Genomic DNA, 72,089 nt, shown 5'->3' with positions numbered 1-72,089 from the left:
CGTGCTTCCATGTTTGAGTGAGCTAGTAAGTTTTCATGGGGGAGTCTAGGGGTTTGTTAGAGAACACCCATTTCACCCTCCTGCAATGGAGCTGGATGATATTTAATTTTTGTAATAAATATATTCATTTGCTTTGTATATAGTAGTTCATTAACTTGCAAATGCATTTGTGGATTTAGAAAATTTTTGGTAGTTTTTGTAGTAAGTTCATGCACTATAATGTGAAATATATTAGTATATTAAAATATTTAATTGTTGAAGTTTGGAGTTTAAAATGAAGAATTCTTGAAAGGAATAACATCTATAAGTAATGAAGTAATACAGAGCTATATTTTATGGAGATTGTGAAAAAATTGCTTGCAAGGGTCTATTGTAAACGAATGCATAACTTCAATCTATACATAAGCCTAATCAAATGGGGAAGAGAGAGAGCAATGTGCAAGTATAAGTGGATGTGTCTATAGTTTGCTCGCCTGTGCATAACTAAAGTACTAACACATCAAGATGTAATTATAAAATATGTAAAAAGAAGAGAGAGGGGATGTGAATGTATATGTAGTGTGATATCTCATATGCATGCGTAATTGAACTATTAACATTGTGATAATATTATCAAAGATAAGCACATAAGATTAATCTAGTGATGTAAATAAGTTGAGAGAGAACTACTAATTCATTGAGATATGTGTGTGTGTGTGTGTGTGTGTGTGTGTGTGTGTGTGTGTGTGTGTGTGTGTGTGTGTGTGTGTGTGTGTGTGTGTGTGTGTAAGTGTATCTAGTTTTGCTTGTGTGTGCACAATAGAAGCACTAATACATCATGATGTAATTATAACATATATACAAACAATTTAGAGAGGAGAGATGTGAATGTATACAGAGTGTGATATCACTTGTGTATGTGTAATTCAACCACTAACATTGTGATAATATTATAAAAAATAATCACACAAGCTTAATGTAGTGATGTAAAGGAATTAGGGAGAGAGAACTACTAAAGTGTTGGTAGAGAGAGAGAGAGAGAGAGAGAGAGAGAGAGAGAGAGAGAGAGAGAGAGGGTTTTATTGAGGGGGAGGAGGAGAGGGAGATGCATATTGTGGGTCTCCAAGATATGAGAGAGAGAGAGAGAGAGAGAGAGAGAGAGGAGAATCAATTGTAGTTCTAATGAGGAGGAGGAGAGTAAGATGTGGTGGTGTAGTGGCGGTGCTAGTAGTGGTAATATCATTGAAGGGGAGTGAGATGTTGGTGGTTGGTCCCCAACATATGAGAAGAGAGAGGAGAATTGGTTGTGGCTCTAATGAGGAGGGGGAGAGTAAGATGTGGTGGTGGCAGCAATGGAGGAGCAGCATTGGTGCTTGATATATGCCCAAGAGAAAAAGAGAACCAAGTGGACTATGTGGAATAAAACTTGAGGTTGCGAAAAAAAGCTCACTCCAAAAGCTTGCTTCTCACACACACTCCAACAACCGTGCCTTAACTAGATGTTCCCTTTGCTCTTCTATGCTTAGGCTGGTGGCTTTGGGTGTCTTTTCATGGCAGTTGTATCTTAATGCTCTCCTTATGAGTTCTAATTTTCTTTTAAGCCCTTCAATTTTCTCCTCTCCTTCAGCCTGAATGATATGCAACATTGTGTTCAAGAAGGCCTCTTGCTGTGCCAACATCCCCATCTCTAGTGCCCCTGCTTTTCCTTTAGTGATTATGTGCTTACTTTTTGATAATGCTAGGTACTTTGCTAGATTTTTTATCCGAGCTTCATTCCTTTCTACCCCTCCTTCCACTCTCTCTTTCATCTGTTCCAAGCTCTGGTTTTGTTCTCGTGAGAGGGTCATTACTATCTACTTTTGCTCCTTTCATATGGCTACTATCCTTTATTTATCTTAGCCTTGACATTCCACCGGCTCCCTTAGGATGGCATGCTCTCATGGAATGTTGCCTAGAGTTGCTTATGCAGCCTTCTTCATAGTCTCTTTATCTTTCCACATCTTTATAACATGCAACTCTTGTTTCAATTCCTCTCTTTGTCTCTTCAACTCCTTGTTCTCTAACTCTAGATATTTATTTTCATTGGAGTTTAAGATACACAGTTGCTCTAAAGCCATATGCTTTCCCTTTCTTCTTCGTACATGTCCTTTAGATTTTCTTCACCCTACCCTGATGAGGGAGGGAATGAGAACTTGTAGCCTTTATACAAATTGGGATCAGTCTCCGCACATTAAGGGATGGGAAAGAGGTACGACCTATCCAAATTGGAAGTAGATGAGGATACTTTTACACACATGAATAGAGAGATAATGATATAAAAGACGAAGAGAGGAAAAGGTGTGATACAACATGAAGTAAATGATTAAAAATGTTAATATTTAGGGTTACAACTAATGTATCTAAGTCAAAAATGGTAAGGGAGACAAGCACACATAAGTGGAGGGATAATGGTGGTGATGATGTAGGAAGAGAAAGAGGAAGTAGGGGTGGAGAGGATGATGTTGTGGAGGGGTTTGGGGTAGTGGAATGGGAAGAAATGAGATAATGGAGAGATGAAGAATGAGAGATGATAGGCACAAGAGTAGGAGAGGATGAGAATATGATAAAGACGTGGCAGATAAGAAGGGTGATGAAGTTGAAAGATGGATGGGGAGTGAGGGAGAGGGAGATGGTGTGTGTGATGACTTGGAGAAGAAGGGTGGTGGAGTGGAGAGTGATAAGAGAGTAGTGAAGCAGAGGAACAAAATAGAGGTAGTGAGAAGGATGGTAGAGTGGACTATGTGTGTCCCCCCTTGAAAGCTCAAAGGGATCTCCTTTTATAGACATTTGAGTGGATTGTATTATCTATTAGCCCTTATTAATCAAGTATAATCTTGATTGATTAGAGCTCCTAATTGGATAATACACTAGGTGATGTAAGACAGTGCATAATACATCTTGTTGTCTTGTGTGCATGAGTCTTCATAGTTAAGATTTTCAAAATAATAAGAAAAGGGAAGGTAAACTATAAATGTTAAAAAATATGAGGGAGAGTTGTGCATGTGCATTACTAATATAATGTGATGCTTACAATAAGGGATGGATAGATTTACAAGGTTTTGAGTAGAGTGAATGTGAAAATGTATATACACTTCTTATAATATGTTTCATCCTTCAAAAGGAGATAAAGCTCGCTTTGAAGAGAGATCCATGGAGAAAAAGTCTTGGAATAATAATTGTGAAGAGTCTCAAATCTCCACCATTCTAGACATGGCCTTTCTTATAAATCCTTTCGTGCACAAATATATTATTACATTTTTTTCTTTTCGTAGATAAAGCCTTTTTCATGCATGCATCATTTATGAAGCTCCAAATATTAAAATGAAGAATATCATAGTTAATAGGCTAGGGAAGATGAGATGCATGGAATGTGAAAAATATAAGAGAGAAAAGAAAAGAGCATGACTGTATGCACCACATGGGAGAGTTATTGGAGTATTTCTTAAAATACTCAAAGGCATGTGTGTCCAAGCTTGATCCCACCTCCTCCTTTTATTTTCAAAGATTCTGGCTCCAAGTAACTAACAACTTCAAATTTTTATAGAGGGTATTTTCATATCCTCTTGTTCTCATCTTTACTTTCTTGTATGCTTGGCACCATTTTCTTAAATGTGAGGAGACTCTTATGCACTACTCTAAGGTTTTTTTAATGTAATGTGGCTCACTTTTGAATCTATCCAAGCTCAATGCTAGAATCATTGTAAAAATATATTCCCAAAGGGAATTACTTCTAGAAAGAAATTTCATCGGGAAAAAGTAGATTGCTCTTATTTGGTAGAAATATGCAAGCCTTTATAAACATTGATTCCTATGTAAGGCTTAAACTATGCCCCAAAAGCTTTGTACACCTTGTGTAAATATAAGAGGAGGTTCTTATGGAAAAATAAAAGCTTGTAAAATATATCATCATATTTAGTCCTCCCCTCAAGCTAGAGGTATTTATGCCTCTAGCTTCGCCTTTATGTTTATGTTAGTATCAATAGGCTCACAAGGTCTTCTTTTTTAGAGAAGGCATACCATGTCGGAAGACCCTACAATGATATGGTTTCAACATTTGGAGCTCCAAGAGAGGAACACCACAAAAAATAGAAAATATATTGCAAGGCAATCTATCTTAGATCATCAACAAGCATGTTTTTCATATTTTAATCAACAATGAGAAGAAAAATAACACCAATCTTCTCAAATCTTCACGTACCATCATATAACAGTTTTCCCATGGATTTATCACAACAAAACTTCAACATATTTTTCACATTATTTATCAAAAGAACAAGAAAATACTAAGAAATTATCCACTTTGAATGGAAATCATCACATAGTATTCATCTTCAATAGTTTCATAGTCTTCATAGTCTCTCTCATGATCTCCCACTCATAGATACATTGTTTTTCATAAAAAATTGGCTATCTCTCACTCTCTATCTCTCTCACACATACTCTCTCTCAATAGTACATTGGAATAATCAAGAATAGTTATCCATAACCCCTATTTGGTCATGGTGGATACCCCTCCCAAGATGTATGTTTGACATGAAAGGTCACCAAAACCACTACAATGTCCTTTCGTAGCTCAACAATTTCATTGCCACTTCAGTCTTCATTTGGGTCTTTAGTAGCTACTTCTTCCACTTCTTTGAGCTAATTTGAACTTGTATTCATCTCTTCCAAATATTATAAAACTATAACAAGCTACGGATCCATCCCATAGAACACCTATTGAAACATATAGAGCAAAAAACAGAATTAAAACATAGACTTTATAGATGGTCAACAGAGGGTCTAGAGAAAGTCTAAGATTTTATTAAGCTCAACTAAAACCATTCAAAACCATCAAGAATAATTCAACAAGATTCCAAAAAATTTCAAACTCCATCAATCATCATTCCATCCTCTCATACAGGAAGAAAATAAAACAAAATAGAAGCTCAACAAAACCAATCAGAACCTATTTGGCAATCATCATTCCATCCTCTCATACAGAAAGAAAATAAAACAAAATATAAGCTCAAGAAAACCAATGAGAACCTATTTGGCAATCAATAGAACCTTTCAAGTCATTATATCTCCACTAAAAAACATCATGAGCTTCTCAAACCTATTCAAACTTATCCAAAACTCTCTCAAATACTTTCAAAATAATCAATCATCATTCAAATTAGAGAAAAATTACACAAAAATCCAACAAAAACACCCAAAAACATAGTCATATCAACCCTCAATATATCCCCACACTTCATCACGGAGCATCCTCACAACCTTAGAAAAGTTAGTAGAAGTTTAAAAGATAACTGAGCTTGATCTTCCACAATAACTTCAGGAAACACCATCCGAGCACGACCCCAACTTATAACCTGCATCTTATAAAGAATTGTGATGAAAGGAAAACACCTTTATCCATTAACACATCTTAGAAACAGAAAAGCATGACAAAACTTTTACAGGATATAAGAGGTTGTTTCCCAATAAGCATCCATCCATCCGATAGAATCATGAACCACCATCAATCAACTCCATCTTCATCTTTAACTCCACGCAAGAAGGATAAAGCAGCATGTATACACCATAGAACATACACATAACTCACATAGACACAAGACAATGTAGTCTAAATGGCACATGCTCCCAAAACAAGAAGAGCAAACATAAAGATTTTCATTGAAAGGATTAGTACATCCAAGAGACTATCCACTAGCTTTGCAGGATGAAGATATTTTTCCTTGAACTTCATACTCAATTTGAGACGTTCTAGACTCTTATTCTCATCCACAAAATGTAGAGGCACATTCTGGAGGAGTTGTAAAGAACACATCCTTTTCAACAGGATAATAAAGCTAGTAGGAAATGCTTGTGCAAAATAATACAAACATCCATTTGAGCAATAATCACATCCTCATTAGGATTGATCTTCAAGTTCACAATACTCTTTTGAGTATTTAAGTGAGACTGCTCTTATATAAAAGCAAGATAGCAACAAAAATGAGATGTCAAGCATACCGAAGTATCCTCAGAACGAGTATATGCTCTAGCAAATTGAAGATAAGAAGTAGAATATTGTGCAAAAGTGTCCCAGGACCCAAGAATGATAGGCCAATTGAATACTGGTCCTATCAAAGAATCATTCAATGTCCATTGTTGTCAATGGAGGATATCACTGTCATACCTAGGAGTATCCAACACTAATTGTGGAGGAAGATTAACATATTCTGATGAAGATGGTAAGAAAATAAGAGAGGAACAATGAAGAGGTGGGTAAGATAAATCGTAAAATGAAGATATTTGAAGGGATAATGAGGACAGAAAAGAAGAGAAAGAAAGTACAAACTTTTGAAGGGATTTTGCTCGAAAAATAGAAGGAATAGGTGGGACAACAAGAGTAGGTTTGTTGAGAAATGACAAATGATGTATGCTCCAAGAAGAGCAGTCCTAAATCCCATATGCACAGTGAGGAGAGTGGAACAACCAAACTACTATAAAGCATTGTACTTGCATGTGAGATGAGAAATGAGTATGATGGTACTTTTGTCCTTTCAATTGAGAGTTTGAGTTATTGTCCAACCACAAAAGACCATGTTAATAAGTCCAAATCTCAATCTTGGAACCTAATTCACTTGTGTGACATTCTATCCTCAACTCTATGTCTTCATGAGTTCACTCTATCTCTTCAAGCCACCATAGCCATGCTCTGGATCCATTCTTCTGACATGGTATCATAGCTTAGCTGAGCATGGCTCAATCTATCTCTCCTCATTTTCCTTTCAAGCCTTCTCAACTTTAGTTCAACTCAATGCTAGCTTATGACCTCATTTTTCATCTCTATCTTCACTTGACAATTTATGACAGCTATAGCCAATAGTACCTACTGTTAACCCTCAGACAAGCAAGGTGAAAAATCCAAAAAATCAAAAAATCTAAAGCACAAGACAAGGGCAAGGTAAAAGTGGAATGGAGGAGGAAGACCCTGTCGCATGGAATTCCCACAGGGGGGTTCATGGTGTCGCTCATCACAGAGATGCTAAGCGAGATGGAGAGAAATCAAGATAATTTCATGGATGTACACTTGTTATACATATTGAAGTACATAATTATGAAGATGTATTGATTGTAGTTGAAATGATTGAGAGAAAAATGAAGGAAAAACATATCATCTATTCTTCTTTCAAGTTGCTTTTGTATTCAAAGGTTCTTGCTTCAAAAATAGATAAATTGTCATAGATAATTGAAGATGTTATTTCATAAGGGTATCCACAACATCAAGGATATGAAGCCTTATAATGCTAGAGGAGCATAAGAAACAAGCCTTTAATTATTTGTTGTGAAAGGCTTAATTGAGATGAAGTTTAAGAACCTCAAAGTGAAGTTTATAATGAACACATTAGGAGGAAAAGGCAACACTTGTGGCCAAGAAGTTTTGAATAATATATTTCTGCTTCATCTCATGACTAGCTTGTATCCAATCGTCATCAGTTGCAAAGAAGAACAACCCATGAATTCATAAAAAATATCAGGAATTTGCTCATCTTATGGAGTGGTCTAATGCCTTTACTCTTCAACCTCCTTAGAAATATTAGTCATTAAAGCATGTCGATTCCTGTCCCTATTAGAGAACCTTAAGCTGATTGATCCCTTCATCATGTGCTTGTGAAAGATATCATAGGATCTGGGATTGATAGAGTATTTCTATCGAAACACAGAGTATAAGAAGTTGTTTGAATGGCAAAAGCCTCTAACTTTAAATGTCTTTTTGTTGTGGTAGTTTGTGACATAAGAATGCCCTACACCAGATTCATAAGGGAATTAAGAAATCTGAAGACGAGATGCGACATTGTTTCAAGAACGATGGTAAGGAGTTTGGATAGGTTGCTTTTGTGTTCAGACTTCAGCGATTTAAGCACGAAGAAGATCAATCGGTGATGTCGCACAGATAAGGAACTGGAGTTCAAAAATGAAGGCGTCCATCGTCTTGCGACGTTTTCACATTTTGACGTGCATCACTTCCGACTTTAGCTCGTTGCAACAATGTCATATTTGTCTTCTCCTGTCTTCTCCTGAGTCATCATAGTGACCTTTTTGAAAGGCACACCCATCATCTAGAACCTTAGTCTCCATCTGAGACTCAATAATAAATGGCTGCCCGAAAATAATAGGATAAGAGCAAGAGTGTTTTACAAAGAAATGATAAGACTCACCCACATCTCCAATAGAAATCTTCAGATTTGGACAAGCAGTATATAAATCTCCTGCAGTGTTGTTGGCCGCATGCATGCGCCAACCATGATCCACATCAACTGGCCATCTACCAGTATCATATAAACCTCACACAATTATATTAATCTCGGAACCACGATCCAAAAGAGCAACACAAGGAGTCTCAGTCTCACCAAGCTTGACGACAGTTTCCGTAGTCCCACGAGCCCAATGACTTCGAGGAAAATGGCTACGAGGCACCAATTAGGTGCATCTTTGCTCTCATCATATTGTACGGGCTGAAGTGAAGGATGAAGAGACTTCTTGGACTGCATACATAGAGCTCCATCTGTAGGCTCCTCAAAGGTCTCTTCTTTAGAATCAACCTTCTCAATCTATAATCCATAGAGAATAGCCTCGACGACAGCTAAAGCCTCTCGATGGATCATATCTTGTGTTGGATCTTCAATAATTTGGCACTTTCTTTTTATGATGTCAATGATAGCATCATGAAACTCTCTCTTGGCATTCCCCAAAACTTCTCCAAGTGTAAATTCAATTTTTCAATTAACAATTCAATCCTAAAGTACCTTTTTCAAGTCTGTGGAAGTCTCGATGTCGGATAGCAGCTCCAGGTTGCTTCTTCGGCTTCTTCGAATCCTTTAACTTTGGAGCCCTTTGGTCTTCTTGCACTTTTGGGTTTTGCATGTCAACCGTACTCTACCCTAGTCCTAAATCAGAAGGTTGAAGAACTGGCTCACTCCTCCTAGTTGTCTTCTTTAATCCTTCAGATTGATCATTATCTCTTTTGCGCTTTTCTTCAACAAGTGCTTCAAGCCCTTGAGATTTTGCAATATAAGCATAGATAGAGAAGACATCTGCGCGATCATTCCATCCAGTCCCTTCTCTAATTGCATCTCCTATGAATGAAAGTTCAGATGATAAAGCTTTACCTTTCTTTTCTGCATGCAGTGCATAGGACCATAGAGGAGACTTATCTTTTGGTAATTGCTCCAATTGAAGACCACAGGCAGTAGCTTCTCTTGCGCCTCTTGCTTCACATAAGAAAAACATAAGAGAGTTTCCTCCAATAATTTCTTCATACCTCCTTTGCCAAAATTTGTTTTGAGTGGTTTCTCTGTGTCTCTGAAACATATAATCCTGTCCTTCTAGATCACCAACTTTAGTCTTTTTCGCCTTTTCAAAGTCTTAACAGTCCTTGCACTCATGGTCTAGACTATCGCACCATATACAAAGGTGTAATCGATCACTTCTAGAAGAATTCATAGGAGTAAAAGAGGATGGAACAAAAGTTGGAGCTGGGTTAAGTGGTTGTTGATCTCTTCTAGCCATCTTTATTTGAAGATCCTTCAAGTTCTTTGAAATTTCTTCCACCATGTCTTTGACAGTTGGTTTAGCAAATGGCGTGACAATTGCCACATGAATAGGCATAGGCATAGGCATAGAAGTAGACTGGAGCCCCAAGAAGAACACCAAAGAAAATGGAATTCTCTTGCAAGAAAATCTATCTTGTAACATCAACAAGATTGTTTATCATGTTTCATATGACCACAATGAAGAAAAGAACACCAAGCACAACAAATCTTCATGCAGCATCATGTAGATCTCCCACGGATTTGATAGAATCAACCATATTCTTCAATATCTTCACAAAATCCATCAATAGAACAAAGAAAGCAAAGGAATGCACCATCTTGAAATGGAAATACATCACATAGTATTCATCTTCAATATCTTCACAGTCTTCTCTCTCAATCTCTCATATACAATCACTCTGTTTGAGTAGAATTGGCTATCTCTGACTCTCTCTCTCTCTCTCCATCAATAATACATCATATACTCACTACAATCTCTCAAAATCACACTCAATAATCCTTCTTAGGTCATGGATACCCCTCCCAAGAGGTATGTCTGATATGAAGGGTCACCAGAGCCACTACAGTGTCCTTTCATAGCTCACTACTGTCACTTCACTCTAGTCTTCTCTTGAGTCTTCAGCAGCTACTTCTTCCACTTCTTCCAGCTCTTTTGCACTTGTATTCACCTCTTTCCAAGGCTAGAAAACTTTCCCAAGCTACACTCTCATCCATCACAACACATACAGAAGCATACAGAACAGTCTACAGAACAGTACCAGAACAGCTACAGTACAGAACAGAACAGAACAGAACAGAGACAGAAGCTCTACAGAAGACCTACAGAAGGTTACAAAAGGTTATCAAAACCACATAACTCATTCTCAAATCATTCCAAACTCTCACAAACCATTCAATAAGCTTTCACAATATCTCAATCTTCATCAATCAATACTCCATCCCTCCTTACAGAAGACAATCAGATCAAAACAGACCAAAACAGAGCAAAACAGAAGGTATACAGAACCTATCAGAACATCACAAAACCACCAATAAACATCATGATCTTCCAAAACACCATCATTACTATCCAAAACACTCTCAAATCACTTCTAAACCAATCAATCATCTCATAAAATCAACCATTCAGCTCTCAAAAACAACAAAAATCAGCCAAAAAACAAGTCATTTCAACACTCAACATATCCCCACACTTAATAAGGAAGCATCCTCGCGACCCAGGAAAAAGGGAATACAAGTTTATTTAAAAGCTCAACTTTGATCTTCAATATCTTTCCACAAAAAGAATCCATCCACCCACGACCCCAACTTATAACCTGTATCTGATATAAAAATACAAAGAAAGGAAAACCCTTTATACATTAACACCACTTAGCAAACTAAAAATCACAACAAATTTGTAAAGGATATAAAAGTTTTCTTCGTCTTCATCAGCATTAGCTTCAATTCTGCATCCACGAACCCATCACTACAATTCTCCAAAACGTAGCTCGTACACGAAAGCCAATAGGAAACCACCACGTTGATTTGACATAAATGAACTCACAACACAAACACTAATACACAACACAACCATCTGAATGATTCCTTCAAAAAGAGAGTTTTTCATTAAAAAGCTTCCATCATACATTGGAAAGGTATCAATGAAGATGATCCCTCTTAAAAGATTGATGTTGTCGGAAACGATCCATAGACAAGGATTCATCTACAAAGTTTTTAGGAGGATTTTGAAAAAATTGGAGACAGCACATCCTTTCCAACAGGACCAAGTATCTGCTAGGCAAATAGAGGGCATGAAAATACAATATATCCAGCTGCTGGGAATCAATATTCACATTGACATTCATGCACAACTTTGGAATAGGCTTAGAATCATTATGAGAGTGTCTATGCATATACGCCAGGTACCAAGCAAAGTGAGCAGTTAATCTCACTGAAGGATCTGCAGACTGTGAATACTGCTGGGCAAAATGAACATAGTTTTGATAAGCTTGACTGGAAGCTGTCCATTCTCCTAGAATTACTGGCCAATTAATCTGCGGTCGTGTAAGGCAATCATCCGAACTCCATCCCCTTCTTCTGGAAATCTGATTATCAAACCCGTCACAGTCACTAACCAACTGAGGTGGTTGAGATATAGAAGTGTTAGGAGAGGGTAGTGGAATAAGGAAGAGTGGATGAAGGGAAGGATAGGAAAAATCATAAAAAGAAGAAAAGGTTAAAGAAGGAGTGGCAGAAATTTGTAAGGAATCACTAAGGAACGGTGTTAACTGATAAATAGGAAATGTGGAGGGTACATTAATGGAGGGAGAAGAACAGGGTGGAGAAGGGGAAAATACCCTATCCTCAATAAAGGAACAGTAAGTAAAAATGGGAATTTGAGGGAAAGATGAAGGTTGGAAAAGAAGGGGTAAAATAATGGTGGAATTAGATTGACAAAGGGAAAGATATATAGCATAGCGGTGAGCCATTTGTTGGTAATAGAGGAGGGTAGGAACAGAAGGTCCTAAGAGAGATCGTCTATGATAGGCATCAATGAAGGGAGCATCAAATGGATTATGTCTTGAAAGATAGGTTAAGAGATCCATCCTCAGTTGATTAGTACTCTGGGCAAAGGTAGGAGCTGTGTTTTGTCTTTGATTTAGGACCACCGAATCAATCATGGGATGCCACGAATTATCATGACAATCAGCTACTTTGGAGGAATAACTCTGGAACATGTCAGCTATGCGCAACTCCAAATGATTGACATACAAAACAGCCTGTAAGATCACATCCCCCACATACCATGCCATATCCACCTCATCTGGAATTAACAAGTCTCCTCGTAGATACATGTATGACATCAACATGGTATCTGGTGTGACAGAATCTTCAAAGACCATTCTTACTACCTCTGTCAACAACTCAGCAGACCAAGCCCCACTCCAGCCATCCTCTGGAAGAGGTAAATCCATCGTGGAAAGCTTCATGTAGAAGACCAACTTCTGTAAGTGGTAGTGGATAAAGAAAGAATGGTCTGGTAGAACATATTCCTGAAACTGCTCAAATGTAGACCATAACAAGTCCATTCTGGACTGCAATCTTTCCACTTTATCTTGGAATAGAGGGCACAAAGTAGCCTGTCTCTGAAGAGCAGCCAAGTCCTGCTGTGAAAGAGAAGGAATCAATGGAACATTAGGGCTTGGAGGAACAGAGCGGGACTTTGCAAGTTGATCTTGCAACTGCTGGATTTGGGAGGCTTGGTTGGCCACTGTGTCATTAGCAGTCTGTAAAGTTGAAAGTTTGTTATCTAAGATAGCTTGGAATTCCTGTGCTTCTCTGGACATCCTCTCCTTCTCCGCTGAAAGGCTAGTAACCTGTGATTGAGCCTCTAGTAACTGGATCTTCAAAGAAGAAATCTCATCGCTTTGGGTGGCAACTAGTTGGGTTTGTTGTTCCATTTGCTTAAATAAATCTGCTAGAGTATCCTTAGCAGAAGCTAACTCAGATGTTGCCTTATGCAACTGGTCCTTAGACTGCATGAGCTCTTCATAAAAGGACGCGTACAGCTGTTGAACACAGGCTGTCACTGACAACTCAATGGAACTTTGAATATCCTTGCAGAGGAAAGGAATGGCATCTCCTGATACTAGATTGTTCAGGGAGGGAACTGAGATGTCCAATGATCCTTCTCGATGTGCTCTGAACAGGTTAGTACAAGTGAGATACCCAGGGAGTTCACTGCCAGAGGTAGCAGGGATAGGTACTGAAGGAAGTACAGAAGGAGCTTTATCCACTACCCTCTTCAAGCGTTTGCGCTGTATGACCAGGGGAGGCGGAGAATCATCATCCTCTATGTCAATGGGTTCTGACTCATCTGAAGGTGGAGGAGGAGGTACAGGATCGGATAGAGGAGGTGGAGGCATAGTCTTCTGTAAACCTGAATAGGTCAAGAAGGCAGACAAGTATGATCCATATGTGACATTGGTAACATTACCCCTGGTGACTTTAACAAAATGCTGATCCATTTTAGTGAGGAGGTAAGTGCTCCAATCAATAGCAACTCCTTTCAACACCATCCTGGAAGCTGTAAAAAGCTCTTTGGACAAATATTGGGATAGCGTTTTGGCAGGCATAAACCTGTCCTGAAGAAACTGACAGATCATCTTCCATACGGGATCAGTGATCATAGAAAAGGAAACTCCTGAAGAGTTTATCACCTTCTTAACATCCAGCATTTCCCTTGTCTGCTTTTGCAACAGCTTCAGAATCTCTTCATTAGAGAAAAGCTGACGAGTGGTCACAAAAGGTTCACCTTTGAAGGGTAGAGACAGAGCCTTCCCTAAGCCTCGAGGTGTCAAAGTCATAGAAATTCCTTGGACTAGTCCTGTCTTCTTGCTGTAAGAGGCCAAAAACTCATCACATACGACGGATCCTCTGGAAGCAGGGGAAAAGGAGTAGCCACAAAAGCAGCAAGTCCCGCCTTCGTGAGAGGCTCAAAAGTAAGTAGGGAAGAGTAATCCCTACTAACTAATGGGACGTACTGGATAGGGGGAGGAGCATGAGAAGGCGCCATTCAGACCTATTATGTATTATACTCATTAACTTAATTAATGTACTTTAGGGTTTTCGTATGATGTCTTCGTGGTGATCTAGATGTTAGTCTAGTTGGTTCCTTGTGGAAATCTTGTTGTCCTATCTAGTCATGTTCTTTATCGTCTTTATGGTGAGTGGTTTGTGGTTGTTTTGTATTGCTATTGGGATATGGTGTGCTAGACTTTTCTTTTCTTTTATATGAATGATGATGAGGTTTCGAGTGCCTGTATGTCGTCTGCATTGCATGAAGCTATCTGTCATTCCATTTGTGTGTAGGTCATATATATATATATTTGTAGGATAGTGGATTGCTTGGGAATGTTTTGTTGAGTCTATTTACTTCTTAGTTGTGGTTTTGTGGTTTTTGCAGGAACTATCATTTATTCTTCCTGGTTTGTGTGTATAAAGTTTTGTTCGTGTACAATCTGAATGGCACCCCTTCTTATCCAATATGTTCCTTTGGTTTTGCAGAATTATTCATTGCTTCTATAGTCAAACCTTATCCACAAGGTTGCCTTGCATGCAATTTTGGCCAAACTGCTTGCACTCCTACTTGAGGATGTTTCCCTCTATGATGCCTTTTTGTTTGGCATAGATTGACAAGAGATTGTTGAGGTGCACTAATTGCAAGAAAAGAGAGAAAATAGAAGAACAATGTACACAACACAAGCATTAGGTACAATCTCTCCCCATGCATGGGCGAGCACCTCTCCTATACACCACATCCTAGAAAAAATCCGACATGACCTTGAGACAAATGCGACCGAAAGCTTCATGCGATGCATCAGACAAACACCCAGAACCCCGTATCAGGCAATAAAAGAAAAAAAAAACTGCATACCGTACCCGTAACCGTAACAAAAACAGTAAACCAAAACAATACCATATCCGACACATTTCAAGATGACATCGGTGATAAACCAAGTCTAGACCATGGAAAATAACTCCAATGACTGCGCATACCCATCCCACGAAACGGTTCAGTAAAAAAGGGGAATTAAGTGCAGTGAGAGGGAATTAATTTAATAAAGGGTTGATTTTAATAAATTATTAAAAATGGGTGAATTTTTATTAGGTGATAAACCTTAGCAAGAAAACGGCGGTTCCTTATTATAAATTTAATTACCAATTATTAGGTTAAACCGGTACTTTTATTCGAATCCCGACTTCGATACCCGACTGGGTCTCTAAATGCAAGTTCATTGATTACAAATTAAGGTGATGTGGAGCGCTTTTTTGCCAGCGCGTGCTTATGTGACGGCTGGTTCATTTTAATTAAAAATTAAAGTGCCTCTTTAGCGCACGTAGCGCGTGCTAAGTGAACGGCGGGTTTATTTTAATTAAAAAGTATGTGTGTTTAGCGCGAATGCGCGTGGAAATTGTGAGTGAATAAAGAGTTCATTTTAACAATTAATTTGTGATTAAGGAAGAAATGAAAATAAATAAAACACATAAAATAAATACCTGGAAGGGGTGTGTATGTAATGCAGAAATGCGCACGGAAGAGTCCCCCAAAAGAAGTGAATCCAGTAAAGGAAAAGTAAAGACCATTGACGAAACAACAACGACAACACCTTAGTGGGTGGGTTAATTTGGTTTGAGTTGGTTTTTTAATGTTTGTAATTTGTGATTATTTATGGTTGAATAAATGGAAAATGATCAAGGGAGGGGAGGGGAATTTTTTTAGAATTTTTTAGAATTTTTAAGAAATTTTTACTATTTTTAAATGAATTTTCTACATTTATTGGCAATTTAGGGGTAAAATTAGGAAATATTTAATTTTCAGAAATTGGAGGGTGGGTAATTTCCAGTGGACAACCTCCCAAAAATTGGCAAAAAGCAAAGGGAATTTTTAGAAATTTTTTAATGGAAAAATTAATTTAGAAATTAATTAAATCACATAAATCATGGTAATCAGATAAGTCAATTAGAAGTAAGTCAATTAAGTCTGGTTAGTCTGGGTAAGTCATGTAAGTCACAGGAAGTCACATCAAGTCAGGTTAGTCAAGTTGGATAAGTCAGATTAGTCCAGTTAGTAGAAACTAACCTAAAGGGGGTTAAGTAACCTAAGGTGGGTTAGGGTTAGTGAGATCCTAGTGAGGGTTAGGGTTAGGGTTAGGGTTAGGGACAACTAACTAGGGTTAGTGTTAGGGGTCCTAACCCTAGGTAGGTTAGGTTAACTCTAATGGGGTTAGGATAACTAAAGGGGGTTTAGTGAGGTTAGTGGTTAACTTGAGTTAAGTTAGTGGTTAACCAAAGTTAAGTTATTTGTTAACCTAACCTAGGTTAGTTTTAACTTAACTTAGGTTAGTGATTAACTAAACCAAGGTTACTAACTAACCTGAGTGTGGTTAGAGGAGGAGGAGGTGGTGGGGGAGGAGGAGGTGGTTAGAGGAGGAGGAGGTGGAGGTGGCACGGCCGGGCAGCTTCCGGCGGCGACGGCGGCGAGTCGGCTGGTCGGCGGCTCTGGCCAGGCGGCAGCGGGCGCTCCACACGGCGGCGGCGCGGCCGGGGAGCAGCGGCTCTGGGGGGATCCGCGGCGGGCGCTGCAGGGCGGCGGCGGCTTCGGTGGCGATCGCGGGCGGCAACGGCTTCTGCAGGGCGGCGGCGACGATCCACGCGGCAGCGGGCACTCCCAGAGGCGGCGGCACGGATCCACGCGGCGGCGGGCACTCCCAGAGGCGGCGGGCGCTGTTCAGGCGGCAGGAGACGGGGGAGGGAGGAAAGAAGGAAAGGTGGAGGAGGCGAGAGGGAGGCAGAAGGGGAAGAAGAAGGGGAAGGAGGAGTAGGAGGAGGGAAGGAGGAGGAGGGAGGAGGAAGGTGGGAGGAGTTACGCAGAGGGGGAGATGGGGAGGGAGGTGGTTGGGGGTCGGGGAGAGAGAAAGGGGGGTGGGGGGGGATAGGGGAGGGTGCCCATGGGGGAAGGGTGCCCATGGGTTGGGTAGGGGTCATGGGGTGGGTAGGGTCAAGTGGTGGGCAGGGTCAAGGGGTGGGCAGGGTCAAGTGGTGGGCAGGGCCAAGGGGGGTAGAGGGTGGGCCAAGGGGGGTAGGCAGGGCCCAAGGGCGCATACCCCCCGTCCCGCGCACGTGCGCGGGGCGGGGTAAAAAAATTTGCCGTGACGGGATTGAAATGGCGCTGGGATGACGGTACCGGTCATGCGGACACGACCAGGGCACGTGGAGACGCGTAAAATCGAAAAAGAACGCGTTCACGCGCAAAACGGGCGTGCGAATACACGTAAAAATAAAGAAAAATTAATAACTCCCAATCCGGATATCAAAACGAAATAGCATAAAAACAAAAAGTGGGCAGGGCGACAGGCGGAAGACAGGGAAAATAGACGACGGAGGGTTCGGGAAGGGTAAAGGGCGGTCACGTGCAAAAAACACAAAAAATGAACCAAAAAAAGCAATTAAAAATTAATAGCGGGAAATCCGTGCATCGGAATGAGGTGCAAAAAAAAGAAAAACTGTGCAAAAAGATGTGCCCGACAATCCTATCACATCAAAACATAATTCCGACAGAGATAAGACGCGTTCACATGGGAAAAACCCAAAAAAAAACCCGAAAATGGGATCGGAAATTAATATCGGACGAAGCGTTCACCGGAATGACATGCAGTAAGAAGGAAAAATGTCCACAAGAAGGGGGGACACAGGGTTATAACGTTAAACCGCAGTTCCGGGGAAAATAGGAGGGGTTCACATGCGAAAAACTCCAAAAATACTCCCGAAAACACATTTAAAAATTAATAATAAAAAATCCAGAAGTCGAAAGAGGGTGGAGGAAAAAGGAAAAAGGTGGGGGAAGGCATAGGGGACACGTTTGTCAAATCAAATTGGAATTCCGATGCAAACAGGGCAGGTTCACATGGAAAAATGTTAAAAATATGCACGAAAAATATCGTAAAAAACCGGAAAATTAATAACGGACAAACCGTGTATCGGAATGATGCGGAGGAAAAAGGAAAAATGACAGGGGAAAAGTGGTGGTCAGGGCTATGACGTCAGAGCATGATTCGGAAGCAAGAAAAGCGCGTTCACATGGAAAACCGGCTAAATTACACAAAATGCTTCAAAAATTAATAACTCAAAAATCGTGCACCGGAACAAGGGTAGGTAAAAAGGAAAAATGGTCAGTGCAAAGGAAGGAACAAGGCTATAAGGTTGGATTTGGACTTCAGTTAACGTAGGGTGCGTTCACATAGTAGGACCTCAAAAGTAGGGAATGAAGGAAAACTGCAAGGGAACAGCCCCAAGGGTGGGTGGAACATAACCGGGTGGGTGGGAAGGGACCCCATGAGGGTAAAAGCAAGTCATGGCATACATGCATGAGCAGGGTAAGGCATATGCAAAAGGGTATGCAATGTAGACGCGCAGGGACGCGTCCCCACACTTAAGACCTTAACGGATAGGGTTAACCGAGCAACAGGGACCTAGGACCACGCCACGGATCATCCACTAACGTCCCCACACTTAAAACATGACTGTCACGAAGAAACAGAAGGTGTAGGGTTAGAAAAACTTGGCCCGTTTCGTCAAGAATCAAGGTTGAGTGTCGATGGCACGTCCAGTGTGGTTGTCGGCGCTGGAGGGACCAAGGCATCTTCTCGGCACACGTTCGTCATGGCAGGGGCCACGCGGCAGCACCCAGGGAGGTAGCTGGTTGAAGGAATCGCAGGAAATTCGTCGATGATGAGGGATATTTCACTCAACTGACAGTCACTCAATTGGAATGAAAGAGCAGTCACTCGCCCCATGACTAAATTCACTCAAGGAATAAAAATGGAAACCCCTATCTCATACCTGGTTAAGGAATCGACAAGGATGAATGGTGCAGAAGGAGTATGCCAGAGTGCACAATTGATGGTGCATTAGTGCATCCAACCCATCTGGCATAAGTGCAAGAAGGAAGGCAAGGGAGCCTTACAGTGCAGTGTACAGAACAGGATGGCATGACTTGTGATGACGGGAAAGACCCATCCCGTGGGTGCATAAGGAAACGGGAACATACCTGACTCCAAGTGTCGTAACATCCCTCAATCTCACCTCTCGGTAATTGATTGAAGAAACTCCAGTCACACTCATCCCATCCTCTGTCTCACTCTCTGTTGATAGATATAAGAGGGCAGCCTTTTCCTGAAACCCATTGATGTAATCCTCACGGTCACTTGTGCAAAGATTGTATGCCTTGTGCGCATTTGATGGTGCAACAATGCATCCCGCCCTGTGCCAGGATACGGTGCAAGAAGGAAGGCCAGGGAGCCTTATAGTGCAGTGCACAGAAACAAATTGTGCTTTGTGCATTGAGAGGCCCATCCCGTGCGTGCAACACTTCATTCACACTACTCACCTCTCATTTGATTTGAAGGGAAAAGACTGGTCTCTCGCCCCACCCTCTGTCTCACGCTCTGTTGATAATTATAGAGGGCAACCATACTCACTTCCCCATCCGGTTAGGATGAAAGCTCACATCACTCAAGGGGTTGTCGATGAAGATCGCGTCATCAGTTGTTGAAGAGGCGTACCCAGGGAGGTAGCCATTAAATCGAATGTTGTATTGGACAGGAACATGTCATCTACTAGAGGACAGTTGGTCACTTTGCAAAGAGACCCAGGACACAGCGTACCAAGGGAGGTAGCTTCGGAATTGGATCCTAGGGATATCAATTAATGAATCCACTTTCTGGACTGTTGGGTGTTGCCACCTTTTCCACAGCCAGCTTCTCGCCCAAGGGTGTTTACCACCTTTTCCTGGAACGAGGCCTGCTATGACAGAGAATTGCTTCCTTTTCTCTCATAACAGATTTGTTTGTTTTTTTTCCTCTTTTTTTCTTTTTCTTGTTTTTCCCTATTCCCGAGGGTGTTTCCACCTTTTCTCGAAGAATAGGTCGGCATGACAGGGACTAAGTCCTTTTCTCCCATGACCGATATGTTTTTTTTTTCTTCTTCTTTTTTTTTCTTCAAATTGAGCAAAGGAATGGTAGAAAAACCATTTGTCAGAACCCACCTCGCCACTGTCGCTGGTGGAAAATAGAGGATAAGAGATCAAGGCTGGAAGGGGGGTTTGAGGGGACAGAGGGTTGCGTCCACTTCATCAGGAATGGCTGAAGAACGGCTATCAGAAGTAGCATCATAAGAAGTACAATGCCGCGCCAACAAGGGAAAGGATCAACTGACCGTAATTGTCAAGATCCCCAAGGAGGGAAGTACTTCTTCAGGCGATATCCATTGATCAGAAAGGGATCATCAGAGGCATCAACGGTCTGTACTTGGACAGAGCCATTAGGGTTGACGGCAAGTACCTTATAGGGGCCCATCCACCGCTGTTGAAGCTTGCCAGGAAACTTGCCAAATCGTGAATCATAGGCTAGGACCAAATCACCTTCTTTGAACTCCTTGTGCTTGATGAAGCTATCATGGTAAGCCTTACGTCGAGCTTGCGTGGCTTCCATGCACTGTAGAGCCATCCTGCGAATTTCGTCCAAACATTCTAAGTGCAGGAGACGGCGTTGCAGTGAATCATCATCCCCCAAACTCTCTTTGATAGCCACTCTCAAAGAGGGTAGTTCCAATTCAACAGGAAAAACAGCTTCTCTACCATACACCAGCTGGAAGGGTGTCTGTCCTGTTGCTGCTTTATGGGAGGTTCTGTATGCCCAGAGGGCCTCTGTAAGTCGATCGTCCCAATCACGATGATGTGCGGCGATTGTTCTTGTCAGAATCGAGCAGAGGATGCGATTGGTGACTTCGACTTGGCCGTTGGCTCTGGGATAATAAGGAGTGGACTTGCGATGGCGGATCTTATACAACTCTGTCAACTCTTCCATGACTTTGTTGAGAAAATGAGTGCCTCTGTCACTTACCAGCTCTAAGGGACTGCCAAAACGGGTGATGATATTCTCGTACATGAACAGGGCCACGCTGTTACCATCGTCCCGCTTTAAGGCTTTAGCTTCACACCACTTTGTAACATAATCCGTACATACGAGGATGTATCGGTTCTGTTTCCTTCTGGTAGGAGGATCGATCGGACCTACGAAGTCGATGCCCCACTTCTCAAACGGCTTCAAAGGAAGGATAGGTTGCAGTGGCATGGCACTTGTCTTGGTGGGTTTCCCCATTCTTTGACAAGCATCACATCTTTTACAGTAATCATAGGCATCCTTGTGGATGGTAGGCCACCAATATCCTGCTAGCAGAGCCTTCCTGGCTGTAGCTTCTCCTGCAAAGTGACCTCCACATGGCTTGTCATGGCAAGCCTTCAGAATAATCCCAATCTCATCTCCTGCAATACATCTTCTGAGCACTTCATCTTTGCCTTTCTTGTACAGTGCACCGCCTAGCAGGGTGTATGGGGCTGATTCTAGCATAAGCTTCTTCCTCTCCCGACTAGAAATACCAGGAGGGTACTGTTGGGTTGCCAGTAGATTGGCAATGTCTGCATACCAGGGGGTTACAGTTTCTACCAAGAATAGGAAAGCATCAGGGAGGTCTGGATCATCCTGCTCCTCGTCTGCAGTTTGTGGGATACGCGACAGATGATCAGCCAGAACATGGGAACGACCAGGCTTAGAAATCACCTCAAAGTCGAACTCTTGGAATAAAAGGAGCCATCTCATCATTCGTCCTTTCACATCTGCTTTGTTCATCAAGAAGGACAGGGCCTCATGATCCACATAAAATTTAAAGTGGGTAGATAGAAGGTAATGGCGGAACTTCTCCAGGGCAAACACCATTGCCAAGCATTCCAGCTCTGTCACTGTATAGTTCCGTTCCCTATCAGTGACTTTTCGGCTTGCGTAATAGATTGGTTGATCCAACTTCGAAGAGCCCTTTTGGCAGAGGACAGCACCTAAGCCTTCAATTGATGCATCAGTGTGTACATGGAACTCTTTCCTCCAATCAGGAGGTTGCAGAATGGGTGCCTCAATCAGACACTGCTTCAGAGTGTGGAAGGCTTTGTCACATTCTTCCGTCCAAGTAAACTCTGCATCCTTCCTCAGAAGCTTGTGCAAGGAGGTTGCCTTTGTCGCAAAATGGGCTATAAACCTTCTGTAGTAACCCACATGGCCTAGGAATCCCCTCAACTGTTTAAGGTTGGTGGGTGCTTGCAAAGCTGCAATCTTTTCAATCTTTGCAGGGTCTGTTGATATCCCTTGTGCAGAGACAATGTGGCCCAACAGGACTCCAGAAGAAACCCCAAAGATGCATTTGTCGGGGTTGAGGGAAATCCCATACTCCCGGCATCGGTCAAAGCATTGTTCCAGGTGTTCCCAGTGTTCACGGATCAAACTATAGACACAGAAGTCATCCAAATATACCTCAATAAAGTCGTGCAGATGATTTTGAAATGCGGCCATCATGACTCGTTGGAAAGTAGCAGGGGCATTGCATAGTCCAAATGGCATCACTCGGTAAGCGTAGGTCCCCCATTCTGTGGTGAAGGTTGTTTTGGACTGGTCTTCTTCTGCGATTTGGACTTGGTTGTATCCGCTGAATCCATCCAGAAGGGAATAAAGCTCATGTCCTGCCACTGTGTCCAACAGTTGGTCTGTGAAAGGGATAGGAAAGTGATCCTTCTTCGTCTTGGAATTAAGCTTTCAGAAATCCACACATATTCGCAATTTGCCATTCTTCTTGGGTACAACCACGATGGGTGAAACCCATTCACTATTTGCCACTGGATAGATGAACTCGGCTTCTAGAAGCTTCAGCAGCTCCGCTTTCACCAATGTGAAATAATTCGGGTTCATTCGCCTCTGTCGTTGCCGTACTGGCTTGGCATCAGGCTCCAAGTCAATATGATGTTGACATATTGTGGGATCAATCCCCTTTAGGTCTTTGTAGGACCATGCAAACACGTCCAAATTTTCTTTCAACAAGTTGTACAAGGTTGACAACTCCTCTTCTGGGAGACTTCTACCCACCTTCAAGTGGCGTTCAGTGCCTTCTGCATCCACAAAGGTTAACTGCCTTTCACCTTCTACTTCATGGATGAAGGTCCCGCGGACTGCTTCTGGATACAGATCTGACTCCTTCAAGGGAATGGTGTCCTCTTTTGATGTCCCAGTAGAACCAACTTCTTCTTTTGGTGGAGACTTAGGTTGCTCCTTAAGATGTTGGAATGGGATTAGAGCTATTTCGGGTTTGGTTTCAAGATTAATTACCTCTTGGCTTGAAGACTCATCTTCTGATGATGTATCCAGGAACGTCACATAACAGGGACCCTCTGATTTCTGTTGGGTTGGTGGGACTGGTGCTTGTTGGCATGGTGCATCATCATCATCTTTCTTTGGCAAGGATGGGTTAGGACGGCATGAGTCATTGCTAAAAGACGGCTTGTTCTTCGTAATCCATTTCTTATAAAGGTTTTGCATATGAGAAGATCCATTTACCAAACCAAATGGTACCATCATCCTTCTGTCCCATAGCATGAGCTCGTCGGCTTCTGATGCTTCTGGAACTTCTTCCTCAAATGTATCCTCTTCAGGTGGGATAGATTCTTCTGGCTCACTTTCATAACCTTCTTCGTCCATATCATATCCAACCTCTTCTGTCTCTGTCTCTGTCTCTGCTTCTGCTTCTGTCTTTGTCTGTGTCTCTGCTTCTGTAGGAGCTCTGTAACAGAAGAACAGGTTTTCTATTTCATCTTCTACCTCTGTCTCTGGCTCTGCTATGGCCATGTAACAGGGAGAGCAGTACATCCATGCTTCTATCTCACTGTCAGAAGTGATTTCAGATGTCATTCCTGGTTCAGGCAGGAAGTATTCACCCATTGATAATGGCTTTGCATCTTTTGGAAGTCTGCTTATAGTATCCACTGTTAAGGAATGTGCCAATGTTTTCTTGGGAAGGATCTGTTTGACAGCATCTTCGTCTGCTGATGTTCCATCCGTAGCCTCATTAGGGGAGTCAGAAGATAATTCCAAGGAGGTGGATCCATGTCCTTTTTGAGAACCATACAGTTTCAGCACTACTTTGTTGGGTCCTCTACCCAAAGTCAAGGTTCCTTTGAACCAATCCGTCCTTGCTCGGGCTTCAAAAAGCCATGGTCTGCCCAGTAACAGAGGATAGGATGTACCATAAGAGTTTGGCTTCACCACAAGATAGGTTAGCCAATAATCTTTTCCAGCCACTGTAGTCTTCACATATGGGAGAATGCCCAAAGGCTTGATCCTACTCTGATCCGCCAGTCTGATGAGCCATTGTGTTGGTTGCACACCTTGTAGGCCTAGATCCTTCATTGTCACATCCGTCATAATGTTTACTGATGAACCACCATCAATCAGTGCATTTGAAACAAAGCAACCTTCTATCCATACGCCAGTCTCTGGGGTACCCGGATCTAGGAAAGCGTTAGCCACATCCACTTCTTTTACAGGCTCTGGAGCCTTGTTGGACTTTGTTGCTATTGAGGGAGCAATCCTTAAACCACGTCTTCTTGTCAGTATACTTTTGAACCTTTTCCGGCAACTGGGAGACAACATCAATAATTGTCGGAATGTGAGGTTTGGTCTAAAGGTATCTAGATCTCTAACCAGATCGTATTCCTTAATAGGATCCACTGGCTTCTCTAACCGGTTAGGGAATGGGGCAACACCCATTTTCATTTTCCCTCTTTCTTCCAACAGAGGAATTACAAGAACTTCTTCTGCCACTTGTGGCACTTCCTCCTCTTCTGTCTCTTGGACCTCTTGTCCTGTCTCTGTAACTGTCTCTGTAACTCTCTGTGGCACTGTAGGGCTCTGTACGGCACTGTTAGGCTCTGTTCTGTTCTGTTCTTCTGGTGGAAGATTGAACTTCACTGTTCTGGCAGGAGGGTTATTTTCTTTCTGGACAGGTGGTTCCTTTTGCTTTGCACGAGTGATGGCAGCAACTTCCAATTCCACTAAATTGAAGGTAGGCTCTTGGGCCTTGGCCGGACTATCAGTAGCACTATTTTTCACTGGGGCTGGGCTTGGACAGTCTTTTGCAGTGTGGCCTTCTCCTTTGCATCGACTGCATAAGGGCTTGTAATCCACTGACCTTCGAGGATTTGGACAATTTGGTGAAATATGTCCCTTTTCTCCGCATCTATAACATTCCACTTCTGATCTCTGACCACCGCCAGACTGTCTTCCTCTGTAACTTTGGGAAGGAAATCTTCTGGGTCCAAAATTAGGACCAAACTCTCTAGGCTTGGGTCCAATATCCTGTGTTGTCATTTTGGATTCCAGCAAGTTAAATCTTGCGTCTTCTTCCTTCCTTCTCCTATCATGCATCTCCTTCAGAGAGCAAATGTCCTCTGTATGGTTCTTCCGCAAACAGTAGGAACAGAAGGCCCCAGGAATAGTTGGTTTTCGTGTACATTCAGTGGCTAAATGGCCTGCTTGATGACACTTACCACACCAAGTATTTGACCGCATCACATCTCTTCCTGCTCCTGCAACGTTGGATATGCTCGCTGTGTTCACTTTCAACGTTTGTAGTTGCTCTGTAATCACATCCATCAACTCCTTTTTGATGTTTGCAACTGAGTTAGATAAGTAGTCCTTCAAGCTTTCTCCTCCTGAGACACTGGCAGGAGGGTTTTGAGGAGTCTCTGTAATCACTGCATAAACGGGTTGGGCTGGTACAGAGGGGTCTCTGTTCTGGTTCTGATTCAGAGCTCCTGTTTGAACTGTTGGCTGTTGGCTCCAGTTGGTAGGATTCCACTGTTGCTGCTGATTTGGCATTGAGGAAATTGGTTGGGACCATTGTTGTTGTGGTTGAACCATCATTTGAGGCATGGATTGTGGCCACTGTGGATTTGGTGCACTATACTGTGATACCGGGGACATCTGTTGGTAAGGGTAGGGAACAGTCCCTGGAACTGCATTTGGTGGGTACATCATTCCTGGCATCAGAGGAGGTAGGACTCCTCTTCCTGTATTCATCGCTAATCTAGCTTCCTCTTCATCGTACAGTCTTGCACCTTCTGTTGCAGCTTGCAGTGTGGCTGGTCTTTGCAGCTCCACAAACTTACGGACTTCTGGTTGTAATCCTCTGAGAAACACCCCCTTTTGAATGCCATCATCTAGATTATGATTAGTCCATCTCTTCAGGATGGATTCCATTCGTGAGACATAAGCTTCTAATCTTTCTCCAGAGGATTGACTTAGGTTCATAAATTCCTCTCTTATCCGCTCTTCAAAACCTTCACGCCTGAATTTAGTGAGGAAGGCCAACTTCAGGTCGTCCCATGTGCCAAAAGTTCTTGCTGCTTGTCTCTCATACCACTGAAATGCCGCGCCCTTGAAAGTGGCGGGGAATATTTCTAACCAATGCTCAGGGGTTCTAGCATTGTTAGCCACACACGCTACCATAAACTCTGCTACATGAAGATCGGGGTCTTCATTGTACTCTCCCTTAAAAACTGGCAATGGGACTACATTCGCTGGCCTGTCATCAATATTTCCAGGACGGATCTGGCTTGGAAGTGGACCTCCAGCAGGAGGAGGAAGGGCTTGATGTGCCATTGGGACTTCTGTAAAGAGTTCCGCAAGGGCGTCAAAGGCGGCTTCTGCTGCGAGCTCGTTCTCAGCCTTGATTTTTGCTTTCTCTCTTCTCACGTACCTCTGGACTCGTTCTAACGCTTGCCTCTTTATTGCGTCATTCATCAGGGGGTTGGCTCCACTATGTTGTTAGTGCTCCACAGAGGGTTAACAGAAGGCCTCAGTCTCTGTAGGACTCTCTTGCCAACATTTCTTCTACTTCTTTCTTTTCAACGTCCCTGAATTCTGCTTTCATGCCACTACACAGAGGAAGGTATTCGGTTCTGAAGGTGTCAAAATGCATACGTCTGAGCATTGTAGTGGTGCCATCATCATAGTAATGCCAGCTTCTGATGGTTTCAACAGTGTATGTTGTGAAAAACACTCTGTCTACCAGCTTCCAGTGGGTTGCTAATTGAACAAACAGAAGATTATCAGTACACCAAGCATCCCATGTATCTTGCTGTTGAGCGTCCACGAACAAATTCCAGCTCTTTTCCTTCTTGTCCCTGTGAACCTCTACAGACCAAGACTCCTGAAGCTTCTTCACAATCTCCCACTTGATGTTGTCTGAAAACTTCTCAATGAATGCCAAATCTTCCATGGATGGTCATTCTCTCTGTTTCTGCTCTTCAGTTTGTTCCCAAACAGTTTGCCACCAAGATGCAAGTTTCTGCTGCTTCAATAGGAAGAGGAAACTGTCCACCACATAGAGCATGCATCATGATGGTGATGTGTTTCCGCCATTGTGGGATGAAATTCTTGTGGAAATTGGCTTTGATTATGAGGAATTCCAACTCTTCAGTGGAAGAAGGAACTTTACAAACATCCATTGAATTCTTCTCTTCTTGGCAATGCCATTTCCTTCATTTTCAGCCTCTTCTGGTGCTTGTTGATGGCAAGATTCCCCGGCTGCACACCAAAAACATGGAGCCCCAAGAGGAACACCAAAGAAAAGGGAATTCTCTTGCAAGAAAATCTATCTTGTAACATCAACAAGCTTGTTTATCATGTTTCATATGACCACAATGAAGAAAAGAACACCAAGCACAACAAATCTTCATGCATCATCATGTAGATCTCCCACGTATTTGATAGAATCAACCATATTCTTCAATATCTTCACAAAATCCATCAATAGAACAAAGAAAGCAAAGGAATACACCATCTTGAAATGGAAATACATCACATAGTATTCATCTTCAATATCTTCACAGTCTTCTCTCTCAATCTCTCATATACAATCACTCTGTTTGAGTAGAATTGGCTATCTCTGACTCTCTCTCTCTCTCTCCATCAATAATACATCATATCCTCACTAAAATCTCTCAAAATCACACTCAATAATCCTTCTTAGGTCATGGATACCCCTCCCAAGAGGTATGTCTGATATGAAGGGTCACCAGAGCCACTACAGTGTCCTTTCATAGCTCACTACTGTCACTTCACTCTAGTCTTCTCTTGAGTCTTCAGCAGCTACTTCTTCCACTTCTTCCAGCTCTTTTGCACTTGTATTCACCTCTTTCCAAGGCTAGAAAAATTTCCCAAGCTACACTCTCATCCATCACAAGACATACAGAAGCATACAGAACAGTCTACAGAACAGTACCAGAACAGCTACAGTACATAACAGAACAGAGACAGAAGCTCTACAGAAGACCTACAGAAGGTTACAAAAGGTTATCAAAACCACAATCAGAAGTGAAGTTTTCATGTCAGGTTCACCAAGTGTCACACGGAATTCACACGAGGGGGTTCATGGTGTCACTTGTCATAGAGACGCTAAGCGAGATGGAGAGAACTCAAGATAATTTCATGGATGTACACTTGTTATACATATTGAAGTATATAATTATGAAGATGTATTGATTGTAGTTGAAATGGTTGAGAGCAAAATGAAGGAAAAAAAGATAATCTATTCTTCTTTCAAGATGCTTTTGTATTCAAAGGTTTTTGCTTCCAAAAGAGAATAATTAATTGTCATAGATAATTGAAGATGTTATTTCCTAAGGGTATCTACAACATCAAGGATATGAAGCCTTATAATGCTAGAGGAGAATAAGAAATGAGCCTTTAATTATTTGTTGTGAAAGGCTTAATTGAGATGAAGTTTAAGAACCTCAAAGTGAAGTTGATCATAAGGAACCCATTAGGAAGAAAAGACAGCACTTGTGGCCAAGAATTTCTGAATAATATATTTTTGCTTCATCTCATGACTAACTTGTATCTAGTCATCATCAGTTGCAAAGAAGAACCCATGAATTCATAAAAAATATCAAGAATTTACTCATCTTGTGGAGTGGTCTAATGCCTTTACTCTTCAACCTCCTTAGATAGATTAGTCATTAAAGCATGTCGATTCCTGTCACTATTAGAGAACCTTAAGATGATTGATCGCTTCATCATGTTCTTGTGAAAGATATCATAGGGTCTGGGATTGATGGAGTATTTCTATCGGAACACAGAGTACAAGAAGTTGTTTGAATGGCGAAAGTCTCTAACTTTAAATGTCTTTTTGTTGTGGCAATTTGTGACATAAGGATGCTCTACACCAGATTCATAAGGGAATCAAGAAATCTGAAGCCAAGATGCAACATTGTTTCAAGAACGATGGTAAGGAGTTTGGATAGGTTGCTTTTGTGTTCAGACTTCAGCGATTTAAGCACGGAGAAGATCAGTCAGTGATGTCGCACAGATAAGGAACTAGAGTTCAGAAACGAAGGAGTCCATAGTCTTGCGACGTTTTCACATTTTGACCTGCATCACTTCCGACTTTAGCTCATTGCAGTAATGTCATCTCTGTCTTCTCTTGAGTCGTCATAGTGGCCTTTTTTATTGCAAGTTGGCCTTACACGAATATCATTGCTTTTGATGTCCTCTGTCATTGTCTTCTTATCACCTTGCTCATCACCACTTCTTTCCTCCATTAGTCTTTTTTCCTGTCATGATCACTGATCTCTTCAGCTTGACTTTAGAGTTTGTCCCTTCCAGGTCCAACGTATTCATGCTTCTTCATTGTTCATCATCACTTTCTGCCAATCTGCTACTTCGTCTTCGCCTCCCCCGTGGTGATCCCAAATTGGCCTCTTTATAGCTTTCCTTTCTTTATTAACTTATGCAGATCCTAGGCTATAGCTTTTTCCCTAGGAAAAGATATACCTTAACATCAATGACTATGCCATTAGGCCAATGTTATCAATGTTGCTATTTAGGCTGATCACGAGCCTCCAAAAAGCTTAAAAAAAGCTTCGAATGAGCTTTTCAATTTTGAAAGTGAGGATCCCGTGTTAATTATGTGCTCCCATCTTCTTTTAGCGGTGCAAAAAATACAAGAGAGATAAAGTCCTAATGAAACTAACTAATGTGTTCAAATTCTTGGTGGAATACTCCACCCTCAGATTTGTAGTGGGGACGCACAACATCACGATAACGGACCACGAAAAATATGGAAACACAATAAGTGCATAAAAATCATTAATCAAGGAGAAAGGCACATAAGAAAAAGCACAAGTCAATACTTTTATAAAAGAGCGCAAGGCACATCATGATTTAGTTTAAGAACGCCGGGCTTGGTTCTCACTCGTACAAATGGTAAAAGTAGATGGGTAGTAGGAAGGAAGATAGGAAGATAGGAGAACAATGGAAAAGAGGGCCTAGGCTATGACTGCGGCCACGTAAAAGGGGATGACTGTCCAAAGGGAATTTAGGGCTTTGTATATAAAGTTCAAAAGATGAATGAGAGCTCATTCTTTGGTGTGTGGCAAAGTGAACTCTTCTTCTTCTCTTCTTCTATTCTCTCCTCTCTTGGTTGCTTGTGAGTGCTTGAGGGAGGGAGTGTGAGTGAGTGAGGGAGTGTGTGTGAGGGTGTGTGTGAGGGTGAGGAATCTTGGAGATGAAGTTGTTCTTCATCTCCTCTCCCCTTCTTCTCTTCTCTTCTCTCATCTTCTGCGTGGATATGGAGGATGGATCTTGGAGGAAGAGGTTTGAGGATGCTTGATCTTGTATCACGAATCGTAGAGCTACTAGAGTGCTTGAGAGAGAAAGTAACTCAATCAAGCATCAAGGTAAGCTCACTACACTTATAGAGAAGGATAGGGCATCAGCTATGTGAGAGGTAGCCATTAGTTCTCACTTGAAATGCTTGAATAATAAGCGGTCTGTGGGTCTTGGTAGTAGAGCTTGTGCTCGTCTCTACATTTTGGTTCTATTGCCGGAACCAATGGATTGAAGCTTGAGTGCTTGCGCACTTTAAATCAGGCATCAAAGTAAGGGTTTCATCCCTGAACCAGAGCTTGAGGTAGATAGGAGATTTTGGGTTTTTAATCTGTGCCACAAGTAAGTATTTTTATCCTTGATGGTTAGTTTAGTAGGAAACATTAGTTCAGTATCTTGCTTTTGATTCTTGTTGCATTCAGAGTAGGTTAAGGTTAGAAAATCGATTGGAAAAGTGTAGGGTTTGGCACTGTAAAACAGGCAAAATAGGTCACAAATCTGTGAAAAATGGGAGGAAGGAGAGCTGAAGGGGGTTGAGATCAACAAGCGGGGGCGGAGGGGGGGGGGGGGGAAGAGCGGCGAGAGCATTGTGAAGGAGGGGTTTAATAGCCAAGAGACCAGGGTGGAGCTCATTTGAAACCTTGGTTGCTTGAGAGAGCTTCATCATGTGGATTTGCTTCAATCGCATCCTCGACGATTCATTGCCCACTATACGTATTCCCACACCTTCTCCCACGTGTAGTTAGGATTTGGAGGTACTCGACCAGTACAAAGGTCTCAATCGCTCAGTGCGATAGATTTTGTGTCAGCTCGATGAAAACACATCGTGTTTGGCCCATTAGAGTGACAGCGATTCTGGGTGAGTCCCAGAATCAACCCTTAGCCCACTCCTGTTCAGTCATTCAGTCCAATCGACTCGAACACATCAAATTTGGTCCTCGACCCTCCTGTATTAAGCCATTTGGCCCACTTGACTCGGACGCCCACCACTTAGACTGTCTGAATGGACCATTCAGACCAATTTGGCATTCAGTCCATCTTACTGAGACACCTGAAAATTCGGCCCTTGGCCCTGCCCACTCGGTCAATTTAGCCCACTACCATTTGCCCATTCGGCCCTTGGGCAACCACATTCAGATTGGCCAAATTAGACACTCGAAATACTCGCATTTGGCTCCCTCTCTCACTCAACCCTCATCCATTTAGATGGGGACCGAATCGGATATTGGGCCCCTACAATTTGGACCTGTTGGGCCGAGTCTGATTTTTCCAAAAAAAATTGAACATTGGACCAGACCACCTGGACACTGGCTGTGCGAACATCCAAAGAACATACAGATGCTCGAGAAGCCATTCTGGCACAAGGAACAAAGGGATTAGAGAAACTCAAGCATAGAGGCGATGCTAGTCAATCATCTAGAGATTCAACCCGACAGCAGCAACGAGTGGAGTCTTAGAGCACTATCGATTCATGACTGGGTAGAGAGAATACCAGAGAACCGTATGAACTAGTGGGGATGCCAAAAACCAGGCATACAAGCCTATTAGGCTAGACCCACGATGAGAGTGATAGAGTTGTCTAGGCACTTGTCTTCTCATTGATGCTGAATTCCAGCCCTCAAAGCACAATTGAGAAAATATGAAAGCCTGATTTTGCATAGTGCATAGGGAAAAAAAAAGCACACACCTACGCACATAGTGAGGGTAAGTTGAGGACTGGTTGTAATTAACAAGGAACTTACCAAGACATAAGAACTTGAAGGAACCACCATTAGGAGAAGACCCAAAGACATAGGCGGGTGATCGAATCCTCGAAGGTAGGACCAAGCGAGGAACACAACTGAAAACTAGATGTGCACTATTGTGGAAGTGGATCTACCTAGCCTTATCAATTTGATTGACAACTTGGTAGAATGGGAAGCATTGGACATGGAAAAGGGTAGCTCAGGCCGTAGAAGCGATGAGGAGCTTAACCTAGGAGACTTTTTTGAGGTTTCCATCAATTGGTGCACAAATACGATGCTCAAACCTGGCTACAACACCTTGGTAGACTAGTAGAGGACATCATAGCAGACTTAGAGGAGGAAATAAAACTAGCCTGCAGAGCTATGCAAGGCCTAGTCATGTACAACCAGGATCAAAAAACTAGGAACTTACACTAGAGTTTAGAAATGTGAGAGATCTAGAGAGTGCTAGCCCTAACAGGCCAAAATCAGCCAGAAAGGAAGAGAGCGCTAGAAGGACACCTCACACTGAGCGAGCTCTTGACGAAGCAGCTGCTAGATAACAAGGCCGCAAAACAAAGTGACGTAGCTATGGCAACATTGCTATTGATAGAGTTAAGAGTTAACCAAGGCTCTAAGAGCCAATAAAAAACCCTTGTGGTAGCAAAGCCGCTAACAAATACCAAGCAACCGATGACCCATACAGCTTTGTAGAGCAGTGTGAATGCTGTTATGTATGCTAAAGGAAAAGGTGTTGTTGCAGATATTAAAATTTGGTACAAACGCATTGGACATGCAAATGTACAAAGGCTGAAATTAATGCATTCCAAAGGGTTGGTTACAGGTTTGCCTACATTTAGAATTGCAAAATTTCATAAGGTATGCGAAGCATGTCAGTTTGGTAAGCACGCAAGACAACCCTTTTCACATGACAGAGATGTAAGAAAAAATATCCTTGATGTTATGCATACAGATATTTGGCGGCCTACACAAAATATATCTCTTGGAGGAAGTTCATACTTTGTCACATTCATTGATGATTGTTCTAGGGTATATTTTATGAAGGAAAAGAGTGAAGCGTTTGAGCACTTTAGAACTTTCAAGGCTGCAGTTGAAAGAGAAACAGGCTTGAAAGTAAAGTGCTTGAGGCCAGATGGAGGGGGAGAGTACCTCTCGAATGAGTTCAGTGATTTTCTGAGGTCTCATGGGATAAAGAGACAGTTCACATGCATGTATACCCCACACCAAAATGGGGTTGTAGAAAGGAAAAATAGGCATATTGCAGAAGTTGCATGCGCCTTGATGGCTGAAAAGAATATGCCTAAGCATTTTTGGTCTGAGGTTGTTCATACTACTGTTTATATTATGAGCAGAACTCCCACAGCTGCAGTCCATAGTATGACCCCCAAAGAATGTTTTACAAGTAAAAAGCCTGATGTCTCACACTTGAAAGTATTTGGCTGTATTGCATACGTTCATGTGCCAGATAAGTTGCGAAAGAAATTGGATCCAAAGGCTTAAAAGTGTGTCTTTGTTGGATACTCTTTAGAGCAAAAAGGGTATTGTTATTATAACCCTATCACATGTAAGTTCAGAGTGAGGAGGGATGTCATCTTTGATGAAATGAGCAGTTGATATGCATCTAGTTGTGATGCATTGGATGATGATGATGATCATGACACTCATGTGTAGGTTGAAAAGCAAGAATCACGGACTTTAAGTGGACCATAGACATCATCTGTTTGTCCTTGGTCTAGGAGACTAAGGAGTAGCTCTACATCTTCAGGTGCATCTAGTAGCACTACAGGTAAAGACAAAGGAAAGAATAAAGTGTCAAATGGCATTGATGCAGTTCTTGATGGAGACTTCAGTGGCTCAGAGAGCTTGGATGATGAGCTTGGCATTCCTTCAGTGAGGACTCCAGGTGTGCAGAGAACACGCGTCAATGCAAAGACTCCATTGAGTGATCCAATGGTATGCAGGTCTAGTAGGGTGAGATACCCTGTTAACAGATTTGGTTTTGAAGGTTATGCAGCTCACCATTATGCTTATATGGTGAAAGTGATTGAGGATATTGAGCCCACATGTTTTGAGGAGGCTATTGGTCATGCTCATTGGGATGCAGCAATGGATGACGAGATGGCTGCATTAGAGGCCAATAAGACTTGGGATTTAGTATCGTTGCCAAAGGGCAAGAAAGCTATTGGATAAAAGTGGGTTTATAAGATTAAGCACAATGCAGATGGTTCTATTAGTATGTACAAAGCTAGGCTGGTTGCAAAAGGCTATGCCCAGACATATGGCATAGATTATGAAGAAACCTTCAGTCCAATTGCTAGGATGGAAATTTTCAGATGTGTGATTGCTTTGGCAGTAGCCAAAGGTTGGAGGTTGCAGCAAATGGATGTGAAGAATGCCTTCTTGCATGGTGATTTGCAGGAAGAAGTGTATATGGATCAGCCAGCAGGTTATGAAAATTTAGAGCATCCCATGTATGTGTGCAGGTTGAAGAAGTCGCTCTATGGGCTCAAGCAAGAACCTGGAGCATGGTCTGAAAAGATCAGAGAGTATCTTGTCAATATTGGATTTTATGTTTCTGACGCTGATCACTCACTTTATGTGAGAAAGGGAGATGCAGGTTTGGTCATCATAGTCATCTATGTGGATGACTTGATTATTAGAGGTGATAGTGGGAGAGGGATTGCTGAAGTCAAGGACTTTTTGAAGAAGAAGTTTGAGATGAAGGATTTAGGTGAGCTAAGGTACTTCCTTAGCATTGAAGTGATCAGATGTGATGATGGTATATGGCTGTCCCAAAGACAGTATGGCTTGGATATGTTGTCCAAGTATGGTATGGCAGTATGCAAACCACTTTCAGTCCTGTTGGAGCAAAATGTAAAGTTGAGTGCTAATGTTGGGGATGAGATAGAAGACCCTACTATGTTTAGGAGGATAGTGGGGAGTTTGATTTACATGACCATTACAAGGCCAGACTTGAGCTATGCTGTTGGTCTTGTGAGTCAGTTTATGCAAGTATCTAGAAAGCCACATTTGGATGCAGTCAAACGCATATTGAGATATGTGAAGTCCACATTACATTATGGACTTTTTTATGAGGCAGGTACAGATATACATGTGTTTGGATACACAGATGCAGATTGGGTTGGTAGTATGTCTGATAGAAGATCTACCAGTGGATACATGCTCTCTCTTAGTACTTGGAGCAGCAAAAAGCAATCTGCATGTGCTTTGGCGAGTACAGAGGTTGAGTATAGAGGTGCTGTTGTTGCAGCATGTGAGGTAAAATGGCTACAAAAGTTATTGTTGATTTAGATGTATAGGTGGAAGGTCTAATTGTCATTTATTGTGACAACATGAGTAGTATACAGTTGGCTAGGAACCCTGTGTTCCATGCCAGGACAATGCATATTGAGGTACACTATCACTTTGTGAGAGAGAAGGTACTAGCAGGTGAGATTGACTTGGTGTATGTCAGCACACAGGATCAGATAGATGCCATCTTCATGAAGGCATTGGGTACAGAGAAGCTTCAAAAGTTTCGAATATTACTTAGAGTTGCAGAGATGCAGTTGAGCTTGAGGGGGAGTGTTGAGATGATAAGCTCAACATAGGCGGAAATTAATGATGGACCACCTAGTTAGATGGGTTCACACATCTACACTTAGCATGTTGGTGGTCATTATGACTCTCACATGGCCAGTGACTCATTACTTATTATATTCAGGTTGTTACACCTATTTACATCTGGCATAGTTATAGCGCCAGTGAACTAGTGTAGTCGGTTATGCATTGATTGACTTAGTAGGCCACTTTCCTTTATGTTGGATCTTATCTATACTTTGTGTACATTGTAAAGTGTATGGAAGAAGAAGAAGAAACTAGCAAGAAAACGTTTTGGCCTCCATCTCTCTTCTTGTCTCTTGAGTGAGCTTCTCCTTGTGCATTCTGTGTGTGTTTGGCACACCATCTTGAGCAAGTCCCCCCATCACGCGATTCGTGACACTCACTACATCCACATCTCTGCAGCATCCCCTAGAACCACTCCCTCTGTCCGGTCCAAGTCTGGAGCGTCGACCTCGTCTACTAGAAATTGAAGCATCAGAGCACACCAAAGTAGATCTAATAGAATGGCCTGATGATGTTAAAGACAGCTCTTGGTCCACCATATCTCTAAATTAAGCCATCTGATTTGGAGACATATGCATGAAGATCTCCTGTAGCTCCTCTTGCTCATCCCTTGACTCTTCGTGTTGATCTAAATATCCACAAAGGTCACCTGCGCAGACAAAAATTGATGTTAGCATAATCAATATAAATCAAGCAAAGCACGGTAATATAAATCTTAAAAAATGATATTACTTAAAATGCATATCTTATGTATCCTTATAAGCTATTCGTCAATGAATTGAGTAGGTGGATGCTTCAAGTATGAAGTACACTGGAAGGTCGATAGACATGTCACTACAAAAGGATGATTCCACCTCGTTCTCAAAGAATTTTTGGACTCCTGTATTTCCATCATTGTTACCTGATTCTGGTGTCTCTACATGCTTCAAGCTTTCGGTGGCCTCCAGCCCTTGCAATATTGACCCCTCTATTTGCATACTATTCTCATCTACGTTGGGAACATCGCTTTGATCATATACTCTTGCACTTCGGGAAGCTAAAGGTATAACATACCACCATCAAGGTTGTCAGGGATTTGGATAGAAAATTACCTATTCAAAATCACGTACAAGAGAGATTTAACTTTTGTGACATGTACCATGTCATAATAAACTTTTAAAAAACATGAGTTCATGCACTTGTTCACAATGGGCTGGCAACACAAAGGTGTCGCGCAAATCTGCCCATCTTTTTTTGAAATATATTTCAAGAAATCCAAATGGATCTCGTCGAATTGTTGCTCCAGCTCCTTCAAGTACCACTTTGAACCACTACACATCGAATAGGATCATGGAGAAGCTATGGTAATCCACTGTGATAATTTTTTGTAAGTTTCCAAAATAATCCATCTCATCTATAACCATGTTTGGATCCGTTGCTCATCGTCGGCTCTCTTGCTCGAACTTTGCCATGATACCACAATCTGTTGTGGAGCACATTTTGTCAATACACTCCATGCAGAAATGCTGACCGCGCGACCACGCCATATCATATATTTTATATTGTATATTGAAACACTCAATTAGTTGTCATATATAGAATGTAGATACGACAAACCCTAAACATGTTGTCACCTTTAGACTACATCCCCTTGAGAATTCCCACTCCTTGGTTGAGACCTCCGCTCCTTCGCGAGATGTTGCGGTCAAATCTTCATGCAACCATTATATTGACACATAAACCATGGCATCTCCTCCATGCCCTCAAGATATTGAATCAGTCGATGGCACGTACTACGTTGAAATTCAGATTGTGCTTCTTCCCGATCTTTCGTGGCTTGCTCGTACCTAGCGAGACATGTCTCCATGGAACACCATATTGGAGAATATAGGAATTTTCCATAAGTTTGGGACATGTGGTTAAATATTTGGATTTGTCATAACTTGAACACTATAACTCCAAATCGAGCGCTCTATAGCTCAATAGATTCTATTTTTCAAGCACTTTCCAATGATAGGTCACATCATATGGTTTTGAGAAACTTATGGGCATATTATCCGGGTGCCACCTTTTTAGTATTCAAAAAATGGAAATTAGGGGGTTCCCAAACTCACTAATATTGTGTTATGGAGACATGGTGCAACATACATAAGTAATTCAATTTCTCCTCCATTGCAACATCCATTTTTTTTTCTATCCCATTTCCAACCACCATATCTTCGGTCAATCTATCATCGTACTTTAGTAACCATAGCATACTATTGTCTGGATCCACCATTGGTAGCCATTGTGAAATATGTACTAATGCCTCAGACACCAACCAACCTTCAGACATACTACCTTCTGGCCGAGCTCGTTGTCGCACAAAGCCTTTCAGGGTTTTCATGAAGTGCTCCAAGAAGAACATCCAACAGGTATGGACATGTCCAGCAATCTCCACTTCATCCACAAGATACACAAGAAGGTGGATTTGTATCATGAGCATGTTGGTGGCCATGTATTTCTCAAAGAGAGAAACCGTCTCCACTACTTCTTGCCTTGTGGATTCAATAGAGGATGTCTTGATCTCCTTCTGTGAGATCCATTGCACTAAATTTGATAATATGTCCATCTTGTCTACCTCCTTCAAATCCATTTGTGCCCCTGTAGTGTCTCTCTTTCTTGTGATGTGGTCTCATAGTAAGCTATCCACGTTCTTGAAAATATGCATGGAATCCAACAAGTGGTTGATTTGTAAGTGGGTCCAATATGGCAACTCGTAGAAAACTAAGAACCGTCACATTTCGTTTGGATGTAACTCTGTGTGGATCATTTTTAGCTCATACCAGCTTTGGGCATTCATACGTGCTAGAGATCATCCAAGAAAACCTTCCCTGAGTTCATGACCCTCTGGAAAGAAAGCGGCGTGTCCTTGATATACCATCTTCTTCATGGTTCATGACCTTCGGGAGTCTAACTTTGGCCCACACAATAGATATCAGCGGATTCACGCGCATAGAGCCACATTGACTCTACCTTTCTAGGCTTTGCCCGAGAGCCAAGGAATCTTTGGCTCGGTCTTGCTATGGATGGCGTGAACCCATTCGGTCTGTGCTTAACTTCTTATAGTGTGTGGTCTATAGTCCTTGTCAACTACAATGTCCCTCCTTAGCTTGCTACAAAGAAATGATATCTCATCCTTAGCTTGCTTGTTTTTGGCCACTACAAAGTCAAAAATATGGACATGTATCTTCGTCCATTAGTCGATGAGCCTAAGATTCTGTGGGAGGAGGCAGCCACCATGGAAGGTATGAGCAAGCATGATGGTCGACAGTCTACCAATATTTGAGCCATTCTCATGTGGACCATGCATGACTTTTCGGAATTCGGGGAGGGTTGAGGTAAGTAGCCTTCTGTTCTCATTGGTAATATCTATCATAGCTCATTCAAGTTTATATTCACTGGATAGAGGTGTTGGGACACGTCTAGTTACCTCAGGTTATCATGCATGTTCGTTCAAATCCATCTGTGGATCTATTCACCGCATGCCACGTTGTCAAGCTCACCATGCCAGACATATGAAACATATGGTTTATGCGGGGGATAAGCGAAAAGTGTCTAATAACTTTTTGAGAGATGGTTTGCCCTTGCAAGTCCTATTGATACCTGTGAGCACCACATTTTAGACATGTCTCCATAGTCTCATATTCTCCTCGAAACAGTATGCAATCGTTGATACATGCATGTATGCTATTGTAGTCCATGCCAAGATTTCGTAAAACATGTTATGCATCATCACGAGACTCAGGCATGGTATTTGCAAGTGGTAATATATGATACTTCAGTAACCTAAAAAAAAATCATAAAACACCTTGAAAAAATACAAATATTTTTTATGATAGGGCTGAAAAGAAATCAATGAAGTATATATATAAGATACCTGAACAACTCGATCACACTTGCATCGCTCCACCTATATTTTTCTTGCACACTTAGGAGTGCAAGTTGTGTCTTCAGGTGAGATACTCGGTACCCATCATATAATGGTATGGATGCCTCCTCTCTAAGTGGATTAGATGTCTTGACATCCATGGGCATCAATACATCGATCATTGCCTCCATCTCAAGCTCCAAGATTATAGGAAAGTTTGGAAGGCTGCTTGTCTCCTCTGGTTTTGATGGTATAGATTGGGTAGTACTTTCCAAGTGGTGGATTGGCTCAGACACTCCATCCATTGCACACCCACGAACCCTTCTAATTGACCACAAAGGGTGCACTCCTCCTTGGGACAAGACATCACCTCCCTAGATAGAAAATTTTTCGGTCACACCCAATGTTTTTGTATATGATATTCAATTAGTTTGCGAATACAATGCATAATTGATATACACTTTTTTTACCGTTTGCTCAAAATCTGAGATCGTCTGATCAATGATCTCTGATTGGAACTCACCGAAGCGTCGTACGTGTTCTATGGACAATCAACATTTTTGTCTAATTGCCAGCTTACATTGAGAGCAAGGACATTGGACACACTGATTAATATACGCCTCGCGATCTTGAACATCACGACCTTCATCGTTTTCCATTTGGTCTACGTTACGACAAACAATTTGTTTTTGTTATCATTCTTTTTTTCTTTCTTAAATTGTTTGAGAACGGATTTTTCTCTTGTAACTCAACAAAATTAACGTATGTAAAGCCTCCATCCACCCACAAATTAATATATGTCGGAGTGTTTTCCATCTCATGGTATTGCACCGGACCTCACCGAACCTCGCCACCACCACTACTACTATTACTACTACTACAAACAAGAAAAGAATAAGTTAAAGAACAAGATCTTACCCTCTCTTTTGTTTTTTATCCATTCATTATATTCTCTCCCTTTCTCCCTCTCTCTTTCTCTCTTTCTTTATTATGTTGTATGTTTATTCCCTCTCTCTCATTCCTTCTTTCTTTTTCTCTCTTCCTCTCCCTCTCTCATTTCCTTTATCGAAACATCTCTCTCTCTCTCTCACTACTACTACTACTACTACTACTACTACTACTCTACTACTACTACTACTACTACTACTACTACTACTACTACTACTACTACTACTACTACTACTACTACTACTACTACTACTACTACTACTACTACTACTACTACTACTACTACTACTACTACTACTACTACTACTACTACTACTACTACTACTACTACTACTACTACTACTACTACTACTACTACTACTACTACTACTACTACTACTACTACTACTACTACTACTACTACTACTACAATAATAAACAAGAAAGAAGAAACAACAACAACTACTACTACTACTACTACTACTACTACTACTACTACTACTACTACTACTACTACTACTACTACTACTACTACTACTACTACTACTACTACTACTACTACTACTACTACTACTACTACTACTACTACTACTACTACTACTACTACTACTACTACTACTACTACTACTACTACTACTACTACTACTACTACTACTACTACTACTACTACTACTACTACTACTACTACTACTACTACTACTACTACTACTACTACTACTACTACTACTACTACTACTACTACTACTACTACTACTACTACAATAAACAAGAAAAGAAGAAACAACAACAACAACAACAACTACTACTACTACTACTACTACTACTACTACTACTACTACTACTACTACTACTACTACTACTACTACTACTACTACTACTACTACTACTACTACTACTACTACTACTACTACTACTACTACTACTACTACTACTACTACTACTACTACTACTACTACTACTACTACTACTACTACTACTACTACTACTACTACTACTACTACTACTAACAAGAAAAGAAGAAAAAACTACTACTACTACTACAACAACAAAAAACAAGAAAACTAAACAAAAACAAACAAGAAAAGAAGAAAAAACTACTACTACTACTAACAAGAAAAGAAGAAAAAACTACTACTACTACTACAACAACAAAAAACAAGAAAACTAAACAAAAACAAACAAGAAAAGAAAAGAAAAAAACTACTACTATTACTACTACAATAACAACAACAAATAAGAAAACTACTACAACTACTACTACGACTACTACGACAACCACTACGACGACTACGACCACGACCACGACCACTACTACTAATACTACTACTAAAAATAAGAAAAAAATAAATTAAAGAACTACTACTACTACCACTACTACTTCTATAAATAAGAAAATAAGAAATTAAAGAACTACTACTACTACTACCATCACCACTACTACTACTACCACTATAAACAAGAAAAGAAGAAATGAAAGAACTACTACTACTACTACTACTACTATTACTACTATGACAAATAAGAAAAGAAGAAATTAAAGAACATGATCTTACTCTCTCTTTGTTTTTTATCCATTAATTATCCTCTCTCCCTCCCTCTCTCTCTCATTCCTTCTTTCTTTTTCTCTCTTCCTCTCATTCTCTCATTTGCTCTCCCTCTCTCATTTCCTCTCTTTCTCTCTTAGTACACATCATTTTTAACAAAAACAAGCAAAAGAAAAGGAGAAAAGCAAAAAAAAAACTAAGAGGGAATAATGCACTCACCGCAAAGGCCCAAGGATGGATTCGGCGGCTCCTCTTCGACCTCCATACACTTCCTCCTCTTCTTTGCAAATGGCAGCGGCGACGGTTAGAAGCTCTCCTTCTTCCTCTTTCTCTCTTTCTCTCCCTCTTCCTCTCCCTCTCAAATGCAAGATGCAATTCGCTCTCCCTTTCACTCTCTCTTTCGTTCATTAGCGCAAAATGCCGCGCTCGGGTTTCGGCTCACTTTTTTTTACTTGAGTACCATCGATTTTTGCGTCACATTTGCAAATAGCGACACTGCTAATTTGCATTAGAAATGGCCGTCGCTATACTCCTGTATCCTTGTAGTGGGATTTTATTTTCTTCTTCTATTAAAGGAGGGTTTTCATACACAAGGTGATTAGGTAATTGGCCTCTAAAAGGTCGTAACAAATTGAAATGAAAAGTATTGTGGATTTTTTAATGTTGGGATAGTTCTAATTTAAATGCATTGTCATTGATTTTGTGAATGATCTTGAAAGGTCCATAAAATCTAGGGGCGAACTTAACAACAGGGTGTCTCTCAACACTTTGCAATCTTCACTTTTCAATGCGTAACCAAATATAATCATCAACTTTGAAACTCATAGCTTTTCTTTTCTTATTAGCTTGTTTAGTTTATGATTGCTAGTGGAGCCCCAAGAGGAACACCAAGGAAAATGGGATTCTACTACAAGAAAAATCTATCTTGTAACATCAACAAGCTTTCATTTCATTCTTTTGATCATCAAAACAAAGAAAACAACAAATCTTCACGCAGCATCATAGTAGATATCTCCCACGGATTTGATAGAATCAACCATAATCTTCAACATCTTCATAAAATCCTTCAATAGAACAATGAACACAAAATAATACACCATTTTTGAGTGGAAATCAATCACATAGTATTCATCTTCAATGTCTTCATAGTTCTCTCTCTCAATCTCTTATATACAGTTACATTGTTTGATAGAATTTACTATTTTTGGCTCTCTCTCTCTCTCTCTCTCTCTCTCTCTATCAATAGTACATCATCTCCTCACTACACTACTCTCATAATGACTCTTAATAATCCTTCTTAGGTCGTGGATGCACCTTCCAAGAGGTATTTTTGATGTGAAGAGGCACCAGAGCCACTAAAGTGTCTCTTCATAGCTCACTACTGTTATTGTCACTTAGTCTTCTCTTTAGTCTTCAACAGCTGCTTCTTCCATTTTTTTAGCTCTTTTGAACTTAGATTCATCCTTTTCAAAGGTTAGAAAACTTTTCCAAAATCACACATACTTTCTATAGAACACTTATAGAAAATCTATAGAACAGTACAGTACAATACCAGAGCAGATATAGAATAGTTACAAGCAGAGACATAGGCTCTACAGAAGGTCTACAGAGGGTTACAGAAGGTCATCAGAACCTCATAACTCAAACTAAAACCATTCCAAACTATCAAAAACTATTCAATAAGCTTTCAAAAGATTTCATCAATCATCAATCCATGCTTCATACAAAAGAAAATCAGAACAAAATAGAAGCTATACAGAAGGTATTCAGAACCTCATCAGAACCTATCAGAACATCACAGAGCTTCATATCTCTACTAAGAATCATCATGAACTTCCAAAACATAATCAATATCATCCAAAACACTCTCAAACACTTTCATTAACAACCATACATCACTCTAAATCCATAAAAAATCAATCATTTAGTCCTCAAAAATAATAAAAATCAGTCAAAAATTCAGTCTTTTTCCACTCTCAACATATCCCCACACTTAGAAAGGAAGCATCCTCATGACCTAAGAAAAAGAAGAATATAAGCTCACTAAAGAGCTCAATTTTATCTTCCATAGGATCTTCAATAATCTCTCTTAACCATGACCCCAACTTATCACCTGTATCTCTAGAAAAAATACTAAAGGAAAACTTCGTTATTCATTAACTCATCTGATAATCAATTAAAAGTCATTACAAATTTGTAAAGGATATAAGAGGTTCTTCTTCAGCTTTGCACCATAGGCTTTCCATCCACCATCAATAGTTTGAAAAGAGCTCTCGAATAAATTATTCTCAATCAGCACGAACTCATCATATACAATTATTACAATACACACACAACACTAACACAACCATCTGAATGACATCTCCAAAAAGATATATGTATATCATTAAGAATCATCCAAAATATATTGCAAAGGCAGCAATGAAGCTGATCCCTTTTGAAGTCTTGGTGGTTTCGAAAACGATCCATGAAGAAGGACTCATCCACAAATGTCTTTGGAGGATTTTGAAAGAACTGCAGGCAGCACATCATTTCTAGCAAAACAAGATATCTGCTAGGGAGACATAGGGCATGAAAATACAGGACATCCAACTGTTGGGAATCAATGTTCACATTGACATTCATACAAAGCTTTGGAATGGCCTTTTGATCGTTATGGGAATGCCTATACATATATGTTAGATACCAAGAAAAATGAGCTGTCAATCTCACTGAAGGATCTAGAGATTGTGAATATTGGTGAGCAAAATGAAGGTAATTCTGGTATGCTTGACTAGCAGTAGTCCAGTCCCCTCGAATTATTGGCCAATTTATCTGTGGTCCTGTGAGAGAATCAGTCGAGCTCCATCCTCTTCTTCTGGAAATCTACTGATCAAATCCTTCATACTCACTAACCAACTGAGGGGGTTGAGAAATAGAAGTGGCAAGAGATGGAAGTGGAATAAGTAAAAGAGAATGAAGAGATGGGTAGGCAAAATCATAAAAGTAGGAATAAGCTAAAGAAGGAGTGGCTGAAAATTTAAGTGAATCAGTTAGGAAATGTGTTAATTGATAAACAGAAAAAGTAGAAGGTATATGAGTAGATGGAGAAGGACATGGTGAAGAAGGAAAAAATACTCGATCTTCGATGAAAGAATAGTAGGTAAATATAGGAATTTGAGGAAAACCTTAAGGTTGGAAAACAAGAGATAAGATAGCTGCTGAGTTCGTTTGATAAAGGTAAAGATAAGTATCATAGCAATGAGCCATTTCTTGGTAGTATAGTAGGCTAGGAACAGAGGGACCTAAGACAGATCTTCTCTGATAGGCATAAAAAAATGATGAATCAAATGGATGGTTTTTGGAAAGATAAGCTAGGAGATCCACCCTCAGTTGGTTAGTGCTCTACACATAAGTAGAAGTTGTATTCTGACGTTGATTCAGGACCATAGAATCAATCATTGAATGCCATGAATTGTCATGTCAAGTAGCCACTTTCTAAGAATAAAAATGGAACATGTCATCTATCTTCAACTCCAAATAGTTGACATACAAAATAGCTTGCAAAACCACATCTCCCACATACCAGGCCAAATCTACATCATCTAAAATCAACAGATCACCTCATAGATACATGTAAGACAACAACATGGTATCCGTCGTCACAGAATCTTCAAAAACCATACGGACCACTTCTGTCAGCAAATCAAGAGACCAAGTCCCACTCCAACCATCCTCTGGAAGAGGAAGATCCATCGTTGAAAGCTTCATATAGAAGGTCAACTTCTGCAGTTGATAGTGGACAAAGAAAGAATGGTCTGGAGGAACGTACTCCTGAAAGTGCTCAAATGTAGACCATAACAAATCCATCCTGGACTGCAATCTTTCCACTTTATCTTGAAACAACAGACACAAAGTGGCTTGTCTCTGGAGAACTGCCAAGTCTTGCTTAGAGATAGAAGGAATAATAGGAATATTAGGGCTTGGAGGAATGGATCGTGATTGTGCCAGTTGGTCTTGTAATTGCTTAATCTGGAAAGCTTGTGATTCCACTGTATTATGAGCAGTCTGTAAGGCTGACAGTTTTGCATCTAAAAGAGTTTGAAACTCTTGAGCTTCTTTGGACATTCTCTCTTTCTCCTCCGAGACTCTAGTGACCTCTGACTGAGCTTCTGTTAACTAAATCTTCAAAGAAGATATTTCTTCTCTCTGGGTCTCAATCATGTGGGTCTGTTGCTCCATCTGCTTAAATAGATCTGCAAGTGTGTCTTTTAGCAGAGGCTAATTCTGAGGTTGCCTTATGCAACTGGTCTTTGGACTGCATCAGTTCTTCATAGAAAGAAGCATACAACTGTTGAGCACAAGCTATCATTGAAAGTTCAATAGAACTCTGGATGTCATTACAAAGGAATGGAATAGCATCTCCTGACACTAAACTGTTCAGTGAAGGGACTGATATTTCCAAAGAACCCTCTCTATGTGCCTTGAATAAATTATTGCATGTGAGGTAGGCAGGGAGGTCACTGCCAGATGTAGCAGGAACTATGACTAAAGAAATGATTGAGGGTGTTTTATCTGCCACACGCTTCAAGTGCTTCCGCTGAATGACCAATGGAGGAGGGGAATCAAGGTCCTCTATGTCAATAGATTCTGACTCTTCTGAAGGTGGAGGGGGAGGAATTGAATCAGATGGAGGAGGTGGTAGCACACCCTTCTTAAGGTTTGAGTATGTCAAGAAAGCATATAACTAGGAACCATAGGTGACATTTGTAACATTCCCTTTGGTCACTTTGACAAAATGTTGGTCCATCTTTGTAAGCAGGTAAGTACTCCAATCAATGGCCACCCCTTTTAATACCATCCTGGAAGCTGTGAAGAGCTATTTGGACAAATAATGGGATGGTGTTTTGGTAGGCATAAACCTATCTTGGAGGAACTCGTAGACTAACTTCCAAAGAGAATCAGTGAGATTGTGGAAAAAGATACTCCTGAAGTGTTTATCACTTTCTTGACATCTAGAATCTCTTTGGTCTGCTTCTGTAACAGCTTGAAAATCTCATCATTGGAGAATAATTGTCTACCTGTAACAAAGGGATCTCCTTTGTAGAGAAGAGGCAAAGCCTTCCCTAACCCTTGGGGTGTCAATACCATGGAAGCACCATGAACCAGGCCCGACTTCTTACTGTATGATGTAAGAAACTCATCACACATGGATGGATCATCTGGAATCAATGGGAATGAAGCAGCCACAAAAGTTGCAAGTCCTGCTTTCGCTATAGGCTCAAAAGGCAGTAAGTAGGGAAGAATAATCCCTATTGATCAATGAGACATACTGGATAGGAGAAGGAGCGTGAGGCGCAGTTTAGATGGAAAACACACACACCACAAAACACACACAATCACAAAGAATGCCTGCAAAACAACCAAATAGCTATAAAAAAAAATCAATCCAAAAGAAATACATACAAACGTAACTAACCAATTTACCACCCCAAACAACCCACATCCTAAAAAAAATTCGGCATGACCTCTACATATATGCAACCGAAAACTTCATGGGATGCAACAAGCAAGCACCCAAAACCCTGTATCAGGCAAGAAAGAAAAAAAACTACAAATTGTACACGTAATCGTAGCACATAAGAAAACCATAATACCATAAAAATCTAATCAGGACCTAACCATAACTTTGACCAATAGTTTCAGCTAAGAGGACTTTACGCGCCCAATCCCACGAAGCGTGTTTATTAAAAGGGGAAAAAAGTGTAGTGAGGGGAAATGATTTTAATGAAGGGTTCATTTTAAGAAATTATTAACAAAGGGTGAAATTTTATTAGGTTATAAACCGTAATAAGAAAACGACGGTTCCTTCTTAAAATTTTAATTACAATTTATTAGGATAAAGTGGTGCTTAAACGAAACCTGGACTACGAGTCCCAAACTGGGGTCTCTAAATACAAATTCATTAATTAGAAATTAATAGTGATATGGAGCACTTTTTTGCCAGTGCGTGCTTTTTTGTGACGGTTGGTTTATTTTTATTAAAATTTAAGATGTCTCTGAAGCGCACGTAGCGCATACAAAGTGAACGGTTGGTTGATTTTTAATTATTAGAAACTGTGTGTTTAGCGCGAGTGCGCATGGAAAAGTGGGTGAATATAGTTCATTTTAGCAATTAATTGTGATTAAGGGATGATGAATATGAATAAAGCTCAAAATTAAATACCTTATAGGGGTGTGTATGCAATAGAGTGAAGGCCCATGGAGCAGTCCAAATGCAAGGAATCCAGTAAAAAAAAACAAACACCACTCACTAGAAAAAATAAAGCACTTTAGTGTGTTTGTGTTATTTTGATATTTATTATTTTTTTAAATTTATTTATTTATTTTTATTTTTGTTTCTGTTTTTTTTAAAGTTATATTTGAGGTGTGTTTGTATTTTGTATATGGTTTGGTTTTATTTGTTTGTTTTTTCTTCTTCGTTCGTTTTCTTCCTTTAATTGTTGTTGTTGTTTTTTTTAAATGATTAAAACGGGATATAGGGCACATGAATATATTGTGAAGTGTAAGGGTGGAAGTTCAACAATCCAAAAAGTTTTAACAAGGTGTTTAAATGTATCCATGATTTTTCAATTAATTATTGGAATTTAAATTGAATTTTCATGAGGTGAAGCATTAAATTTAGGGTTTTGGCTTCAAATAATATTTTGACCATTTATGGAAGCATTTTTAATTGAGAAATTAGTGACAAAAGGGGCAAGGGGATTTGTGAAATTTTTTGGATTTTTTTTGGAAATATTTTTGAATTTTTACTAATTTTTAATGAATTTTACTCATTTTGCATGTATTTTTCAAGGAATTTTGAAGTTTTGATTTTTAGGTAATTTATTTTCTTGAATTTCCACTTTAAAAAATAGTGTAAATGATTTCAACAATATTAGAAAATTTTAAGGTATTTTTTTGCTTTTTTAAAAATTTTAATGAATTTTTGAAGTTTTTAGGTGTTTTATGTTTATTTTTATGTGTTTTTATGTATTTTTAGGGTCTGGAAATTAAAAGGCAGTACCCGAGCTGTGTGTGAACAGTGGAGGATGACTACGTGTGAACGGCTGACCGCAATACACCACCGTACGAACGATTTGGAAGCACGTCCTTGCGCGTGAACGCCCGCTAGCACACGAACACCTACGCGCACGACGGAGAAACAAAGGAGGAATAGGGGCAAAGGGGCAAAAACGGGGGCTACATAGGAAAATGATGGTTAGAAGAAGGGTAATGTGGTTAGGGTCATAACCAAAGGTAATTATGTTAGTGGAGTAACGGTGAAGTTAGTAAGGTAAATCAGTTAAATTAAGGTAATAATGTAAGTCAGTTAGGTTAAGTTAGTGATTGAAGTCAATGAGGCTAACTTAGTAAGTGAAGTCAATTAGGTGAAGTTAGTTCCCTAGGTTAATTAGGCTAAGTTAGTGCCCTAAGTTAAATAAGTTAAGTTAGTGCCCTAAGTTAATTAGGTTAAGTTAGTATATTAAGTTAGTGATTAGGTTAGTATGATAAGTTAATGATTAGGTGAGTAATGTAGGTTAATGATTAGGTTAGTCAGTTAAATCAAGGAGTTAGTGAATACTAACCAGGGGAGGGAAGGAGGTGGAGGAGGTGGAGGGGAGGAGCAGTGGAGAAGAGAGGAGATGGAGGAGGTGGAGGAGGGGAGGGAGGCGGGCGGTGGAGAGACCGGCGAAGGAGGAGGTGAAGAGGCGAGGGGAGGGAGGAGAAGTCGGGTGGAGATGGAGGAGGTGGAGGAGGGGAGGGGAGGATGAGGCGGGAGTGGTGGAGAGACCGGCGGAGGAGGAGGTGAAGAGGCGAGTGGAGAGACCGGTGGAGGAGGAGGTGAAGAGGCGAGGGGAGGGAGGAGAAGCCAGGTGGAGATGGAGGAGGTGGAGGAGGGGAGGGGAGGATGAGGTGAAGGGGCGTTGCGAAGGAGCAAGGGCGGGGCGAAGGGAGGTCGAAGGGGAGGGGCGGCCCAAAGGAGCAGGGGCGGAGCACGAGGGCAGGGGCGAAGCGCAGGGAGAGGAGGTAGAAGGGAGGAGGATGAAGGAGACCAAGAGGGACACCAGCGCACACAAACCGCAGGTAAGATCGTTTGTGTGTTTGTTTTTTTTTTCATTCTTTTTTTGGAAATATTTTTTTAAATAAATGAATTTTATGTGGGTGTGTAATTTATGTTATGATTATTTTAAGATGTGTTGTTTTTTTTTGTTTTTTTTAGTGTTGGTTATGTGTGTGTGTTTTGGTGTTTTTGTTTTTTTTTTGTTTTTTGTTTTTTTTTGTTTAAATGATGTGTGTGAGTTTGTTTAAGTGCTGTTTTTTATTTTTATTTTATTTTTGGTTTGATTTGGTGTTTTGGTTATGGGTGTAGTTTTATTTATTTATTATTAATTTTTTTAAAAAGATAAATTGGGTATGGATATGAAAAAGGAGCGCACCCCCGTCCCGCGCGCATGCGGGAGTGGTGGAGAGACCGGCGGAGGGGAGGGGAGGAGGTGGAGGAGGTGGAGGGGAGGAGCAGTGGAGAAGAGAGGAGATGGAGGAGGTGGAGGAGGGGAGGGAGGCGGGCGGTGGAGAGACCGGCGAAGGAGGAGGTGAAGAGGCGAGGGAGGGAGGAGAAGTCGGGTGGAGATGGAGGAGGTGGAGGAGGGGAGGGGAGGATGAGGCGGGAGTGGTGGAGAGACCGGCGGAGGAGGAGGTGAAGAGGCGAGGGGAGGGAGGAGAAGTCGGGTGGAGATGGAGGAGGTGGAGGAGGGGAGGGGAGGATGAGGCGGGAGTGGTGGAGAGACCGGCGGAGGAGGAGGTGAAGAGGCGAGTGGAGAGACCGGTGGAGGAGGAGGTGAAGAGGCGAGGGGAGGGAGGAGAAGCCAGGTGGAGATGGAGGAGGTGGAGGAGGGGAGGGGAGGATGAGGTGAAGGGGCGTTGCGAAGGAGCAAGGGCGGGGCGAAGGGAGGTCGAAGGGGAGGGGCGGCCCAAAGGAGCAGGGGCGGAGCACGAGGGCAGGGGCGAAGCGCAGGGAGAGGAGGTAGAAGGGAGGAGGATGAAGGAGACCAAGAGGGACACCAGCGCACACAAACCGCAGGTAAGATCGTTTGTGTGTTTGTTTTTTTTTTCATTCTTTTTTTGGAAATATTTTTTTAAATAAATGAATTTTATGTGGGTGTGTAATTTATGTTATGATTATTTTAAGATGTGTTGTTTTTTTTTGTTTTTTTTTAGTGTTGGTTATGTGTGTGTGTTTTGGTGTTTTTGTTTTTTTTTTGTTTTTTGTTTTTTTTTGTTTAAATGATGTGTGTGAGTTTGTTTAAGTGCTGTTTTTTATTTTTATTTTATTTTTGGTTTGATTTGGTGTTTTGGTTATGGGTGTAGTTTTATTTATTTATTATTAATTTTTTTAAAAAGATAAATTGGGTATGGATATGAAAAAGGAGCGCACCCCCGTCCCGCGCGCATGCATGGGGCGGGAATTAAAAAATTTGCATTCGCGGGATCAAATGGGGCAAGGGCGGTGAGGCGCGAGGCACCGAGGCGATGTCCCGAGGCGCATAAAACCAAAAACAAGCGTGTTCGCGCGCGACACGAGAGATGCGGCCACACGACAAAAAGGAAGAAAATTTAATTAAACCCAAACTGTACGTCGGATTGAAAAATTGTAAGAAGGAAAAATGTGTCGGGAGACGAGGGGAAAATGATGGAAAAATGCAACACCGGGTTTGGGGCAAAATTAGGGTGTTCACATGGGAAAAACACAATAAACAAGCCTAAAAACACATACGTGTATTAATATCAGAAAATCCGTGCATCTGAACGAAGTGCAAAAAGAAGGAAAATTGTGCAGAACAATGTTTCCAACAATCTTATCATGGAAAAACACAGTTCCGATTGAGATAGGACATGTCCACATGGAAAAATTCCCAAAAACGGACCCGAAAATGGACTCAGAAATTAATACGGAAAGAACCGTGCATCGGAATAGAGGATAGTAAAAAGGAAAAATGTACAAAAGAAAGGAATTCATAAGGCTGATGCATCAAAACTTAGTTTGGGGGAAATTGGGAAGGGTTCACATAGGAGAAACACAAAAAAGTATCCTGGAAAACACTCGAAAAAAATAATAACTAAAAATCCGACAGTCGAAAGAGCAGGAAGAAAAAAGAAAAAAGTGGGAAAAGGCTGGGAGGACACGGCTGTCAAATTAAACGGGAATTCTGGTGCAAATAGGACAGGTGCACATGGAAAAATGTAAAAAATAGGCACGAAAAGGGCCCGAAAACCCGCAAAAATTAATAACGGACCAATCGTGCATCGGAATGACACGGATTAAGAAGGAAGAATGTCACAGGAATGGGTAGGATAGGGCTGGTACATCAGATCAGGGTTCCGAAGCAACGAAGATGCGTTCACATGGAAAACCGGCCAATTGACGAAAATTGCTTCAAAAATTAATAATGCAAGAACTGTCTGTCGGAACAGGAGTTGATAAAAGGGAAAAATGAGCAGTTTGAAGGGACAAACATGGCTATAAGGTTGGATGTGATTCTCAGTGAAGGTAGAGTCTGTTCGCATGGAAAAAGCACAAAACAAAGAATAAAGGCAAACGATCAAAAAACAACCCCGAAGACAAGGTGTAATAGAACGAAGGAGTGGGGAAGGAACCCCATCAGGGTAAAATAAAGTCATGGCATAGATGCATGATCATAACAGGATATATGCATGGGGATATGCAACAGAGACGCGCAGGGATGCGTCCCCACACTTAAAACCTTAATAGGAAGGGTAAACCGAACATCAAGGACCGAGTACCACACATCAGACCAACCATGAATGTCCCCACACTTAAGACATGACCGTTACTGAGAAAGAGAAGGTGTAGGGTTAGAAAAACTTGGCCCATATTGCTGAGGAGGAATTTCGACTATCAAGGTTGCGTCTTGTATCGTTGTTGGCTGCAGGAGGTAACAAGGTGTCTTCACAACACACATTCTTCGTGGTAGGGACTACACGGCAGTACCCAAGGAGGTAGCTGGTGGAAGAATCATAGAAATATTCATCGATGACGAGGGATATTGCACTCAACTCACGATCACGCAAATGGAATGAAAGAACAGTCACTTGCCCCATTACTAACATCACTCGAGGAAATAATGATGAAAACCCAGAGCTCACACCTGATTGAGGAATCGACAAAGGAATGGTGCAGAAAGAGTATGCCAGGGTGCACAGTTGAAGGTGCATTAGTGCGTCCAACCCATCTGGCATAGGTGCAAGTAGGAAGGCCATGGAGCCTTGCAGTGCAGTGTACAGAACAAAGTGACGTGTCCGATGCTGATGGCAGAGACCCAGCCTGTAGGTGCATAGGGAAATAGAAATGTACCTGACTCTAATTGTCGTAACATCCCTCAATCCTCACCTCTCAATAATTGATTGAAGAAACACCAGTCACACTCAACCCAACCTTTGTCTCACACGCTGTTGATAGATACAGTGGACAGCCCATTCCTGAAACCCATTGATGTAATCCTCACTGTCACTTGTGCAGAGATTATATGCCTTGTGCACTTTTGATGGTGCAACTATGCATCCCACCCTACGTTGGCATACGGTGCAAGAAGGAAGGCCAGGGAGCCTTACGGTGCAGTGCACAAGACAATTTGTGCATCGTGCATTGAGAGGCCCATTCCTGCGTGCAACACTCCGTTCACACATCTCACCTCTCATTTGATTTAAAAGGGGAAAGACTGGTCACTCACCCCACCCTTTGTCTTACTCTTTGATAGATACAGAGGGAAGCCCATACTCACATCCCCATCCTGTTAGGATGAAAGCTTGCATGACTCAAGGGGTTGGTGATGAAGATCATGTCAGCTGTGATTGTCATCAGGATTTTAAGGAGGAGACGTATCCAGAGAGGCAGCCTATAAATCTCATACTTCAATAATTTGTAAGAAAAGTCATCTGTTAAGAAGGGCAAACGGACTGATATTTCAAAGACAGCGCACCAAGGGAGGTGGCTTCAAATTACTTGCTAGAAAGATTATGCTAGTGAGTCAGCTATCCGGCACTGCGAGGTTTTACCACCTTTTCCACAGTTAGCTTCCCGCCCAAGGGTGTTTCCACCTTTTCTTGGAACGAGGCTGTTATGATAGGGAATTTTTTCCTTTTCTCCCATAACAATTTGGTTTTTTCTTTTTCTTTTTCTTTTCTTTTCCTTTTGTTTGTTTGTTTGTTTGTTTTCTTTTTTTTTAAAAGAAAGAAAATGGTAGAAATACCATGTCTCAGAACCAACCTCACCACTGTTGTTGGATCAGATGAGACAAGAACAAGGTCAGGTGGAGATGTATCTACGAGGGGTTAGCAGAACAAGACCGCCTCATGAGGAAGATCAAAAGGGCTATCAGAAGCACGAAGAGAAGGACAGTGCGACACCCAAAAGGGGGAGGGTAGATCGACTGTGATTGTCAAGATCCCCAGGGACAGAAGTACTTCTTCAGACGATAGCCATTGATCAAGAAAGGATCATCAAAGGCATCAATGGTCTACACCTGAACATAGCCGTTAGGATTGACAGCAAGTACCTTGTACGGGCCCATCCACCATTGTTGAAGCTTGCCAGGAAACTTGCCAGATCTCGAATCATAGGCCAGAACAAGTTCACCTTCTTTGAATTCCTTGTGCTTGATGAAATTGTCATGATAGGCCTTGCATCACACCTGAGTGATTTCCATGCATTGTAAGGCCATCCGCCGTATCTCATCCAAGCGTTCTTTAACTGCCACTCGCAAAGAGGGAAATTCCAGTTCAACAAGGAAGACGGCTTCTATACCATACACTAGCTGGAAAGGGGTCTGTCCTATAGTTGCCTTATGAGAGGTTCTGTATGCCTAGAGGGCCTATGTAAGTCGATCGTCCCAATCACAACGATGGGCAGAAATCGTTCTTGTCAGAATCGAGCAAAGGATACGATTGGTGACTTCAACTTGGCCATTGACTCTAGGGTAATAGGGAGTGGACTTGTAATGGCGGATCTTATACAGTTTTGTCAACTCCTCCATGATTTTGTTAAGGAAATGAGTACCTCTGTCACTTACCATCTCGATGGGACTGCCAAAACAGGTGATAATATTCTCGTACATGAACAAGGTTATGATATTACTATCGTCCCACTTCAAGGCTTTAGCTTCACACCACTTTGTGACATAATCCATACATACTAAGATGTATCTGTTCTGTTTCATTCTGGTAGGTGGATCAATGGGACCCAAGAAATCAATCCCCCACTTCTCAACGGCTTTAGGGGAAGAATGGGTTGCAGTGGCATGGCACTTTTTTTGGTGGGTTTCCCCATTCGGTGATGACAAGCATCACATCTCTTACAGTAATCATATGCATCCTTGTGGAGGGTCGGCCACCAGTATCCTGCTAATAGAGCCTTCCTGGCTGTCCCTTCTCTTGTGAAGTGTGCACCACATGGTTCGTCATGGTATGCTTTCAATACTATGCCAATTTCATCCCCTGCAACACATCTTCGCAATACTTCATCTTTACCTCTCTTGTACAGTGCACCGCCTAGCAAGGTGTAGGGGGCTGATTCTAACAGAAGCTTTTTCTTATCATGGCTTGAGATGACAGGAGGATACTATTGAGTTGCCAAGAGGTTGGCTATGTCTGCATACCAGGGAGTAACTATTTCAACTAGAAACAAAGAAGCATTAGGAAGGTCTAGGTCATCATGTCTCTCTTCTTCTATTTGAGGGATTCGTGATAGATGATCGGCTAGGACATGGGAACGACCAGGCTTAGTGACCACTTCAAAGTTGAACTCCTAGAATAGGAGCAACCATCCCATCAGTCATCCTTTAACATATGCTTTGTTCATCAGGAAGGACAGGGCTTCATGATCCACGTAGAACTTGAAATGTGTTGACAATAGATAGTGTCGAAACTTCTCAAGTGCAAGCAACATTGTCAAGCACTCAAGCTCTGTCACTGTGTAGTTCCGTTCCCTATCAGTGACCTTTTGGCTTGCATAATAAATTGGTTGATCTAATTTAGAGGGGCCCTTTTGACATAGGACAGCACCTAGCCCTTCAACTGATGCATCTGTGTGCACATGGAACTCCTTCATCCAGTCAAGAGACTGCAAGATAGGTGCTTGGATAAGGCACTATTTTAGGGTATTAAATACTTCTTCACAGTCATCAATCCAAAGGAAATCCGTATCTTTCCTTAGGAGCTTGTGCAGAGGGGTTGCCTTGGTTGCAAAATGTGTAATAAATCACTTGTAGTAGCCCACATGACCAAGAAATCCTCTCAATTGCTTGAGGTTTGTTGGTGCTATTAAGGCGGCAATCTTCTCAATCTTCACCGGGTCTGTTGCAATCCCTTGTGCAGAGAAAATATGGCCTAGAAGAACTCCTAATGAGACACCAAAGACACATTTGTGAGGGTTGAGAGAAATCCCACACTCTTGGCATCTGTCAAAACATTGCTCTAGGTGTCCCTAGTGCTCTAGATCAAACTATAGACACAAAAGTCATCAAGATATACCTCAATGAAATCATGCAAATGATTCTAAAAGGCAACCATCATTACTCATTGGAAGGTGGTAAGAGCATTATAGAGCCCAAATGGCATCACTCTATAGGCATAAGTCCCCCATTCTGTGGTGAAGGTTGTTTTAGATTGGTCCTCTTCTGCAAATTGGTATTGGTTATATCCGTTGAATCCATCCAAGAGCGAATATAGCTGATGGCCTGCCACTGTGTCCAACAGTTGGTCGGTAAAAGGGATAGGGAAATGATTCTTCTTTGTCTTTGAATTCAGCTTCTGGAAGTCCACACATATTCGAAGTTTTTCATTCTTCTTGGGTACAACCACAATGGGCGAAACCCATTCACTATTAGCCACGGGATAAATGAACTTTGCTTCAAGAAGTTTCAATAATTCAGCCTTCACCAAAGCACAGTAATTAGGATTCATTCGCCTTTGTCTTTGCCTTACAGGTTTGGCATCAGGCTCTAGGTCAATGATATGTTGACATACTATGGGATCAATCCCCTTTAGGTCTTTATATGACCAAGTAAACACATCTAAGTTCTCCTTTAATAAGTCTCGCAGGACCACTAGTTCTTCTTCTAGAAGATTGAGGCCCACTTTCGGGTGACGTTGTTGTAGAGTTCGTGCAAGAGCTGCAGAACACGGGGTTCAAGGTACAGCAAGAAATAAAGACTTTCAAGAAGATCTCGATAACACAATATTTGATGCCAAGTTCATTATATTGTTTGTCAAGTATTTTACAAAAGAAGAGTCAAAAAAATAAATGACAAAGCATGTCAATCTGTCCTCTGGTTTACAATAAGTGTATGAACTTGGATTCAGGGCACCAAATAAATCTCTCAGTTTCAAGATTTAATCATAAACAGCTTTACTGTTTACTGTCTAAAGGGTACTTTAGACCATTCATACCATTCAAACATGAAAGACTGTTTGAATCTCTAAGTAGTTGAGATTACAAGGTTCCAAGTCAAGGCTGCTCAAAAACTGTGTAGAACAAACATTGGGCTTTCCACTAAGATATGGACAAGCTGAAAGTTATTTCTGCTTCTGCGAGAACACTCTTTTGTATTGCCACTTCATAATAAACCAGTCCATCATATAATAGAAGAGATGCTTTAACTTGAAAAGCCCTCAATCATCCCCCTGTTGTTCCTCCATGGAATGGGTAGTTTAGCATCTATATACACGATGAACATTTCTGGAATTATGACACAATAACTGTCACACTATATAATGTAGGTTCCTGGTACTGTATGTAGTATATGGGAAGAGATTTGAAAGAATGGCTTCTTTGCAATGGCTTTTAATCCACTGAAAAATAGAGGAATCCCATTCTCAACAGTAGCTGAGTTCAGAGCTTTGAAATGAAGTGAGCAAGAGAGACCACACTATTCGATCATCTTCAGTATGGATGACGCACAGTTTTCCAGCCTTTGTCAGAACAATCAGAAGTTACCTAATTCCATTATGATCACGGAACATTTTTGTCTTCTCCGTATTATGTAGATGCAGAGTTTGTATAGCTGCAACCTCTTCCGGACTGGCCAGTAATAGGGTTGCCTTGAGTTTCAGAATATGACCCTTCAGCCATTCAGACAAGCCATGTTCATCCTTTGCTACGGAAACATCCTCTTTCTCTATAGGAAGTTCAGCAGTTGAAGCCTCAATTATAGATGCTAGTCCAACCTCTCTATTCCAGATCACTTTCCTTTTCTGCACAAGAATACGGATTCATCTTCTATAACTATCAATACTCTAAATCCATAAGACCTGTCATTAATAGAGCTTTGAAAGCCCCATGTACTGTAATCAGCATTCCCTTAGAAATGTATATGCCTTTCAGCCGAATTGGATGGCGATCAGCTGAGGTTCAATAATGATGAAGGGGAACTGAGAAAGTATTTCGTCAGAAGAAGCAAAGAGAAGCAGCAGATCAGCAGCAATTTAGTGAGGACGATGACGACAGCATGTGCAGAGAACTCGTCGGTATATTGTGAATCTATGATGAGATGACAAGGACGATTGAGGATTATGGTAGCAAAGGTAAGCGTGGATCCGTTTGACCTGCGGTCTCAAGAGAATACGATTCTCTCCATAAATTTCCTGTAGCTGTCGAACAATGTCTTGAGTGCCATCAGGACTTGCATCAACGATAACGATCATCTCAAAGTCAACATTCTCGAGGGACTTGAAGAGCAGGTAGGTTGGCAAAGCAATGTTGAAACGTTCGCAGTAAGTCGGCACCAAGATACTGTACTTCAGTTGCTTCCCCATCGCTGCCTTGCAACGATATGGAAACGCTCGCTCTGAGAGTGGTCTTTTCCTTGAGCGGCCCCCTTTCCCTCTCTGTCGATAGTCTTCATTTCTTTCTTCCCCAATTTGAACTCCACTTCCACCTCATGACCACAGGCGGCCTGTTCTGGTCTCGCAGTCTTCAACAATTGCCACCATCACGGAAAAGCCCAGAGGCCCCCCAATTCGATGCGCATCCAGGACAACAAACAGCAATAACCTGATTCTAGTTATGGATTTGATTTTTCCCTCCCCCTCTCCACTCAACATTCTGTTCAGGGCGAAGCTTGTTGATGATGAGGAAGGAGGAGAAATGTCTGAAGACATTGATAATTTTCTTGATCCATCAGACCATTGAACTTTGGAAAAAAAGCTGACAGCATCCCCCTCGACGCCTCAGATCCGATTCCTCCTAAAAAATCTTTGCCTGTCCTCCTCTGCCTTCCTTTTCTGATTCCCCCCTCTTTCCGTTCGTGACCTCCCCTGCTTTTTCTCTCCTTTCTTCCCCAATTAGCATTGCCCCTTTCTTCCTTTTCGTCACACGCTCCTCTTTTCCCTCCCTTCTTAGCATTTGAAATCCCTCATTAGCAACACTATCGTCAAGTCTCTTTGCCAATAATGGCATGAAAATCTCTCACCAGCATTGGATAAGGGTGAGATCCAGTTACGGACCTTAAAATATAGTGTGTAGTCTCTACTTTTGTAACCAAGTATCTTACTGCTTCTGATGCCACATCTTTCAACGTACCTGTACCAAACTGGACAGCACGTACCTCAACTCCAAAAAGTCTCATTCTGAATACTTTAAGAGCCTGTCGTTCCATATCTTTGGCGCCCATGTAAACAACACATTGTAACCCAAAACAAGCACACACTGTAACAGTGATAACTCCATGCTTCTCATAGCACATTTCAATGCTTAGCCTCCTTCTTTCCAACTCCTGGATGTGGAGGGTTGTTATCATTAGGTATTTTTGATGTAGCAGGAGAAGGAGAAGACAAAGTCCTAACATGTTCACCAGCATCAGTTGTGCTTTCCACTCAACCTTGCTCAACATAGGCTGAAAGCATCTCATCATATTCGCCACTTTTGTCTCCAACTCCTCTCCACTATACTTATACGCATAAAATAAATGTTATCACAACAACTAAGTATGTACAAAGTACCAAATCCCATGCACAACTTTTGGGTGGTTTACACACTTCGAATGCGCAGCAATACGACATCCAGCCCCTCTAAACCTGCGCATCCTCCGGATGTGCCAACTATCCAGGATCATTCAACTCCACAAACAGGTCAAGTCCATCTTTTGATTCTAGTAAACCTGTTTCTCCATCAGCTTCATCATCCCAATGAAATTTCTGCCCCTTTCGAAGCAGCTGATAGAGAACATCTGCAATATGAGCAAAATGAGGAATCCAAATCATGTAAAATACACAAGCTCCCACAAATCTCCGCACCTCTGAAGTAGTTGAGCAATACTCTGCAATCCTGTTTATGGCATCCACCTTTGCAGGAGAAGGCTTTCTGCCATAATATCCAACCATATGCCCAACTATGATGACTTCATTAACAGCAAAGACAGATTTCAGCCCTGAAAGTGTCAAATTTACCTCCTCTAATCGTGTCAATATTTGCTCACAAGCAATCAAGTGATCAGCCACAAACTGTCTAGATCCACGCAAATCAAGACTTTCATTCTTTTCTTCTTCTGCACAACCCTTAATAGGCACATCATCTAGAAAAGGCATGGTATACTGCGGAATATAGTCTCGAAGAACTCTATGCATAGCATTCATCATATGAGCAACTGAGTTTGTAGCACCTTGAGGCAAGGTACACATCCTCACAAGACCAATAGGTGTCCGCATAGTAGTAATATCCCTGCTTTCCAAGGCAAGCTGAAACTGATCATAACCTGAATACAAGTCACCTAGTGAATAGATGGCTCGTCCTGCAAAAGCCTCAGCAAATTCATCCACAACTGGACCTGTTCCCACATTCCTGATTGTCGCTTTGTTCACGGGCTGCATATCCTGAATAAATCTCAAAGTACCATTCTTCTTTGGTACAGTAAACCACCTGTTAGAATAAGGTGCAGAAGAAGGTTCCAAAATCCCCATTTTAATCTTCTCATTCAGCAACTCTATCAGCTTTGGCAAGTGTGCTTTAGGCACAGGTATAGGACGTATATTCCATGGTACATGAGGAACAGTGAAGATGACCATAGGTGCAACCAATTCGGGGCTAATGCAGCCAATTTCATGTGGAAAGAAAGCAAATGCCTTACCATGACGTCCAAGCATCTCTCTAAAACATTCTTTTTCCACTGGAAGCAAAAAATCATCATTTCCAATCTTCAATTCTGCAAGAGTTTCAGCTGTAAACTTATGTCCAATATTTGCAGGATCCCTCAACATAGGCTGCTTCATAGCTTTTTCAATCTGTTCATCACTATCAGAAGGAAGCGGGCCTGCAACCGGCTTAACCTTCTTATCAACTGTTTTATATTTTGTGTCAACCTTGGCATCATTCAAGCACTCTTTCCTTTGCTGCAATTTCTGCAAATTTTCAGCATCTTTCAACTCTGTTGGCTGAAAAATTTCAGCCTTTAGCTCTATGGACTGCATGGGTGCAGTCTGAAACTCTGTATGCAGAATTTTTTCTGCATTCAACTCTGTTGGCTGAATGAATTCAGCCCTCGGCTCTATGGACTGCATAGATGCATCCTGAAACTCTGTATGCAGAAATTTTTCTGCATTCAACTCTGTTGGCTGAATGGATTCAGCCCTCTGCAATTCTATTAGCTGATCAAGATCAGCCATAAATTCAGTTTGCTGAGTTTTCTCAGCCTCTAACTCTGTTTGCAGCATAAAACCAGAAATTTCCTGAAACATATCCAAGGTTTGCACAGGTATGATCTTTGAACCCTTGCATACATCAGTTTTTAGCATTGCTCTCATCTCAAACAATGTATCTGCATAAGACATCCCTTCATACAATCCATCCACATGCTCTTCTGCTTGCAAGATACCTGCATTCTTCAACTCTTTCTCCTTACGACCAATGTACTGCCTGGCAGCTCTAGGCAAATCTGAAATTTTCTGATAACTTACTGAACTATCTGAAGTAAACCCAACAAAGTTATTGGAGAAAGACTGGCTTCCAGGAGGCGAGATCTCCTCTTTTCTCCGCTCCGTACCACTGGCGTCTCGCAAGACAGCGGTACCTAATGAAAATCCAACTCCTTCGCAGGTAGTGGTGCCTCACGCAAGGAGTCCCTGTTTCTCGGATGATTTACCCCAACAGTCATAAACTGAACAGCTCGCATACCATCTTTACTGCGTATCCGCGCATAAGCTGACCCATCATCCATCACTTTTGTTTCCATTCTTGCTTCTGTAATAAAAGGCTGTCCAAGAATAATCGGATAAGAGCATGAATCCTGAACAAAGCAATGATAATCCTCTTCAACATTACCAATAGAAATTTTGATACTCGGACAAGCAGCATACATATCACCAGAAGTATTATTGGCGGCTCTCATGCGCCAGCCATGCTCTGCATCCATAGGCCACTTGCCACTCTCATAAACACCTCGAGCAATAAGATTAATCTCAGAACCATGATCAACTAAAGCAATCAAGGGAATTTGTTTCTCTCCAATCCTTACCACTGTCTCAGTGGTTGCTCTAGCCCAATGACTTCGTGAAAAATGGCTGCGAGGAATAAGAATAGGGGTCTTATCATCTTCATACTGCATAGGCTGCACTATTTTCTCCAATTGCGGATTAACAGAAGCATTCTCAACCATCACTGCATCATCATGCTCTTCTCCAAGAGCTCCATGCCACAATCCCTGTAAAGCAGGTCCTTCCATCGCATGTCGTTTCCTCCGCAAAAGATCCTGCATCTGATCCTGTATTTCTCTTCTAGCAATCCCAAGAGCCTCTCCAACAGTAAAAGTGACTTCACTATTCAAAATTCTTTCATGAAAAATCTTACTCATATCCGTTTGCATATCAAGGTCTGACAAGAGCTTGAATCCTGGCTCTTTTCTTGGTTGCCTCTTTTCTTTCTGCTTGTCTCCCATTGGTAGATCAGAACCTGTTTGAGTTGGAGAATTTGACATAGGTGGAGCTGTAACAGGTGGTGAAACAAAGTCACCCCCTCTAGTCTTTTTGGAGGAGCTAGGACCCTCCTCATCTCTTCTTCTCTTTTCCTCAACCATGGCATCTAAACCCTGCGTTTTAGCCATATAAGCAAAAATAGAATACCTGTCAACAGGAGAATCCCATCTTGTTTCTCCTCGGATGCTAGAGCCCACACAAGTCATAGTAGAAGTTTGAACTTTCCCTCTTCTCGCTATCTCCAAGGCAGAAGACCACAAAGCAGAGTCTCCATCAGATTTCTGCTCAAGCTGGACTCCAAAAGCTGAAGCATCTCCTCTAACACTCACATAAGCTGATCGCGCAGCCATATCATCAACAAGCTTCTTCATACCTCCCTTACCAAAGTTCGTGTCAAGAGGAGCGCCAGTCTCTGTCAGCCATATCTTCCCATCTTGTCCCCAGAACACTACATTCTTCTTACGTGCTTCCTGAAAAGCATCACAATCTCTGCAGTGTTGGTGCTCTGTACTGTCACACCAAATACATCGTCGCCCTTTCCTTTGACCAGCTGGAAACGCAGTCACTGGAGCAGGTGCTACAGCAGGTACTGACATAAGTTGCTCCTTTAACTTACCAACTTCAGCTTTGACTGCTTCAATCGTCAAATCCGCCAAGCCTTTAATAACATCATCTACAGATAAGGGCACTGGAGCAGCAGGAACTGGTGGATTCATAACAGGAGGAGTAGGCTTAGGCAAAGAAGCAGCAGGGGTAGAAGAAGGAGTCTCCAAGGATTTTTCAGGAACTGATCCTGTGTTTCGATGCAATCTGACTCTCCTGCGCTGCTTCTTGACAAGAGCATTCACAGCATCAATGACATGTCTCCACTCAGTCTTTAAACCTGAATCAGTAGCTTGATCTTCCAAAAGATCATCCAACTTTTCCTGTAAATCAGCATCTGCAGCTTGCAAAAATAACTCCACTTTCTGCATCTCCAAAGCTTGCTGTTCAGTCCCATCCAACTGATCATAACGGCTTTCAAACTCTCGCAGAAGAGCAGTAACAGAAAGTCCCTTATTAGGCATAGAAACCCATGCTAAAAAATTCCTGCGATTCATAAGACCTGTATCCTCCAGGAAATATTCATCTTTTAATGCCTTTTTAAATTCAGCCCAACCTGCATGTGCCTCTTGAATTTCTGCAATTCGACCTTCAAGAGCGCGCACCACGATCCGCAAGAAGTAGCGGCTCCAAACATCTTGAGAAACCCCAAAAAACTTCATCTTTTCTTCATACAAATGCAGGTAAGTTGACACTTGCTGGCCATTAAACTGCTTCATCTCCTGTTGGACAGCTTTCAAAGCATCCATAGCATCACTGTCACGTTTTGCATGAGCTTGCTGCTGCATATACATGGTAAATGACTGAAACAGGTTCTTCATGACATTATCATCTGTCATCTCTTCTTGCGAGTCTCCCATCTTGCTGATGACGCAGCACTTTCACGTCGGGTTCACCAGAAATGTCGTAGAGTTCGTGCAAGAGCTGCAGAACACGGGGTTCAAGGTACAGCAAGAAATAAAGACTTTCAAGAAGATCTCGATAACACAATATTTGATGCCAAGTTCATTATATTGTTTGTCAAGTATTTTACAAAAGAAGAGTCAAAAAAATAAATGACAAAGCATGTCAATCTGTCCTCTGGTTTACAATAAGTGTATGAACTTGGATTCAGGGCACCAAATAAATCTCTCAGTTTCAAGATTTAATCATAAACAGCTTAACTGTTTACTGTCTAAAGGGTACTTTAGACCATTCATACCATTCAAACATGAAAGACTGTTTGAATCTCTAAGTAGTTGAGATTACAAGGTTCCAAGTCAAGGCTGCTCAAAAACTGTGTAGAACAAACATTGGGCTTTCCACTAAGATATGGACAAGCTGAAAGTTATTTCTGCTTCTGCGAGAACACTCTTTTGTATTGCCACTTCATAATAAACCAGTCCATCATATAATAGAAGAGATGCTTTAACTTGAAAAGCCCTCAATCATCCCCCTGTTGTTCCTCCATGGAATGGGTAGTTTAGCATCTATATACACGATGAACATTTCTGGAATTATGACACAATAACTGTCACACTATATAATGTAGGTTCCTGGTACTGTATGTAGTATATGGGAAGAGATTTGAAAGAATGGCTTCTTTGCAATGGCTTTTAATCCACTGAAAAATAGAGGAATCCCATTCTCAACAGTAGCTGAGTTCAGAGCTTTGAAATGAAGTGAGCAAGAGAGACCACACTATTCGATCATCTTCAGTATGGATGACGCACAGTTTTCCAGCCTTTGTCAGAACAATCAGAAGTTACCTAATTCCATTATGATCACGGAACATTTTTGTCTTCTCCGTATTATGTAGATGCAGAGTTTGTATAGCTGCAACCTCTTCCGGACTGGCCAGTAATAGGGTTGCCTTGAGTTTCAGAATATGACCCTTCAGCCATTCAGACAAGCCATGTTCATCCTTTGCTACGGAAACATCCTCTTTCTCTATAGGAAGTTCAGCAGTTGAAGCCTCAATTATAGATGCTAGTCCAACCTCTCTATTCCAGATCACTTCCCTTTTCTGCACAAGAATACAGATTCATCTTCTATAACTATCAATACTCTAAATCCATAAGACCTGTCATTAATAGAGCTTTGAAAGCCCCATGTACTGTAATCAACATTCCCTTAGAAATGTATATGCCTTTCAGCCGAATTGGATGGCGATCAGCTGAGGTTCAATAATGATGAAGGGGAACTGAGAAAGTATTTCGTCAGAAGAAGCAAAGCGAAGCAGCAGATCAGCAGCAATTCAGTGAGGATGATGACGACAGCATGTGTAGAGAACTCGTCGGTATATTGTGAATCTATGATGAGATGACAAGGACGATTGAGGATTATGGTAGCAAAGGTAAGCGTGGATCCGTTTGACCTGCGGTCTCAAGAGAATACGATTCTCTCCATAAATTTCCTGTAGCTGTCGAACAATGTCTTGAGTGCCATCAGGACTTGCATCAACGATAACGATCATCTCAAAGTCAACATTCTCGAGGGACTTGAAGAGCAGGTAGGTTGGCAAAGCAATGTTGAAACGTTCGCAGTAAGTCGGCACCAAGATACTGTACTTCAGTTGCTTCCCCATCGCTGCCTTGCAACGATATGGAAACGCTCGCTCTGAGAGTGGTCTTTTCCTTGAGCGGCCCCCTTTCCCTCTCTGTCGATAGTCTTCATTTCTTTCTTCCCCAATTTGAACTCCACTTCCACCTCATGACCACAGGCGGCCTGTTCTGGTCTCGCAGTCTTCAACAATTGCCACCATCACGGAAAAGCCCAGAGGCCCCCCAATTCGATGCGCATCCAGGACAACAAACAGCAATAACCTGATTCTAGTTATGGATTTGATTTTTCCCTCCCCCTCTCCACTCAACATTCTGTTCAGGGCGAAGCTTGTTGATGATGAGGAAGGAGGAGAAATGTCTGAAGACATTGATAATTTTCTTGATCCATCAGACCATTGAACTTTGGAAAAAAGCTGACAGCATCCCCCTCGACGCCTCAGATCCGATTCCTCCTAAAAAATCTTTGCCTGTCCTCCTCTGCTTCCTTTTCTGATTCCCCCCTCTTTCCATTCGTGACCTCCCCTGCTTTTTCTCTCCTTTCTTCCCCAATTAGCATTGCCCCTTTCTTCCTTTTCGTCACACGCTCCTCTTTTCCCTCCCTTCTTAGCATTTGAAATCCCTCATTAGCAACACTATCGTCAAGTCTCTTTGCCAATAATGGCATGAAAATCTCTCACCAGCATTGGATAAGGGTGAGATCCAGTTACGGACCTTAAAATATAGTGTGTAGTCTCTACTTTTGTAACCAAGTATCTTATTGCTTCTGATGCCACATCTTTCAACGTACCTGTACCAAACTGGACAGCACGTACCTCAACTCCAAAAAGTCTCATTCTGAATACTTTAAGAGCCTGTCGTTCCATATCTTTGGCGCCCATGTAAACAACACATTGTAACCCAAAACAAGCACACACTGTAACAGTGATAACTCCATGCTTCTCATAGCACATTTCAATGCTTAGCCTCCTTCTTTCCAACTCCTGGATGTGGAGGGTTGTTATCATTAGGTATTTTTGATGTAGCAGGAGAAGGAGAAGACAAAGTCCTAACATGTTCACCAGCATCAGTTGTGCTTTCCACTCAACCTTGCTCAACATAGGCTGAAAGCATCTCATCATATTCGCCACTTTTGTCTCCAACTCCTCTCCACTATACTTATACGCATAAAATAAATGTTATCACAACAACTAAGTATGTACAAAGTACCAAATCCCATGCACAACTTTTGGGTGGTTTACACACTTCGAATGCGCAGCAATACGACAACGTTCAGTATCGTCAGTATCCAAGAATATCACTTGTCTTTCACCTTCCACTTCGTGGATAAATGTCCCATGGATTGCTTCTAGATAGAGGTCTGACTCTTTCAAGGGAGTAATGTCCTTGTCTGATGTTCCACTAGAACCAGAGTAATGTCCTCGTCTGATGTTCCACTAAAACTAGTGTCCTTCTTCTAAACAAATGACTTGTTTGTTTGTTGAGGTTGCTGGAAGGGTATCATAGCTTTGTTTGCTTCTATGTGAGTGGTGATTTCTTCTAGACTTAGGGATTCATCTTTAGAGGATGTGTCCAGGAGTATCACATAGCACGGACCTTCTAGAGGCCGAGGCTTTGATAGCTTTGGCTTTTGTTGGCAGGGGGCATCATCATCTTTGTGGTCCATTGATCAACCCAAATGGAACCATGGTCATTCCATCCAATACCTTGAGATCTTCGGCCTCTGAGGTCTCTATAGGGACATCAACAAGATCATCCACTATCAGAGGAAATTCTTCATCTGCACTCTCATAACCTGCTTCATTTTCTTCCTCATCATTTTCATCCTCTTCCTCTTGAGGCTCTGTCTCTGCTTCTGTAGAGGCTCTGTAGGAGAAGAACAAATCTTCTGCCTCTGTATCTACTCCTGACTCTGACTCTACTTCTGCCTCTGCCTCTGGCTCTGTGCCTGTTACTATCTCTGTGACTGTCTGTGTATCCGCTCTGTCTTTGTTCTGCCTCTGTTCTGTCTCTACGACTATCATGTAATAGGGAGAACAGTACATCCATGCTTCTATTTCATTGTCAGAGGTGATTTCAGAAGTTAATTCTAGTTGAGGCAGGAGGTATTCTCGCATGGACAAGGATTTTTCTTCCCTTGGCAGTTGGCTTACAGTGCCCACTGTTAGGGATTGTGCCTCTATTTTCTTAGAAAAGATCTGCTTAACAGCCTCTTCATCTCCTAATGTACCATCTGTTACCTCATTGGAGGAGTCAATTATGACTTTGATGGATGTGGATCCATTGCCTTTTTGTGATCCATACAACTTTAACACCACTTTGTTGGGTCCTCTGCCTAGGGTTAGGGTTCCTTTAAACCAGCCCATCCTAGCTATTACTTCAAAAAGCCAAGGTCCTCCCAACAGCAGAGGGTATGAGGTCCCATAAGAATTTGGTTTGACCACCAGGTATGTCAGCCAATAGTCTCTTCCTGAAAGGGTTGCTTTGACGTATGGGAGGATGCCCAACGGTTTGATTCTACTTTGGTCCGCCAATCTGATAAGCCACTGTGTAGGTTGAATTCCTTGCAACCCTAAGTCCTTCATTGTCACATCCGTCATTATGTTTAGTGATGAGCCTCCATCAGTCAATGCATCTGAGATGAAGCATCCTTCTATCCATACACTAATATCTGGGTTTCCAGGATCTAGGAAGGCGTTAGCCACATCTACTTCCTTTACAGGCTCCGAGGCCTTATTGGTCTTGGTCGTTGTTGTAGGAGCGATCCTTAGTCCACGTATTCTTGTCAAGATGCTTTTGAATTTCTTTCGACAGTTGGAAGATAACATTAGTAACTGTCAGAATGTTAAGTTTAGTTTAAAAGTGTCTAGGTCTTTTACCAAGTCATAATCTTTGATAGGATCCACATGCTTCTCCAGCCTGCTGGGGAATGGGGCCACATCCATTTTCATCTTTCCTTTTTCTTCTAATAATTGTAGCATCGGCACTTCCTCTATTTCTAGAAGTGCTTTTGTATCATCTATCTCCTGGACTTTTGGTCTTGTTTCTGGGACTATCTCTGTAACTCTCTGTGGCACTGCAGTGCTATGTACTGCACTGTTCTGTTCTGTATTGCTCTATCCCTCTGTTGGTAGGTTGAACTTCATAGTCTTGGCAGGAGAATTATTTTCGTTCTGAACAACCAGTTTCTTCTTCCTGGTGCACGTGACAGCAGTAACTTCCAACTCTACCAAATTGGAGGCAGGCTCTTGTACCTTTTTTTGGCTATCATTGCCATTGGCCTTTATAGGGGCTGGACTTGGACAGTCCTTTGCAGTGTGGCCTTCTCCTTTGCATCGACTGCATAAGGGCTTGTAATCCATAGATCGTCTAGGGTTTGGACAATTCGGGGAGATATGACCCTTTTCTCCACACCTATAACATTCCACCTCTGATCTCTGACCACTGCCAGACTGTCGTTCTTTGTAACTTTGAGAGGAAAACCTCCTTGGACCAAAATTAGGACCAAATTCTCTAGGCTTTGGTCCAATATCCTGTGTTGTCATTTTGGATTTTAGCAAGTTGAATCTTGCATTTTCATCCTTCTGTCTTCGTTCGTGCATCTCTTTCCGAGAGCAAATATCCTTTGTATGGTTCTTCCACAAACAGTAGGAACAAAAGGCTCCAAGAATAGTTGGTTTTTGAGTACATTCAGTGGCTAAATGTCTCGCTTGATGACACTTTCCACACCATGTATTAAAGTGCATCACATCTCTTCCAGCTCCCGTAGGAGTGGATATATTAGCGGTATTCACCTTCAGCATCTGTAGCTGCTTTGTAATCACATCCATAAGCTCTTTCTTGATACTTGCAACTGAGTTGGATAAGTAGTCCTTCAGATTTTCACCTACTGAAGTACTGCAGTAGGGTTTTGGGAAGCTTCTGTAATTACTGCATACACTGGTTGGGTCGATCCAGAGGGTCCTTTGTTCTGGTTCTGATTTAGAGCTCCTATTGAGACTTGCGGTTGTTGATTTCAGTTGGTAGGGTTCCACTATTGTTGAGTTGCCATTGGAGGAATTGTTTGAGGCCACTGTTGTTGTGGTTGAACCATCATTTGAGGCATTGTCGTCAGTGATAACCATAGTGGATTAGGTGCATTATACTGTGGCACTATTTGCATTTGGGGATAGGGGTAGAAAATTGTCCCTGGAACTGCATTTGGTGGGTATACAATTCCTGACATAGGAGGAGGTAAGACTCCTCTTCCTGGAGTCATTGGCAACCTTGCTTCAACTTCGTCATACAATCTTGCACCTTCCACTGCAGCTTGCAGATTGACTGGTCTTCTCAATTCCACGAACTTGCAAATTTCTGGTTGTAGGCCTCTGAGAAACACTCCTTTCTGAATACCTTCATCCAAATGATGGTTAGTCCCTCTTCAGGATGGATTCCGTCTGCGAGACATAAGCTTCTACTCTTTCTCCAGAGGACTGACTTAGGTTCATGAACTCCTGTCGCATTCGCTCTTCAAAACCTTCACGCCTGAATTTAGTGAGGAAGACCAACTTCAGGTCGTCCCATGTGCCAAAAGTTTTTGCTGCTTATCTCTCATACCATTGAAACACCACGCCCTTGAAAGTAGCGGGGAATATTGCTAACCAATGCTCAGGGGTTCTGGCATTGTTAGCCACACATGCTACCATGAACTCTGCTACATGAAGATTAGGGTCTTCATTGTACTCTCCCTTAAAAACTTGTAATGGGACTACATTTGCTGGCCTGTCATCAATATTTCCACGACGAATCTAACTAGGAAGGGGACCTTGAGTCACCATGGGGACTTCTGTAAAGAGTGCTTTTAGGGCGTCAAAGGAAGCTTCTGCTACAAGCTCGTTCTTAGCCTTGATTTGTGTCTTCTCCCTTGTCATGTACCTCTAGAATCGTTCTAATGCTTGCCTCTTGATTGCATTATTCATCAGGGGGTTGTCTCCAACCAGTTGGTCTGTAATCAATAGGATAGTATCAGAGAGGGATTCAGTCTCTAGGGGATTTTCTGGCCAACATCTCTTCTACTTCCTTCTTTTTAACATCTCTGAATTCGGCTTTCAAACCACTACAGAGGGGGAGATATTCCCTCCTAAAAGTATCAAAACTCGTTCTTCTTAGAATCATTGTTGTGTTATAATAATGCCAGCTTCTGAGGGTTTCAACAGTGTATGTTGTGAAAAACACCCTATCTACCAACTTCCAGTGGTTTGCTAATTGGACAAACAGAAGATTGTCAGTGCACCAAGTTTCCCACGTATCTTGCTGTTGAGCATCCACAAACAAATTCCAACTCTTTTCCTTCTTGTTTTCGTGAACCTCCATAGACCATGACTCCTGAGGCTTCTTCACAATCTCCCCCTTGATGATGTCTAAAAACTTCCCAATGAATGCCAAATCTTCCATGGGTGGTCATTCTCTCTGTTTCTGCTCCTCAGTTTGTTCCCAAACAAATTTCCACCAAGATGCAAGTTTATGCTGCTTCACTAGGAAGAGGAA

The sequence above is a fragment of the Lygodium microphyllum genome, unplaced genomic scaffold (genome assembly GCF_053477565.2).
Source record: "Lygodium microphyllum isolate KBCC unplaced genomic scaffold, Lygodium_microphyllum_v1.1.10 scaffold_50, whole genome shotgun sequence".
NCBI lineage: Eukaryota > Viridiplantae > Streptophyta > Polypodiopsida > Schizaeales > Lygodiaceae > Lygodium > Lygodium microphyllum.
Note: the sequence above shows the minus strand (reverse complement) of the source record.